Genomic DNA, 72,089 nt, shown 5'->3' on the forward strand with positions numbered 1-72,089 from the left:
ATTTATTTTCAAAATTAACCACATACTCATGCATCACATCCAACAAGGAACACAACAAAGTAATCAGAAGGAAAAATAGAAAACATTCATATTTTTCCCGTTTTCTCATAGGGTTTCCCATAGGAACCCATAGAGATCTCAAGTCATACAATTAATTGCATATAAGAAAAATAATAAGCAAAACAGATAAAATTGGGAGAAACTCCTCATACATGAGCATACATAAAAATACAGCAAACACAGGATTGGGGGCCAATCCCACTACCCAGCATACAATCCCACACCCAGAGCGAGGTTTCTCACTCCCCCCTTACCTGGATGAGCAGAAGACAAAGGTGTGATCTAAGGTCGTTCCTAAGTACTCTTCCTTAGAGCTCTTTGTTTCTCCTTTTTTTTCCTAACTCTTCAGAACGCAAATGAGGTAGATGGGGTTAACGCTACCTGACTCCTTAAAATTAATCCATTGGGTTGGGTCAACCCAACCCATTTTCCTTCTCTTCTAACCCACTTCTCTTTTTCCTCAAAATAATTAAATAAAATAAATACATGTATATTATAAAATATTTTTCCTCTATAATAATAATATATTTCTGAACCAAAATATAATAATATAATTTCAATAACAAAATATCATATAAAATCAACCTTTTCTTAAAACATATAAATATTTATTTAAATATTCTAATAAAAAATACTTATTTAATACGTACAAAATAATTGTCCAAAACAATAATTATCAACCATTAATAATATTCAACACACACCATGAGTTATTGAGCGGAATAACTTTACCAAGAGTTATTTTGTAAGTTATCTTAAATCAGACATATAATATTCAAAAAATGTATTTATCCTTGTTTTATTTTTTAATTATCAACCATTAATAAAATACTAACTTAAAATCTTATCTAATTATATCATAATATTTTCATATCAAATTTAAAACCAGTTCTTACATTTTTGACAAATATAAATTTTTCTGAAATATTTATTCAATAATATAGTTTTTCCTACAAAAATTTTCTCATTGAAAATATAAATTTTTCGACAGATTGAATTTAATTTTATAAGAAATCATCTTCGATCAATATAACATTTTGTATATATGATTTAAGAGTAAAAGATTTTCAATTTAACGGTTGAATTTACAAAATTCACATTTAATATAAAGTTATTGAGCGGTGTAACACTTAGTAAAATTTACACCGATGTAATTATAACCCCCCTCATATATATATATATATATATATATATATATATATATATATATATATATATATATATATATATATATATATATAGGAAATGTGACTTTTACTAAGTATTACACCGCTCAATAACTTTATATTAAATGTAAATTTGGTAAATCCAACTGTTAGAATGAAAGTTCATATCTCTCATAGATTATATATACAAAACTTTATATTAATCCAAGATGATTTGATACTTTTCATTTTTATAAAACAAAATTGATGTAATATATTCATTTCAAAATACACTAAAATATAAACACTTTGATTACCTTCTAGTTGTTCAATTTTAACAAAATTTGATATACACTTATAAAGTGATATGAACTTTCAATTTAACGGTTGGATTTACAAAATTCACATTTAATATAAAGTTATTGAGCGTCATAATACTTAATGAAAGTTACACAGATATAATTATAACCCCCTATATTATATATAAATATATATACAGGGACAGATGCACGTTTGAATAGTGGGGCACTTGCCCCCACTACTATTTGACATATACATAATTTTTTATCTAAAAAATAATATATTTTAAAAAAAAATTATATTCTAATAAAATAAAATATAGATTCTGAAAAAAATATTTATTTATTTGATATTTGTCAAATTTTTGAAAGAAATTAATTCTCATGTGATAAAAAATATTTCTTAATAATGAATTAATTTTTAAAAAAAGTTTAATTATAATATATATATTGATATATATATATATATATATATATATATATATATATCTTAATATTCACATATATAATGTAATATATTAAAATAAATAGTTTTTTGATAAAATAAAATTTGTCCATATATGTTTATCTTTTGTGTTTTTTATTTATTGTATATATTGATTGAAAAAATCAAAATAGTAAAATTGTATATATTAATTAAAAAAATCAAAATAAGAAAAATCTGAAGATTTATGTTCCATTTAAAATTGTTATTATAAGATATATTTTAAAATAAATTATCATCTAAAAATATATATTAGATATTAAAAACATATTTATATCATAAATAAATTAAACTGGATTTTTATAAAATTTAACATATTTATTTTTATATTTTTAATAGTGTTATAAAGATGGAATTTAAAATAGAATTTATAAAATTTAACATTGTAAATTATTCAATAATATGTGATCTGATAACTCAAAAATTAAGTTATAAAATGATAATTATATTTATTTATATACTCTAACACATCTTACATACAAGATAAATTCATAAGTTTGTTGAAAGATAAATTTATATTCTAGTCACGATTTTGAAATTATATAAAGAAAAAAAAATCGTGTACCTCATATTAAAGGAAGTATATATAAAATTTTTAATAAAATATAAGTTTATTAAGATAATATACATAATACTTAAAAAAATGTAATTTTAATAATAAAAAAAATTGTCTTGTAGATTGCGACGGTTTATAGCAAACCGTCGCAATGCTGATAATTTTGCGACGGTTTATGACTAACTGTCGCAATGTTAAAAAAATTTGCGACGGTTTATGATTAACTGTCGCAATCTTCAACAAATTTTGCGACGGTTTATCATAAACCGTCGCAATGTTCAACAAATTTTGCGACGGTTTACGATAAATCGTCGCAATGTTGAACAATTTTGCGACGATTTTTGATAAACCGTCGCAATATTAAACAAATTTTGCGACGATTTATCATAAACCGTCACAATGTTCTATAAATTTTGCGATGGTTTACGATAAACCGTCGCAATGTTAAACAATTTTGCGACGGTTTTGAAAAATTGTCGTATGAAGGGTCGCAATATCAAAGCGACGACGGTTTCTAGATAACCGTCGCAATTTGTCCGTCACAATTTATCATTTTCCTTGTAGTGAATGAATATATATATATATATATATATATATATATAGTGGTAGGCTCTTGTTGAGTGTATCTAAGCTTCTCAAGTATCCTTTTTAACCATACACTTTAACAAGCACATGAAGCTGCAACAATAAACTTAGCCTCAATGGTAGATAAAGTTACAACAAGTTGCTTCTTTGAGGACCATGACATAGCACCTGATCCTAGCATGAAAACATATCCTAAAGTGCTTTTCCTATCATCAATATCCCCAGCATAGTCACTATCTGAATAAGCTATTGCATCCCCTCCTTTGTTTCTTATGTACATAATGCCAAATTTTAAGGTTCCATTTAAGTATCTAAGGATCCTCTTTGTAGCCACTAGATGCATCTCAATTGGCTTTTCCATACATCTGTTGACAAGTGTGAATAATCAATTTTATCCGGACTCACAAAAATGATGAAATGGACATCTACTATGAAGAGGATGAGCTCTCAAAGTATGGAGGTGACAACAAAGAAATTTGAAGCCAAAAAAAAAAATTTAAGTAGCCCAGAACGGGCCGTTCCAAGTTATAAAAAAGAACAACAACTTTAATTTAGAACGGGCCGTTCCAAAGTGGGAACGGGCCGTTCCAAGTCAAAAAAAAGACCAAAATTCCTAATCTGGAACTGGACGTTCCAAATTTAGAACGGGCAGTTTCAATTTTAGAACGGCCCGTTCCGAATTTAGAACAGGCCGTTCCATGTTCTAAATTTAAGCGTAAGGCCGTATCTAGAACGGGCCGTTCTGACTTTAGAACGGGCCGTTCCAGGTTCTAAATTTACGCGTAACGGCCATATCCAGAACGGGCCGTTCCGATTTTGGAACGGGCCATTCTGGACCATTTCTGAAGTCTATAAATAGACTGCTTGGGCTCATTTCTCAGGACCCTAGAAAAATTTCATCCAATACTCTTTAGAGCTCGAATTTTTTTCTCTCTCTCCTCCCTCTCTTTTGTATTTCTTGAGATCTGTGAGACACTTCTGTAGTGTGAAAGGTAGCCAAAAAACACCTTCTTGATCATCATATTCAGAGATTCATCTCAAGATTCATCTCATTTGGTATCGTTCTTTTCTTAACTTTTTTTTTTCTTCTCTCTTTTATTTATTTGTTTATTTTATTTTATTTATTTATTTTTTGTTTATTTATTTATTTATTTTTGTTTATTGTTTGTACATAGTGAATATGATTTTTTGCCTTTAAGATTATTATTTATAAAAATATTTAATATACGACCAATAATAATGTTAAGTGAATAACATTTTTATCTTTAACATTATTATGTCCTAGGAGTTTAATGACTAGTCATTTGCTAGCTTAAACTCTCCTTAACAAATTTGTTCTTTTAAAAAAATGAAGATATGTTGCAAACAATAACGTTAATTAAGTAACACTTCTATTTTTAACGTTATTTGAGGGATTTATTGATTAGCCATTTGCTAACTTGAATCCTTATGCAAAATCTATTCCTTTAGATAAAAATATAAACATAATCTTGTTTTACGTATACATTATTTTTATGATTAATGATATTAATTGAGTAGCATTTCTACCCTTTAATATCATGTAAATCTTTTATTATCAACAAATAAAGATCAATAACATTTGATTGAATAGCAGTTCTATCTTTCATGTTATTGAGAGGGTTTATTGATTAGCCATTTGCTAACCTAAATCCTTATGATGTTATTTTTTAATTAAACAAATATACAAAAGAAATATCTCTCATATTTAAAAAAAAAAGATATATATATATATGTATACACCTTTTTGAGGAATAAAATAAATGTTTATAAATTTATATAATTTGCGCAATTAATTAAAGGTACTGTTTTTACGGGCGTTGTAGGGTGTTAATACCTTCCCTACACGTAATCGACTCCCGAACCCAACTTTAATTTTAAAGGTTATCTTTTAAAGGGTTTTCCAATGTTTTTCCCTTGAAATAAAATATTGGTGGCGGCTCCATTGAAAAGAAATGTTAGCGTCATCCCGTCGTGAACCCGGTTACGACAGATGGCGACTTCACTGGGGATGTTTGAGAGTCAGGCCTTATTAAATTAATTGCGCAAAATTATGACTTTATAAATATTAATTTTATTTTTCCCTTTCCTTTTATTTTATTTTTTTATTTATTTTTTTTGTTATTTTTGTTTACTACGCATGTGTTGTTTGAATTTAATTTTAAATTAGAGTTTTATTTATTTTATTTGCATCTCTATTTTGTTACTCCACACACCCACTAACACTTGTACCTCACACACTTTGGGCTCTATACCCGAGCCTGTGCGAGCATAGAAGAGAAAGTGGCTTGATGACTGTTATTGAGGGGCTTGATGCTCACTTGACCGTTGTTGAGTCACTACTCAGGTTGTTACTAGTAGCATGGGTTAATCATATTGAGAGGGTATGTTCCCTACTTGTGATTGGTTCATGCGCTAGGTCCTTATTTATATGATAAGGGCAACCTGGGGACCAATAAATCTTGAGGAGTTTTTAGATCCACCCACAAAACCATGCACTAATAGGTGGACTTAATGACCTTCCAAAGTAGGGTGTTAACCTTAAAAATTTCCTACCCTAGGTTTACCGTAATAGGTCACATTATACTACTCTCTATCCCTCTTCTTATATATATTCATACAAAAAAAAACTGTTAATACATTCATGCATCATACATTTATATCCAATATCATTTTTTAGGTTACTTTTCTTGCCTAAAATAATTTTTTAACAAATAAAAGATAAATGATAAAAAGTCATGCATACATGCATATTAGGGGCATAGTAAGTCACATTTTAATTAAGTGTTCATCTCATTTTTTTTTTCCTTTTAAACCTTAAAATAATTGATAATATTCAATATGGAGGAGATTCAAAATCATACTAGCAATGTATCAGGGTTAAGCAAGAGTATCAGGATAAATGTGCTAAAAAATGATCTCTAAAGAGTAGGTAAGATCTGCCAAAATAATAGCACATTTGACTTATAACTTGTGGTAGACATCATTTATTGAGGAGAGAATTCTCCCTTGAGTGATTGTTAATCACATTTTGATCTTGAGATGATTGATCCTTGTTTGAAAATGTGGTTCGTACTACTACATTGCTAGTAAGATGACCTTATCCATTGAGGAGTGAATGCTCCCTTGAAATAAGTGTCAACCATTGTATGACCTAAGGGGTTTTTTGCCTCTAGCGTTGAGATGTGGGGAGTCGCTCTTCAGTTTGAATACAAAATCAATTTTTCAAAAATTTATTTCTTCTTCCTTCTCTTTTATACTCATAAAATTTCACTTTGTATTTAGAAAGTAATAAAGCAAAAAAAAACAAAGTGTTTCCTCGGCATCGTTATAGAACACGTTCTCAGGCCAAGATCATGGATGAGATGGAGGAACGCAACGAAGAACTGAGAAATGATATCAATCAACTGAAGGAACAAATGGCCCAAATTCTAGAGATGTTGCAGTCTATAAAAGTGAAAAATGTTGAAGGGACCCCCCCAGTAGCTAGAGGAGAATCGTCAACCTCTCCTGCATATCCACCTAGCTTTACCCCAGCCCCAGCACAACTATTAACTCTACATCTTAACAATCCCAGCCAACATGTTGACCCTCCAGAGGTCCAATGGCCACCATATGGCCTTCCGCCGAACTACACACCTCCGACAATTATGGATCCTCCGGATCAGCACCAACCATTGGTGAACCAGCCGCCTACACAAACGCAACCTACCCAACCTGAGGTTTCACCCATGAATGCCACCTCTTATAAACATCAAATTCCCTACCAACCCCAAAATTCTAATTTCATCAACCAAGGGAATCCTCACCAAACTTCTGGGAAATATCAACCAACCTCAGGAATTGAGCATGTTCAGTCTAGCGAGAAGTTACAAATGCTAGAAGAGAGACTAAAGGTAGTGGAAGGAGGTAGTTATGATGTCGTGAAGCTATCGATCTTTGTTTGGTTCCAGATATAGAGTTTCCCCCAAAATTCAAAGTGCCTGAATTTGACAAATATAAAGGAACAAGCTGTCCAAAGAATCACATAACCATGTATTGCAGAAAGATGGCAGCATATGCTCATAATGATAAGTTGCTTATTCATTGTTTTCAGGATTCATTAACTGGGGCAGCTTTGAATTGGTATATGCATCTTGAACAGGCCTATATCCGCTCCTGGAAGGATTTAGCTGATGCTTTCCTTAAACAATATAAGTATAATCTTGACATGGTTCCAGATAGGTTTGAACTACGTAACATGTCTAAAAAAGATGGTGAAACGTTTAAGGAATATGCTCAGAGATGGAGAGAAGTGGCAGCACAAGTGGAACCTCCTTTGTCTGATAGAGAAGCAGTAGCCCTGTTCATTGATACTTTACAAGCACCGTTCTATGATAAAATGATTGGGAATATTTTATCAAATTTCTCTGATATAGTTATCATCAGGGAAAGGATTGAGAATGGCATGAGTGTAGACCCCTAAAATTGTCCGGGTCGGAAATAAAGCTAGAAGGCTCTCAAAGACTGAAGGAAGATCAGCCAGAAGGACTCCTGGAAGGCCCTAGGAGGGTTCTCTGTAGGTCTAGAGGTCTTAGGATAGCAAAAATAAGAAAAGTGGGAGGAATGAAGCTCAATACGGCCTCCCAGAGGTTCACTACGGCCGTATTGAGTATTTTGAACTGCAATACGGCCGCGGCGAACTCAGTACGCCCGTATTGAAGTCTTTGAACTTCAATACGGCCGTATTGAAGTTCAAAAACTTCAATACGCCCGTATTGACCCCAGGGGCCGTACTGCGCCTCATTCCTATAAATATGACGTCAATTTGACGTCATTGGACACTTTTAGACACAGTTTTAACCCTCTTCTTGAGTATTCTGGGTTTTTTTGAGCAGTGCTCTGCCTAGAAATCACTCGGAGAGTTGATCCGACGAAGTTCTTGAGTCACGAGCCATTTGCTTGAGTCTCGAACCTAGTCGAAGGGAAATCCTCTGGATTTCCATAGTTAAAATTTTATAGAAGGGAGCGAGCGGTCTTGTAGAGGGAGGGAACGCCAAAACGCTTCCCAATTTCTGTCAAGATATATAAGAAAGCACGCTTCAAAGGTTTATCTCTTTAAAGTCCCTTCTTTTACCGCTTTCTGTGTGTACATATTTAAACTGTCATCATGTAGATAGTTAATTTATAATTGCTTAGAATAAATAGGGGTAATTTAGTAATTTTGCACTATAATTGTTAAATAATCTGTCATAGGGAACCCGAAAGGGGCGCTGTGGGGTGCTAACACCTTCCCCACGCGTAACCGACTCCCTTACCCGACTCTGGTTGTAATGGCCGAAGTCGATTTTTGAATCGATTGCCTTAAACTTCTTTTTCCAATGTTTTGAGTAAAACATTGGTGGCGACTCCATGAACCCTTCCTTTTTATGAAAACCGCTAATCCATGGAGGGTCCCGCTTGGGATTAACATGGATTGGTGAGCCTTTTAATAAAATTGCTCGTTTGACAAGGTCTCAGTTTGAGAATAAGTCATTCTAGCAATCCATATTTTTAAACAAATAAAAGAGTCCAACCATCCTTCGCGAATGCCGAAAGCCCGTTTCGGGCCGGTGGCGACAATGAGGAGTGGGAAGATTGCGGTTAACTCTATTGAAATAGCTGGTTCAAGAAAATTTTCAAATGGTGCAGGAAAGAAAAAAGAAGGAGATACAAATGCAGTGACATTCAACTCCCCTAGGTCACCTAACAAACAACCTCCTTATTTCTATACCCCTCACATAGTCTACCCAAATATCATTGTCGTCTCACCACATCCTCAACAATCTATCCATCAAGCTCTGCAAGCTTCACCCACAATACCTACCGCACGACCACCTCAATCTTGATAGAAAAGAATGGCACAATCCAAGAGGGGGGGTGAATTGGATTTAATGACCCTTTAAAAATTTATCAGAGTTTTTGGATCTTAATTTCAATCAAAACTTTTCTATGACAGAATTTTCAAATAAAGCCCTCCTGAAGACTTGTTATGATGATATGAATGCAATGTGCTCACTTGATTCAACACAGTAAGGTTCAGCAATAATATTCAATTACAGATTCAAACCATCAAGATTCACATGCACTTATTAATCAAGTTTTATCTTCTTTAAAGTTCCACCAATGAATTACACAATATAAGAGATAGGGTAGAAGAAGATTGCACAAGTCTTTTATACTGGTTCAGCCACTCCACATGTGACCTACATCCAGTCCTTAATCACCACCTGATTAAGATTTTTCCACTATCTTTAAGCAAGAAGGTTTACAAGCAAACACACATGCATATACTTCACTACTAAAAGATAACCACTTTCTTGACCCCAAGAAAGCAACCCTTGTAGATCCCACTACAAGAAACTTCACCACTTGAGAACCCCTTCTCAAGATTTTCCACAAAGATTCACAAAGAATTAAAATGGAACGAATTCACCTGGAATTCTTGAACAAATCTTTGTCTTCCTCTTTCAAGAGTATGATGATGATGATGATTTCCTCACAAGCTTTTCACAAACGTTTTTCTCTTGGATTTCACAAAGAAAACTCTCCAAGATGTCACACAGACTCTCTAAAACGTTTTCACAAGTTGATTATCAGTTCTTACTCAATTGTCTTTTGTTTCAAAAGAGTTCAAGTCTATTTATAAAAGTTCAAACTCAGATAATCGATTATTTTAAAGAATAATCGATTATTTTGTTCTTCAGATTTCTGGAAATCAACCAAGAACAATTTAATCGATTATTTAGCTGGATAATCGATTATTCCAGAGAGTTGTTTCTGAAATAATCGATTATTTTGGCAAATAATCGATTATTACAGCAAGGCATGCCACTTAGCCCATTTGCTGAAATAATCGATTATATTTAACAATAATCGATTATTTTGAGTTAGTTCTTAAAATTTCATTTTAAGCCTCAAAATAACTCTCCAATGTTTTTAACTCATCATCATCTACTCCCTACTTAATCCTAGACAAGATTTGCTCAATGCACAAAGCACACACAATTACAAAAATTCATTTCCTAAGTTCTATTACATAGTTCCAGTTCATAGCATTCTCTTTGACTCTTCTTTAACTTTGTTTTTGTGCTCTCCAAGTTGTTGCATGTTGTGATCATCAAGACTCTTTAAGCTTCAAGCTCTCCTAAGCTCAACAAATCTACCCAGCCATGGAACCAAAATTCTAACCATGTGAGGTCACAAAATACCCAAGATCGGAAACCAATTGAGTTTGACCCTATCCCTATGTCCTATACTGAGTTGTTCCCTCTCCTACTACAAAATTCACTAGTAGTACGTTGCCCGATGAAGCCCATGGAACCACCATATCCTAGGGGATACGACGTTAATGCCAAATGTGATTATCATGCAGGAGCTATTGGTCACTCCATTGAAAATTGCAGGGCACTAAAAACCAAGGTACAAAGTTTGACTAAGGTTAGGTGGTTAAACTTTAAAGAGGACAATCCTAACATTGGGAATAACCCTCTACCAGGTCATGGAGGGCCGACAGTTAATTCTATTGAGGAGAGTAGATGGGGTCCCTCTCAGTGATTTGTGAGAAAGCTTTTGGTGTGATGGGTTTGAGTTTCCAAACTCAATAGCTATTGTTGAGCAAGAATCTTGCGAGAATGAACATGCTAGTCTGGTTCACGCTTGTCCACTGAACGTGGAACTTAACAATTAGGAGATTGTCAAGCTGCCTGTTGGTTTTTAATTCAAATTTTAAGTAATTTTCTTGTAACGTCAGTCTTATTACTTTGCCCAAGGCTTTAAGATTTATTTCTTTAAATAAGGGCTCATGTTTTTCCTTTTAAATATTAAATAAAATGCATTCATTCTTCCTTCATCTCTTGCCTTTTCCTTTCTCTCTAATCTCTTTACCAATCTTTTTCTAACTTTAAAGAATGCGAAAAAATGTGCTCGAAAGTGATAATGCTAGTGTTGCATCAGATAATTTTGATTGTGTAGTTAATCAGACTTGTGAGGAAATGGAAAATGATTGCTCTAAATACTAGATGTATGCTGATAACATCAATGCTTTGCCAACTTTTCTTAATGTTTTCTCACCACCTTGGCCATTTTCAATGTGGGGAATGGATTTTATTAGCCCTATTGAGCCGAAAGTGTCAAATGGACACCACTTCATTTTGGTTTCTATGGTTGTAAAGTTCATCAAAAAGAAATTAATTTGTCGTTATGGTGTGCCAAGCATAATCATTACTAACAATGGAACCAACTTGAACAACAAGATGATGACAGATTTACGTGTTGACTTCAAAATTCAGCATCATAACTCTTTCCCATACCGCCCAAAGATGAATGGGGCAGTTCAAACAGCAAACAAGAACATCAAGAAGATCATTTAGAAAATGGTGGTGACATACAAAGATTGGCATGAGATGCTTTCCTTTACCTTACATGGATATTTTACCTTAATTCGAACCTCAACTAGGGCAACCCCATTTTCCTTAGTTTATGGAATGGAAGCGGTCCTTCCAATTGATGTTGAAATTCTATCTTTGAGAGTATTAACAGAAGCCAAATTAGGAGAAGCAGAACGGGTCCAAACCCGTTTGGGTCAATTAAATCTCATTGAGGAGAAAAGGTTGAATGCAGTTTGTCATGGCCAAATATACAAAAAAAAAAACGCTCACTAGATTGAAAACCCAAAAGGGCAATCTAGGCAAAAGTTAGAGTGACCCGCTAGATTGAAAACTTGAAAGAACAATCTAGGCAAAAATTAGGGTCAACAACAAAAAAAAGAAGGCTCGCTAGATTGAAAACCCGAAAGGGCGATTTAGGCAAAAGTTAGAGCGGCCCGCTAGGTTGAAAACTCAAAAGAGCAATCTAGGCAAAAATTAGGGTAAAAAAAAAACAAAACAAAAAAAAAGATGGTTAGATTGAAAACCTGAAAAAGCGATCTAAGCAAATTCAGAGCGACATGCTAGGTTGAAAACCCAAAAAAGCAATCTAGCAGATAAGTATCATGCCAATTTTTGAGGTATCAATTGGGGCAAGCCATGGCAGAGCTGAAAACTGGGGCAAAACGCATTGAATTATCCTCTAAAGTTTATTGGTGAGCAATCAAGATTTTTGAACTGCAGCACTAGCATTTGTTCATCTGGAAAGTGTCACTCACATAACAATTACCTCCTATTGCTACCATTGTACATATTTGTCATTCTTGTCATACAATGACTTCTTTTGTAAACACATTCTTACTCTCTTAAATAAGATTATCCTACCTCTTTGTTGCCATTTCTTTTTGCATTTTATGATAATATACTGAAAGGAAATGCATGTTACATCTAAAAAAGGAAAATTCAAGGCATTACAAATTATTTTTATGAGTTTTAAAAGCCACAGTATGCTTGATAATTTTTGGAAAAAGCGCAACCAACAGGATAACGCTGTTTCAACTCATAAGTGCTTACAATAGCTTAAGGGTAACCCAAGGGAATAACCAACTGTCATTCAAGTCAAAGAGCGTTCAAAGGCCTCACTCATCCATGATCCCTGGCTGTGTATCACGATGAGGAATTTCTGAAAAATAAAGCTAAAGCAAAAACAAAAAAGGGAAATAAACAAAAGTTTAAGTCTTGAAAGTTGTGACTCATAAATATTTTGCATCATATCACCATTGCATCACATTTCATTTGCGTCTCTTGCTTCTTAGAACTTATGACGTAGAGTTTTAGGCTAAGCACCTATTTCACATTTGACTTTCTATTTAAGTCCAGTACTTACCTGGCACAAGTTGCATTTTTCTTTTGTTAAAGCCCAGTATCTGCCTGGCACCAATTATATTTTCTTTTTAAGCCCAGTATCTGCCTGGCACCAATTATATTTTTCTTTTTAAAGCCCAGTATCTACCTGGCACCAATTATATTTTTCTTTTTAAAGCCTAGTATCTGCCTGGCACCAATTATATTTTTCTTTTAAAGCCCAGTATCTACCTGGCACGAGTTACATTTTTCTTTTGTATAAAGTCCAGTACTTACCTGGCACAAGTTACAATTTCTTTTTATAAGCCCAGTATTTACCTGGCGCGACCCATCGACTAATCCAGCATAAGCATTTGGTCGATCCAATATCAACATTCAATCAATCCAGCACTCGCATTTGATTGAATTGGCACCAGCATTTGGTCGATACAGCACAAGCATTCGACCACTCCAGTATTAGCATTCAGTTCATCAATATTCAATTAATCCAGCACCAACATTTGATTGAATTGGCACCAACATTCAGTCGATACAGCACAAGCATTCGACCACTCCATCACAACCATTTAGCATTAATATTCGGTTGATCAAGCACAAGCATTCAACCATTTCAGCACAAGCATTCGGTCGATACAGCACAAGCATTTTGACCACTCCATCAAGCACAAATACTCAGTTTATCAAGCACAAGCATTCAACTACTTCAGCATAAGCATTCGGTCGATCCAGCACAAGCATTCGATCACTCCATCAAACATTGGCATTCGGTTGATCAAACACAAGCATTCAACCATTTCAGCATAAGCATTCGGTCGATCCAGCACAAGCATTCGACCACTCCATCAAACATTGGCATTCGATTGATCAAGCACAAGCATTCAACCCCTCCAGCACAAGCATTCAACATTAACACTCGGTTGATCCAGCACTAGCACTTGATGATCCCAACACAACATTCTAGCATTGGATTGTTCAAGCAAAAGCATTGAATCTTTCAAGAACTTACTCCATCAACAATAGGAGCTATGTCTTGGGTAGCCGGATAAAATTAATTCACATCTTTATTTTCTTTCTTATCACAAATAATCTAAATTACCTTATTTAGATTATTTAATAAGAAATAAATAAAGAGGGGCAACTGTGAATAATCAATTTTATCCGGACTCACAAAAATAATGAAATGGACATCTACTATGAAGAGGATGAGCTCTCAAAGTATGGAGGTGACAACAAAGAAATTTGAAGCCAAAAAAAAAAATTTAAGTACCCAAGAACGGGCCGTTCCAAGTTACAAAAAAGAACAACAACTTTAATTGAGAACGGGCCGTTCCAAAGTGGGAACGGGCAGTTCCAAGTCAAAAAAAAGGCCAAAATTCCTAATCTGGAACCGGACGTTCCAAATTTAGAACGGGCAGTTTCAATTTTAGAACGGCCCGTTCCGAATTTAGAACGGGCCGTTCCAGGTTCTAAATTTAAGCGTAAGGCCGTATCTAGAACGGGCCGTTCTGACTTTAGAACGGGCCGTTCCAGGTTCTAAATTTACGCGTAACGACCATATCCAGAATGGGCCGTTCCGATTTTGGAACGGGCCGTTCTGGACCATTTCTGAAGTCTATAAATAGACTGCTTGGGCTCATTTCTCAGGACCCTAGAAAAATTTCATCCAATACTCTTTAGAGCTCGAATTTTTTTCTCTCTCTCCTCCCTCTCTTTTGTATTTCTTGAGATCTGTGAGACACTTCTGTAGTGTGAAAGGTAGCCAAAAAGCACCTTCTTGATCATCATATTCAGAGATTCATCTCAAGATTCATCTCATTTGGTATCGTTCTTTTCTTAACTTTTTTTTTCTTCTCTCTTTTATTTATTTATTTATTTTATTTTATTTATTTATTTTTTGTTTATTTATTTATTTATTTTTGTTTATTGTTTGTACATAGTGAATATGATTTTTTGCCTTTAAGATTATTATTTATAAAAATATTTAATATACGACCAATAATAATGTTAAGTGAATAACATTTTTATCTTTAACATTATTAGGTCCTAGGAGTTTAATGACTAGTCATTTGCTAGCTTAAACTCTCCTTAACAAATTTGTTCTTTTAAAAAAAATGAAGATATGTTGCAAACAATAACGTTAATTAAGTAACACTTCTATTTTTAACGTTATTTGAGGGATTTATTGATTAGCCATTTGCTAACTTGAATCCTTATGCAAAATCTATTCCTTTAGATAAAAATATAAAAATATAAACATAATCTTGTTTTACGTATACATTATTTTTATGATTAATGATATTAATTGAGTAGCATTTCTACCCTTTAATATCATGTAAATCTTTTATTATCAACAAATAAAAATCAATAACATTTGATTGAATAGCAGTTCTATCTTTCATGTTATTGGGAGGGTTTATTGATTAGCCATTTGCTAACCTAAATCCTTATGATGTTATTTTTTAATTAAAAAAATATACAAAAGAAATATCTCTCATATTTAAAAAAAAAAAAAGATATATATATATATATGTATACACCTTTTTGAGGAATAAAATAAATGTTTATAAATTTATATAATTTTGCGCAATTAATTAAAGGTACTATTTTTACGGGCTTTGTAGGGTGCTAATACCTTCCCTACATGTAATCGACTCCCGAACCCAACTTTAATTTTAAAGATTATATTTTAAAGGGTTTTCCAATGTTTTTACCTTGAAATAAAATATTGGTGGCGGCTCCATTGAAAAGAAATGTTAGCGTCATCCCGTCGTGATCCCGGTTACGACAACAAGACAAACAACAAACATTAAATCTAGCCTAGTAATAATAAGATACATCTTCCCATCATTTGTTTGTACATAGTTGCATCCACTACAACTCCAGTTTCATCTTTAGAGAACTTCGATCCAGGCACCATAGGATTAGTCACACTATTGCTATTTTGCATACCAAACCTTGCCACAATTTCCTTGGCATATTTCTTTTGGCATATAAATATCCCTTCAACACATTGAGTTACCTCTATGCCTAAGAAATATTCCATTCTTCCAAGATCTTTCATGTCAAACTCCAATGTAGATTGGATCATCTACGTAGAGGCTTACTAGTAATAAATGTCCTGCAGATCCTGCTTTAACAAACAAAGTATGTTCATGAGAACATTTTTATAAACCTTGGTTGCTAAAGTATTATTCTATATCCTATTGAACCAAGCCCGAGGAGCTTGTTTTAGGCCATACAATGCCTTTCTCAATTTGTAAACCTTGCTTTCCTCTCCCTGCTTCTGATAACCTAAAGGTTGATCAATATAAACCACCTCATTTAGCTCACCATGTAGGAAAACACTGTTGACATCAAGCTAAAACACATTCCAACCTTTGAGAGTAGCTAAGGCCAAAATGATTATGATTGTACCCCACCTAACAACAGGAGCAAATACTTCATTGTAATCAATTCCATGTTGCTGGGAGTACCCTTTTGTAACCAGTCTAGCTTTATGTTTTTCTATCTTCCCATCTTCATTACACTTGGTCTTATAAATCCATTTTACTCCTATAGACTTAGCATCAAGAGGAAGAGTAATAAGCTCCCAAGTGTTATTTCTTTCAATAGCACTTATTTCAGCATCCATAGCCTTCCTCCAAACATTGTGTTGTATTACTTCTTCAAAATTCTCAAGATCTGCAACATCCTTGAAAATAGAAAAATTATGCAGTTCTCTATTTGTGACATAATCTTCTAACCAGGTGGGTTGTCTTCTAATCCTCCCTTAAACCTGATTTGGTGCATTGTTAACTACTGCATCAGTTTCTGGTTCAATGGAATTTGTGTCAAAAGTACGGTCACTACAAGAAAAATGCAAATTATCGATAGATAATTTTCAAAGGATAAAAATCTGTCAAAAAATTTATATTTCCAATGGATTTTACCGACGGAAAAAAAAATTCGTAGGAAAAGTTATATTACCAACAGATAATTTTTGACGGATACAAATCCGTCGAAAAATTTATATTTTCGAAGAATAATTTCCAACGGATACAAATTTGTCAAAAAATTTATATTTCCAACGGATATATCCGTCGGTAATTTTTGACAAATAAAAATTTGTCAAAAAAATTATATTTTCGATGAAAAAAATTCGTAAAAACAATTATATTACTGATAGAATATTTTCGACAAATTTATATTTGTCAAAAATGTAAGAATTTTTTACGAATATTGACAATCATATATTAAAAAAGATCATCAATAAAATTTTAAATATATATATATATAGAGAGAGAGAGAGAGAGAGAGGAGGAATCAAATAACTCACAAAGTAACTCTTAGTAAAGTTACACCGCTTAGTAACTCATGGTATATATTGAATTTCATTGATTCAATTATTAAATTATAAGTTATTAAATTTGACTAATAATTAATATAGAAAAAATTGATTAGCTTTGGAATAAATTATTTGCAAACAATATAGTTGAAAAATTAATTATTTTAAATTATTTAACTAAAATCTTATTGACAATTTACTATATGATCTTGATATTTTTGTATAACTAATATCTGGTTTTAAATTTGATATGAAAATATTATGATATAATTTGATAAGATTTTAAATTAATATTTTATTAATGGTTGATAATTAGAAAATAAACAAGAATAAACACATTTTTTGAATTTTATATCTTAGATTTAAGATGAATAAATTATTAATAATTTATTTAAAATGTTAAAATTTAATTTATAAAAATAATATTAATTTATTAATTTAATAATAAACTTTTAAATTTATAATAAATAATTTAAATTGTATCATAATATTAATTTTAAATAGAAATAAGTAGATTGTTAATTATAAAAGTAAGTGTGTGTGTGTGTGTATATATATATATATATATATAAAGATTAATTAAATATAATATAATTATTATTATTGGTAATATAATTATTATATTTTTATAATGGTTCAGACACACCAAAATGGGAGGAATTCAAAGATAGTATAAGTATGAAATTGTATAGTTGAAGACGACTTAAATGAATTAATTTGTATTACTTATACTGACAACATGCATATGTTTTTCGATAACTTAATTATCTCATCAAAACTCCACAGTTAAGCGTGCTAAACTTGGAGTAATATACGGATGAGTGACCTTCTGGATTAAGAAATTTATTAAAATTAAGAAAAAAAAATTTAACGAATTTATCTGTCGGAATCATATAAAGATTTTCAAACAATTTTCGACAGATGTATCGATTAGAATTTTTCAACGAATAATTACCGATGGATATATCTGTCAAAAATTTCTGACGGATAATTACCGATTGATATATCCATCGGAAATAGAGAATTTCTAATGGATATTCCTTTTTACCAACAGATTATGTCCATCGAAAATTTACGTTTTTCTTGTAGTGGGTTTCCCTCAATGTTCTCCACTAAATCAACACTTATCATATCATCTTCATTTTCTACCACAATCTGTTATGTTATTCCTTCTTTGTTTCCCTACTTCCATTTATTAGTTTCTACAAATTTCACATCTCTGCTTATAATGATCCTTTTTGTGACACGATCATATAGTCTGTAGGCTTTGGATTCTTCATTAACTCCCAAAAGGACACACATGGTACTCTTCACATCCAACTTCTTCTTTTGAGCATCAGCCACACAATCAAACACTCTAAAGTGTCTAACTGAAGGTTTAAGGCCACTCCATGCTTATTCCAATGTAACATTTTATATAGCTAAAGTAGCACTCCTATTTAACACATAGATAGACTAATTCACTGCTTTTGGCCAGAATTCCTTAGGAACTTCCTTTTTTGACAACATACTTCTAACTATATTCATGTGTGTTCTATTTTTCCTTTCTACCACTCCATTTTGTTGAGGAGTGTATGTTGTAGTGAGTTGCCTTTTAATACCATTATTGCTACAAAACCTAACAAGTTCAACAAATTTGAACTCTACTCCTCTATCAAATCTTAGACAACAAATAAAGTTACTTGATTCTTTCTCAACCATGATTTTAAAATTCTTAAACACATCAAAAACTTCATATTTTTCATAGAGAAAGTATACCCATGCATTTCTATTGAAGTCATCAATAAAGGTTATGAAGTACCTCTTATTGCTATTTGAGGCTGGTTTGATGGGACCAAAAATGTCAGAATGGATGAGTTCTAGATGCTTAGAAGCTCTCCATGAGCTTTCCTTTGGAATGGCCTCCTTATGTTGCTTCCTCATCATGCAATCTTTGCACACAATTGATGATTCTTTAAGGTAAGGCAACCCTTTAACCATTTCCTTTTGAATGAGAGTTATTAATCCTTTGACACCAAGATGACCATACCTACAGTGCCACTAGTGCAAAAATTAGTTTTAAAATCAGGATTTTAAGATCGGTTAAAAGGTGACCGATCTTAAAAGTCACGCAATGGCAATTTTGTAAATAATGTGAACACTTTTAAGATCAGTTAAATTTTAACCGATCTTAAAAGTGCTACTTTTAAAATCGGTTCTTAAATAATCAATTTTAAAAGTATCGTCAGAAACCTTTTATATTTTCCTCCATTTTCATTCTCTTTGATCTTTTCCTCTATTTCTTTTTTTTACTCTCTCGCGCTCTCATTTAAGAAGTTATGTTGTTGTTTGATTATAGCTCTCATTTCAAGCCAAATAATGGGTTTTTGATTTTTTGGGATGCAAGAGGGTTGAAGGCACCGGGTTCGTTTTCATCTTCTCATGCTCTTCTCGTGTCTCTAGTTTCGTTGTTGGTTGATTTTGGGCAAATTTCAAATCTGGATTGGTTTTAACTCATGTCAAACTATGCTAGAACAGCTCGTTCCAAACTTCAATTTTAGGCCTTTTTAACAACCTGGAAAGGTCCATTCCAGTTTTGGAACTGCCCATTCCAGTTTAATTTTTTACAAAGCCAAAACTTTTAAAATTGATTATTGTAATGAAGAAAGTTGTTTTAGAAGGCCCAAAAGCCCAGTATGGGTGATTCAGTAGCCCAGAACGCGTCATTCCCAAACTGGAACGGGCCGTTCCAAACTACTGAATTAACCTATAAAATGTAGTTGAGAACGGGCCGTTCTGGATGGAGTACGGGCCGTTCTGGAGGGAGTGCGGGCCGTTCTGGATGGAGAACGAGCCATTCTGGGTGAATTCCAGAATGGGCCGTTCTAGTTTCAGAACGGGCCGTTCTGCATGTGATTTTTGCACATGATGAAAGGGTGCAGAACGGGCTATTCCGGATTCGGAACAGGCCGTTCTGGCTACTCCTGAACTTCTATAAATAGGGGTTGTGTGGTTGAGGAGAAAATGAAGCTTTTAGAGATAAGTTTTAGAGAGAATGACTTTGGGTCTGTGAGCTCCTTTTTGTCTCAAATTTCTCTGTATGATTCCTTTTCTCCTCTAGATCACTAATGCCTTCTGTCTTTCCTTGAAATTCAGTTTAGGAAGCTTGCTTTGGGAGGATTGAAGTTTCGGGTTGAGCTTCGGAAGGGAATTCTACTTCTTCTTAGTTATTGGCTATTTTGAGCCAATCTTCAGGTGAGGAAAGCTAGAATATAGGTTGTTTAATTTCAGGAGAGTTAGGGAAGTTTTATGCATGATGCTATTTTTTTGAAATAGTTGAGTTGTTGGGTGCTTAAGTTGATTTATGTTGTTTATATTGTGTAAGTTGACATGATGGATGAATTTTAAATATGTTGTATATTGCTAAAGTTGTTTATAAAATTGTTAAGCTGCATTAAGTTGATATTGTAATGACTATAGTTGTTTAATTAATTGTTTGCATGTTGTTAAAAATTATTAAAGTTGCATAGATGTATAATTGAATAAGAAGTTGTATAATTACATTAAGATGTATGATGAGTAGAAAGTGAAATGCAGAGATGCATGTTGAGTATAAAGTTGTATGTTGTGCCATGTGTTGAAAATATATTATAATGATTGAGTTGTAAATTATGAGTTGAGCTAATAAGTTGTTGAGTTGATTGTGTTGTTAAATAACGTTGATGAGTTGTTGTGCTGATATACCATGTTGTTTAAAGTAGAAAGTTGACTGTGATGATGAGTTGTTGATCACTAGGACTATGAGAGATGTTTTTGAAATTGCTCATCCCATTGTGTGGATTGAGATAATTGTGGTGCTCTGAGAGCCCAATTTGTTGAAAAACCCTCCTTAGGAAGTTGTCCCTTTGAGTAGACGTTGTGTTGTTCTCCTCTAGGACTTAGTTGATCCCGTGTGTGGGCAAGGTCGAGGCACACGTGTACAAAGCGACCACGGTATAGGGGACAAGCCGAGCTATACCGATTACAAGCGGCCAGATGTTTATTGTTGTGAAGTTGTTATGGTGTCTATTGTTGTAAAGTTGGAAAGTTGGGGACATATGGTGAAGATATATGTCCTATGTTGAGATACATAGTACTAAGGTGATAATTTGAAAGTTGTTTTAAAGTTGAATCCCTTAGTACTGTGTGAGTGACATGGAAATAGTCGATCCATGTCATGGTTGAATGACCAATTTGAGTAAGGTATCTAGTTAAAGATGTAGTCTTTGACTAGGTACTGGAGGGTGCGTGGTACTTGGAGGGCAGTGGGTGGGCTAACTCCATATGTGGATTGGTGATGCTAGCCAAGGCTACGGTAGGCTCATACCCAAACCCTTCTGTCTTGACAATAGTACTGGACCTCCGAGTCTAAGTGGCTCACCTGAGAAATCGCCTATTGTTGTCTATACCTAGTTCTCTTTGAAGTTTCTAACGTTGTTCTATACCTGACCTGGTTGAGATAGGTCAAACGTTGGATTCGGTAGGGTTTATGCCACCTAGACTGCTCAACCTCAGTTATTGAAGATCTCCGAGTTGAAATGCGTGATGACGCATAAGTTGTTGAGAAGTTGATTTGTTGTTGATATGAGTTGTATATTTGTTGTTAAGTTGTGATTGTGTTATATGTTGACCTTGTTGAGGATGATAATAGTGTTGTTATGTTGTAAGTTGAAATGATGTTAAGATGTATAGTATATATGTTGTTTGTTTCATGTGTCGAATGCGAAGATGATTATATAGTTGTTATGTTGTATATTAAATTATTATTATGAGTTGTTTATTGTCTCTAGCTTACCCTTACATGTTTTCATGTGATTTGGACTCGATGATCATACGTTGTATGGGAGCAGGGCAGGGATAGACTGGAGATAGCTGCTAGAGGCCACAGGAGGTGCCTGGAGATGGATTTTTTTTGTAGGCTACCTAATAGTAGCATATTTTGTTGTATATGATTGGTTGTCGTTGGTTGCTTGATTAACAACTTGTATTGTAAATATTTTATTATACTATTTTAGTATATATATTTCAATAGTGTCTAGTGTTATTCGTAATGTGACGACCATGGCGGGTCGTTACAATTATTTAACCGATTTTAAAAGTCTGACTTTTAAAATCGGTTAGGGAACCGATTTTAAAAGTTGAAAATAACCGATTTTAAAAGTTTTTTTCCACTAGTGCATAGGTGCGTAGTATCATCCTTTTCCACTTTCAAGCAAGTTGGAGATATCACATGAGTAGTTACAACAAACATCCAATTAGAGGACATCTTGTTTGACATTATAAAGCCTTTGTCAGACTTTACACACGTCATTTTGGAACACAATAATGAGATTTTTCTACTGGTGTTGGCCTATGCTTAACAAATTATTCTTTAATTTTGGAATATAGAAAACATCATAGATCACTTATGTAATCCCAACAATCTTCAGTTTAACACTCCCACTTCCTTTCATAATCATTCTTAAGTTGTCACCAAGTTTTACAGATTATGTGAATTTGTCATCCAAATCAAAAAAACCATTCCTTGCAGCCACACATGTGGTTGCTACACCATGAATCTAGAAACTAATTTTTTTTTCTTCAATGGCTTTCTTCTCATCACCAAAAGACACAAGTAGCATCTCTTCCTATTCATCAAACTTTTCATAGTTTGCTTTTTCTTCATGATTGGGGCACTCATATTGATAGTGTCCCAACTTATGACACTTGAAGCATTCCACTGGATTTTTATCAAATTGTCTACCTCTGCCTTTGCCTTGACCCCTACCTCTACCTCTTGATTTACCAAAACCCATGACCTACATGGCTTGTTTCTCCTCTTTGAGCCTTTTCATTCTTTGTTCATGAACCAAAAGACTACTTTGTAATTCATCAATAGTCATGGTTTGAACATCTTTGAATTCTTCAATTGAGCAAATCACATAGTCAAATCTTGTTGTCATGGATCTAAAGATTTTCTCCATAATTGTAAGTTGTTCCATCTTCTCACCATGTATCTTCATAATAGTCAAGGTTCTTGCATAGTATTCATCCATAGATTCATAGTTTTTTATGCTAAGAATCTCAAATTCTCTCCTTAGAGTTTGTAATTGAGCCCTTTTGACCTTTGTGGATCCTTAGTATTTCTGTATCATAGAGTCCCAAATGGCCTTTGCTGAACTCTTGTCAAGAATTGTCTCCATGATGCTTCGATCAATTGCTTGAAAGAGATAATTTTTTGCCTTCAGATCTTTTAATTTGCTTTCTTCAATATTCTTAACTGCAACTATTCCATCCTCCACCAGATTCCAATACTCCTTTGATTTAAGGAGATTCTCCATCAACATTGACCAATGATCATAGTGACCATCAAATTTCGGAATTGCAACTTGCACAAAGCTCCCTTCTTCCATGACACTTCACAAGATTCTCTCTTACTCTCTTCACAAAAACTACAGTTTTTGTGTATCAAGTCTCGTGAACCAAGCTCTTGATATCAAAATGTAGAGAAACAGAATGTAGAGTTAAGAAAGAATGGATTTCAAAGATCCCCTGTTTACTCCTCAATTCATGATGTCCTTTTATAGGCTAGATTACAAGAGTTAGTTGTAACAGACTTCTCAATAACAGAAAACTAACATTCGAACAAATCTTCCCTTAATACTGAACTTGTAAATGATAATTTAGCATTAACTACACAATTCAATCATTATATGTCTGTATTGTTATAAATAATTACATACGTAATGCTAAAAAAATACTAAAGTGAAGGAAACAAAATATCTTACAGCTTTAAACATCCCAAAAAATTGTTGGGAATAGAGCAAACTTGCTAAAATTTAGTAAAAGAAAGCCAAATACTTAAATAAAATGTGGAGGAAAAAAAAGTAGAATAGGCTAAATTGTACTTGCAGCATTGGAGAAGATGTCATCTCTAGTGATGGTGGGTAAGAGAATAGGAGGTCTTTAGTATTCAACAGTTATAATATAATAAAGTTAAAAAATTGGATTCCATTCTATGCACTTCAAATCAAAGGGATTAAACAATGGAATGAGATTCATCAGTTACCATCTTTTTTCTTCTCCTCTCATCTTTAATTTTAACAATGGAATGTTTTTCTTATCCACTTCACCATCAATCCAAACAAAATCATATACTTAAAAACTTTAATTTCTTGAAAAAACATTTTCGTTCAAAATTATTATTATTCTAATTTATATAGAACAAAGATAGAATATATACAGTGACAGAGATTATATTGGGTTAAAAAAAACAGACTTGGATTAACTTAAACTACTAAAAATTTAAAACAAGAATTTTGAAATGTAATTTCTAGAAAACAAAAAGAAAATTTTGAAAAATACTTTTCTAAAAATAAATAAATAAAGAAATTTACTCTTTTGACTAAAAGGATAACGTCTAAAAGGAAATTATATTAATATTAAAAAAAGTAAATTTACTCTTTTGACTAAAATGATAATCTCTAAAAGGAAATTATATTAATATTAAAGTTCAAATGATAGAAACCAACTAATTATCCTGTCACTATTTCTAGAATCTATTATTAAAAGACTATAAGAAAGATATAAATAAAATGAAATTAATATTCATATTTTTTTTGTCTTATAAGTTAAAAGGAATATATATTTATAATTTAATAACTACTAAAGATGATCCTACATGTGTCATCACCCTATTTAAGAAAATATAAAATAATATTAAAATTAAATATAATAATATTCTAAGATTATCTTATGAAGTCTTTGGGTCATTAAATTTTCTTTCTTTTGGGCCTAAAGTCCATCCTAACATCAAACTTACTTTTGTAACTGTTTGGATAAGTATTGAGAACTAGTACGGTTGATTCCGATAGGTACCATTACCGTAATTGGAAATCAAATCCAATATATGTTAGCATTTGTTCTAAAGTGCTTTACGCGCGCAACGACAATTAATCTTTACAGTAAACGAAAACTTAAAAAAAAAAAAAAAACGGTTACTTTACTGTTGGAATATGGCGCCCCCCTGATTATCATACCATTTATTATTCATCACAGGTCTACTTTTTCATTTATTCAAAAATTCTTAAATTGCCATAATTATTTGGCTGGCATTTGTGATATATATTCATATATTTATGTTTCAAACCTTAAATATAGAATAGAACAAATATTTAATTATATAATTATTTTTATTTACTATCCTTCTATCCAAATGGATTAGACGCTAATCTTCCAAAGTGAAGATTGTACATGAAAACAATACATGATATGTGCAACGTTTGGTACAATAATATCAAGAAATATTCAGCACATGAGATCTTATAATATGCTGGCTCAGATAAATGAAACTAATAATCGGATGACAATTGAAATTACACAACAATACTTGTCTCGTATGAAAGAAATCTACATTCTAATACAATCAATGAAGAAAGAAAACACACTTGCACATTACACTCAACACTGTACACCTATTAAGGTAACTAACAAGTTAACAATCAATCAGCTTCCAACATAACCATGTAACTACTATTTACATTCTCAGCCTAACATTGGACATAGATTACAACACAACAAGAGATGATGGCAAAGCTCTACAATCAGCAGTATCATATGCACCAAAAAATTGTTTATACAGCCACTTCCATGAGCTCTACAGTTTCATGGTCCGGTCCAGAAGTTCCTAAAACCTCCACATCTTTATTACCATTCTCAACACCATTCTTGTTACTACCATCATCATTGTTATTGCTATCATTACTGTTATCATTATCATCACCAATATCTTCATTATCACAACTTCCATGTATCTCAATACTGTCAACTTGAGTACATTTTTCAGAAGAGGGTTTATTATCCTGGACACAGTCCCCATCTTCAGCAGAGCCATCACAACACACAAATTTCTCTTCTTCATCACCATTAGGCTTATTACTAACAAGATCACCATGACATGAATTAGCAAAACCAACAGAGTCCACATCTTTGCCGATAGATGGGGACACGGAAAGCTTTGTGTTAAAGCTATTATTAGCTGTGAATACAGTTGTGGTTATTTCAGGTTTTGCTTTAATGTTAATCCAACTGTCCCCTAACCAATCTCTAGATATTCTTAAATCCTTCTTGCACATTTTCATCAACAAGCATTCACCTGATACCACCAAAACAGTTCTCTATGAATAAATGGAGAAAGATGAAATGGTTTAAAGAAAGGCCTCAAACAAGGCAATAAAACAGCATACCGGGAAAGTAGACTTGAACACTATCATCACCACAGTTGTCAATTCTAGTTACAACCCCCTCCCACCAGCCATCACTCCACCATGCATCAACTGCAATTCCAACCTGGACAGCCGGTTCTTGTTCCTCGTAAGGTGGAGCTGGCCTGATGGTGGGGCGACCAGAATACCTCATCCCAAGTTTATCAGGCCTGGCCAACTTGAAAGCAGGGATCCATTCCTAAAAAATGGAGAATATCCAGATAAATTTTTTGAACTGGAAAAATAACTGGTGTAAAAGTACGTGATAAGTGAATCTACACAATATTTTCTTTGGGATATTTTTCTTTTCATTTGGTGCTATAACTAAATTTTCCACATATATCATTCCAGGTCTAAAACTGTATCATTTTTGAATTTGGCATTGAAATCCATGACATTATTGGCCATCCCTCTAACCTCTACATTTTTAAATAAAAATATAATTGAATTTCTTGAATTGCACTTAGACTCATATCCATGTATAAAACCTGCCTATACCCCCGTCATTCTCACATAGCCATTACATAGCAAAGAGATTAAACGAATTGTTAGAAAATATCTCTAGCGCAATTAGTTGATTGTTACTCTCATGAGATTCAATTTTGAATGAAAAAGACTTCACACAATAGATCCTGATAAATTAGCATATTATTTAGAATAGTTTATTCCAGGAGTACCAGATCCTTGATTAACCCAGTATAACTAATTAACTATAAATATAATCAACATTAGGCTTAAACTAGAATGATTTCCATTTCAATAAAAAAAAATACTATTATGTCATCACCCTGTGAGATTTTGCTTAAACTTCAACTGCAAGGATTAAAAAACACTGCTCACCTAACTAGATGCTAAAAGCCTAAAACACCTAAATGGAGCCCTACCTGAACACCTAAATTTCATTTTTTTGGGTAATGATAAAACCCTAAATGGAGCCCCCTTTATTTATCCACATATTTTACAATAGAACTAAGTACTAACACAGAAAATTGAATTTAGAATAATTCAAAAGTTTGATTATACCTCAAGATTTCCACTTCCATCTTCATCCTGGACATCATCGTATTGGACTCTCAACTGTTTCCGCGCTACCTGAACAACTGTACACCTGAACCAGCAGCCTCTGATGCCACTATCTTGACAGAGCAACTCTATCTTGTCATCAATCTTGTATGTGTGGTTAGACCAAGGTTGACACTCAACCTGCTTCAAAGAAAGCAATATCCTTTCGGGCCTTGCATAATTTGCAACCTGGAAGGTTTTGTATACCATCATTTGCTTATTTCTAATTAACTTCCTAACTCCCTGGCGACTTATCCATGACTGAGGAGACCCCTTATCACTTCTGCTCCTCTTGGCTCCTACCTTCACATCATCACCTGCACTAAACTCTTCATTTTCTCTTGTGAGTTTCTCAGGGTTCTGGGTTGAATCAAGGTGCAAGCAAGAAAGAATTGGTTGAGCATGGTAGCCACGCAGTTTACTCAAGTCAAAGGGCTTGACTTTGTTGCTTCTAAATTGTCTAAAGCACAAATGTATTCTCTCTGTTGAAGTGGGGGAAAAGAAAGGCATGCATTTTTCATAGTGTTCACGAGTTAAGACTGTGGCAGGACCATCTACACACTCTGCACTAATGACTTGAGAATAAGGTGTGATAAAAACTTCCCGAGGGTGAGGATTTCGTACGGGAACTACACCCTTGACTTCCTGATTATGGTGAAACCATCTCACTTTGACCTTTTTCTGTCCCCTCCTGTCTTCATACATATCCTCTACATAAGCAATATAATGATTCTCTCCCTTTCCCATAACAAAAACAAAGGATTGAATCTGGAAATCAGAAAGAATGCAAATGTTAGATATTAAACCATCTAGATATTATGTACATGAAAAAAAAAAATACTTTTTTTAACTGGTTGGATTTTGGGGAAAGGGAGGAACATGATGGCACTAAGCAAATGCCAAAATGTATTGCACAATTAAATATGCATTTCATCGTAAAGGAATTTGCCTGTAATGCAAACCTAAATATGGACATCATTATGGAATTTACTTGTCAATACTGCAAGAAATTAATTAGAAGTTACTTATTAATGATACGATGTTAATTAGAAGTTGATGCTTTAACTGAGGAGAAGCTGACAACTAAACCAGAAGTAAGATCATTGTTACAGATATTGTGAATATATTACAGATATTGTGGATACATATATTATGGGCTATTATCCTCACTATCAATTAGGGATATGATTAGATTAGTTTCCATAATATTAGAGATTAGTATCTCTATCATTTATTGTATTCACTCTATAAATAAGATTGGTATGTGTACAACAATACACACAATTCCTGAATCACAACATGGTATCAGAGCTTAGGTTTTTCTTTTAGAATATATTTTTCTCTCTTCTTGCAAAGGCCCTTGCTGCCACCTCCGGCTGCCGCCGGCCACCGCACCGGCGGCTACCGCCTCCGATCGCTGTGCCGCCGACCACCGCTTCCGGTGCCCACTCTGACCGCCATCGGTCGCTGCGCCGGCGGCTACCACCTCCGGTAGTCGCACCGCCGACCGCCGCCTCTGGTTGCTACCTCCGACTGCAGCCTCCGGTCGTCGTGCCGCCAGTTGCCGCGCCACCGACCTTCGCCTCTGGTTGCTACCTTCAGTTGTCGCCTCCGACCGCCACCTCAGGTCGTCACACCGTCGTCACTGGTCGCTTCCTGTCGCCGCCTCCAACTGTCGCTTCCGATTGCCACCTTTGACTGCCACTTCCGGTCGCCAACTCCGACCGCCGCTTCCGATCGCCGACTCCGACCGCCACTTCCGGTCGCCGCTTCTGGTCGCCAACTCCGACCGCCGCTTCCGGTCGCCACCTACAACCGCTTCTAGTCGCTGACTCCGACCGTCGCTTCAGGTGGCCGTCGCCTCCGATCGCCGCTTTCGGTCGCTGCCTCCGATCGCTGCCTCTGGCTGCCTCCGGTGACCAGTTAGCAGATATGTTCACAAAAATCGCTTAAAGGACCTCGGATTGATTACATTTGTAACAAGCTTGGTGCATATGATATATATGCTCCAGCTTGAGGGGGAGTGTTACAGATATTGTGAATATATTACAGATATTGTGGATACATATATTATGGGCTATTATCCTCACTATCAATTAGGGATATGATTAGATTAGTTTCCATAATATTAGAGATTAGTATCTCTATCATTTATTGTATTCACTCTATAAATAAGATTGGTATGTGTACAACAATACACACAATTCCTGAATCACAACAATCATTAAGGAAATTAGTTTAAGGGAATCTTACCGCAATTTTGATGCCATTCCTGGAAAAAGTGGGATAATGCTTAAGTTGTTTGCCACATCTCCACGCAACTCCTGACCAAACAATGTCTGAATTGGATAATTTGGAGCTACTCATTGGAAAGTCCTGAGAAACAGAAGTATGTGGATGTCAATAACAATCGCTAGAAACTATATAAAATAGAGAAAGTGGGACAAAAAGGGACATACCTTGTCATCTGTTATTTGTGCAGGATGACCAGTAATTTCATTGACATTGTCATTTGTTGTCTCATGAGTTTGTACCAAGTTATGACCAGGTGATACTGTGATTTAAAATACAAAAAATATAGAAGAGATAAAATGATTAGCAAGATCATAGACAAACTTAAGAAGAAGAAAAAAAATAGAAGAGATAAAAGGATTAACAAGATCATATATGGCCTTCCTTCCTGTTTCTAAGCTAAACCTTTTCAATATTAATTGAAATGAAGAAATGAATAAAGGATGATAAGAGGAGCTTAAATTTATTATCCAGGAATTTACTGCATTAAAGATTAAATACAGATTAATTGCAGGTTACTACCTCAACTTTCCTGTAATCATAAATTTACACTTTCTTTACCCTTAATTCTATTGTTAGCACTGCTTTGCATGGAACCAGGGACAGAACTTAAAATTTTATTTAACCTACATTAACTATACATATTAATAGAAAATTGTAATCAAAGGTATCAAGAATAAAGTAAAAATTATCAAGCTATAAAAGTAACTAATATATTATAAGAGTTAATTACTTATACACTGTCAGTGTAAAGTTTTTTTACACTGGCAACCAATTATATCTTTTAATTGTGCCATGTCACTATAAACACATTTACTTTTAACAGTGACATGGCACAACTAAAAGATATAATTGGTTGCTAGTGTAAAAAAACTTTACACTGACAGTGTATAGGTGATTAACTCATTCTATAATGAGGTTTAATAGGATGCCCTATAAGTGTAGAAGTTTTTTAAAAGTCAACCAATCAGGAAGTACCATTGTATGACTTTTATGGTAGTAATTAAAAAAGTCAACAAACTTATCATACATGGCAGTTTGTTATTAGATAATAGGGTAAAAAATATTCATTGTCAGTGCATATATTACTTATTCTACTATAATAATATCATCCTAAATTAAAGGCAATAGTATGAGCATGTCTCAGGTGTGTTTTTAGCTGAAGAAAAGAGAAGAGAGGGAGAAAGATTCATTATAATTTATGACAAGACAACAATGCATATATTGAGGAAAATAAAAGTTTTACAAAATGATCCATTTAAATATGCATATGCATCATGCCATCCTGTAACAGACAGTGGCACAAAATATTTATTGAACCACATCCATGTGGTTTGCCTTAGTCTTTCCGCAAAAGCATATATCATTGTTCATTAGTCTACATCACTTTGTTGCTCATAAAGCCAGGGCTACCTATGTTATTTTCCACAATATAGTTCAACCAACAATAACCAAAGACATTACAAATGACTGCAACGAGTTAAAGTAAAGAAGTATCAACTTACCACTTCTATCTCCCTGCAGATTCTGCTTTGATAGTGTTGATGTCAGCCAATCCACCACCTCTCTTCTAGATCTCCATTTGAAACCAGTTGGAATGGAACCTTCCTTCCCACAAACTTCAAGGAACTCTTCAGCAACAACATAGCACATGTGTCTAACACTTCTCTCAGTGCCTACCACTGCAAGAATGGACTCACCAGCAGCATCCTTCAGGTAATAGTGAACCACACGGTTACCACGCTCTTGTGAAACAAACTGCTCTTTCCATTCCACGAAACAGCGATTGTTCACAGCCATCTTAAAGAGAATACCAACAGGAGTTAACACAACACCAGATATGCACTTGATTTCAAAGCAGTGGCAAAGGGTGCAGACCCTTTTGATTCATTATTCTAAAAGGACAATCAAACAAATCCGTAGTCATCAAGCAAAAGCCTTCTACCATACCATCATCCTAATAAAAAAATATTAAAAAAAAAACCTTTAGAACCTCAGTTTCCTCACTCCTTGGAAGAGCCCTACTCAGGGAAACACAAAGATGTCCACTACAATAAAACTAACCAGAATCCTCAAAATCCAAGTACTTTTTCATGTGGGGAAAAAGTCAGAAACCCTAATTAAAAACACATGACCTTCAAAACTACATCAACCACAAACAAACAGAATCCTCAGAAAAATTAAGAAGGGCCTTGAAATCAGAGAAAAATATCATCACTAAAGTGACCCCCTTTTTTCAATCTCACAAGCCTCCAAAGAAGGCTGACCATCTCCTGAAACTGCAAATGCTCCAAAGTTGACCACAGCCACAAAACTTCAAACTAACATCTGTGCCTCCAAACAGATCAGAGAGAAACCCGTCAGGAAAACTGATCCAGAGGCTGAAAAATCCAACAGGCAGAGGAAAATTGAGCCTTTGGCGGCTCCAAAGGTAACAATCAGCCAAAAGGCCAAATAGGTATCCCAATTGAGAGAAGAAAAAGAAGTTTCCTTCAGAAAGGTTGAAACTTTATAGCATAAACCGAGGAAAAATGGTGACGGTGATCCTGGGTGACTGAAGAAAGAGGAAATTGGGCAAGGTTGGTTGTGTGAAAAAGCTGAGGAGTAAGATATGGGGTGGGAGGGAGAGAAAGGGAGGTCACAGATGATGAAACGGAAGAAGAAGATGGTACCTTACAATTGCCATGAACATGGACATGGAAAGAGAAAGAGAGAGTTGCAGAGCTGAAGAGGTGTGCGTCCAATGCAGCCGCAAGTGTTGTGTTATAGAAAATAAAAATAAAAACCAAAAAAACAAAAACAGAGAGAGAGAGAGAGAGTGGGGACCTCGTACTGGTTAGGTTGCAATTTTATTTTTTAGAGGGTTTTGTGGAATTATAGGTAAAAAGAAAAACTTACGTGGGATGAAATCTATTTATTACATGAGAAATGACAAAAAAAAATTTATTGGTGCATGAGAAATGACAATGATGAAGTATTTTTGCTAGAGATGGCAAAGTGGGCCATGGCCCGCGGGCCGGCCCGTTGGCCCGCCAAAAATTGGCGGGCCGGGCCAAGCATTTCAACCCGCCAACCCGCCAAGCTCGCCCCGCCAAGCCCGCCAAGCCCGCCGGGCCAAATAGCGGGCCGGCCCGCCACAACCCGCCGGCCCGCATATATATATTTTTTAATTTAATTATTTTTATGTTTATTTTATTTTGATGTAGAAGATGAGGATGAAGATGATTAAGAAAAAAAGTAGAGACATCTTCTTTCAAGAGAGCTTCTAATATTCTTAGAATAAAAATTTAAAGTTAATTAATTGTATTTAAACTTGTTTGTGGACTATCAAAAAATTTAGTGTATAAATAATTTGTAAGTTTATAATTTAGTTTTGATTTTGGTGTAAATGGACTAATTTCTATTTGATTTTGTTTTAAGTTTGTAATTTGTTTTTGTTGAACATATATTAAGTACAATATGTATGCATTTTTAATTTCATATGATTATATTTATTTATTTGTAGCAAAAAAAAATTTATTTAACCATAAAATAAATTTTTTTTTCCATTTTTTTTTATTTTTATTTTTGTAAGCGGGCTGGCCCGCCAGCCCGCCAGCCCACCCTTAGGCAGGGCGGGCCAGCATCTCCAGCCCGTTTTACATTGGCGGGCCGGGCCGGCCCGCCCCGTTTTTGGTGGGCCAATGGCGGGCCGGGCCAAAACGGGCCGGGCTGGCCCGTTTTGCCATCCCTAATTTTTGCTGTAGGAACCGTTGACACGCTGAAGTTTTAAAATTTATATAAGTTTCTATATCTTTAATAATTTTTTTTTAGAGTTAATCATTGATATACTGTTAGTGTAAAAAATTTTTACACTGATAATCAATCATATCTTTTAGATTATTTTATTTTATTAAATGAGCAATTGATATAACATATGATTGGTTCTCAGTGTAAAAAAACTTTACACTGATAGTGTATGAGTGATTAACTCATTTTTTTAATACAAATTTTACTAATGTAACTCATAAATTATATAATTAATATTTATAATTATATTATCAAATTCATATAATTTAATTTTTTTAAAAGTATATTACTAATAATGGGTATATACATTAATTTAAGTATCATTTATATAATTATATATTAAAATAAAATAATATAATGAACTACTAAATAATTTTATAACATATTTCTTCTCTTTTCTATTATAAAAAAAACATTTTATATATATTAAGAAAATCAGTTATGTATATTAAATTTTATTGATCTCATAATATTTTTCTTAAATTGTCTTGTTATAAATGACAAAAGAAGTAAGATAATTGAAAATTCATGCATTAAAGGATAAATAATTTTTAGAGAATATTATTAAATGAGATAAGTAATTAGAATCTGTTTTTATTTAAAAATATAAAAAATATATATATGTGTGTATTTTTTTTCTTATAATAGATAATACAAGACTATTAAATTGAATAGTTTACACTTGTAATCCCTATATTTTTTTTCCAGATTGCACCTAATACTCCCCCATTTCTTAAACCTATGGTGAGACTCCTTAAAAGTTAAAAAGATGTTATATTGTTTCCAACAATTGTTCACTCTCTACACTTACAAAAGATAGAATCATATAGCATCTGGCTCCCTCCTTCAACAAATCCTCAACTTGCATAGCAAATATCAATCCCTTTTTTTCAACATCAAGAAAGATTAACTCCCTCTTAGCATAATCAATAACGACATGGTTAATGGATAACTAGTCTATTCCCAAAATCACATTCAAACCCACTAAAGGTAAACATGTCAGCTTAACTTTATAGCAACGCCCAAACACGTCAACAAAACATCCCAAGCAAACATCAAATGTAAACACAAAAGTAGAAGTAGGAGTATTCACATCCAAATAGCTTACAACTAACCTCAACTTCCCTACATAATCAATAGATATAAAGGAATGTGTGACACTTAAGTCAAAAAAGATAGATACCTCCTTATAAGTCACCTTGCCCTTCCCCCTCATTAGATCCAATGAAGTGAAAGCTTTAGCCTCTGACAATGCAAACACTTGGCCTGCAATTGTAGGCCTCTTCATTCTCAATGCACTCCTAGCTTGAGTAATCCTATTAGGACAATCTCTAGTTATGTGTCCGAACCTACTACAATGGAAACACTAAGAGTCCTTGGTTGTACAGTCTTTGACAATGTGAGGTCCTCCACATTTGTAACATCTCACACCTTGAACTTCTCCTTAAGGTGTAGCACGAGACTTCCTTGGGACAAAATCCCTCTGTTGCAACTAAGGTCTATTATAAAGGCTTCATCTAGCTACTCTCTCTCTTAGACCTGGTTGATCCCTCAATAACCTTCACAATATGGCTACTACCCCTGTAACAGCCCATTTTTTGTGGGCCTTTGGCCCAATTCGTGGCCCAGAACGAGCCGTTTCAATTTTAAAACGAGTCGTTCTGGAATAGTGAGTATGGCAAAAATTGTAGAAGCAGAATGGGCCATTCTGGTTTGGAGAACAGGCCGTTCTGGTTTGGAGAACGGGCCGTTCTGGAATTAGAACGGGCCGTTCTGCTGGGTTTGAGAACGGGCCGTTCTGGTTTGGGAACGGGCCGTTCTGGTTTGGGAACGGGCCGTTCTAGTTGAAAATTTTACGTAGGTTTGAAAGACCCAGAATGGGCCGTTCCGATTTTGGAACGGGCCGTAGTGGTAGGTGGGCGAAAAATCCTATAAATAGGCCTCAAATCTTCTCATTTCTACACACCTCTCATTCTCACTCTCTCTTCTCTTCTGTTCTCTCTTTCGTTCCTCTTCTTCTCTCTGAAGACCAAGGGGAACTCAGACGATGAGGTTCTGCTCCAGTTTTAGTTCCGATCCTTATTTAAGGAAAAAGAGGAGGAGGTTCTGCCTGAGTTCCTATTTATCCAGGTACGGGGGAAAAGGAGATTATTTATATGTAGAGTTACATGAGGGAATTGGGTAGAGGAAGAGCCCTTAGAGTTATGAATAATTTTATAATTATTTCTGTTTGGAGGATTAATTATCTTATGTGATTCTATATATATTTAGGATTACGAATATATGTTTAACTTGTAAAAAAATGATGCTCTGGGAGAGAGAACAAAATTATAGAAAAGTGCCTGTAAGTTAGGTTGTGAAAAATTGGATGATTTCTGTTTGAGAAATTAAGGATCCCATTAGATTCTATATGTGTTGAGGACTATAGATATGCTAATAATTTGTAAGAATGATGATCTGAGAGGGAAAACAAAATTGTAGAAAAGTGCCTGTGAGTTAGGTTTTGGAACAATTGGGGATTTTACTGTTTACGTTAAAATTATATTAAATTGATAATTCTGTTGTTTGTTATATTAGTTTATGAATGTTATTGTTATATTATTTGATGATCTAGATGATGAATTACTTGAGGGGTATGTGAATCACCATTTTGTGTGGATTGTGTATGTATTGTGGAATTGAGATGTGGATGTGGATGTGGATGTGGATGTGGATGTGAATGTGAATGTGGATGTAAATGAGATGTGATTGTGGTTCTTCACACCTATGACCAGGGGTGAGCACGGCCCGAGATTGTTACATGAGTATCGTGACCTTGGTTAACATGTCAGGGGTGAGCACGACCCTAGGTTAGGGATAACGTGACCTTCGCACAGTGTTATATCAGGGGTGAGCACGGCTCTGGATTGTTACATGAGTATCGTGACCTTGGTTAACATGTCAGGGGTGAGCACGGCCCTAGGTTAGGAATAACGTGACCTTGGCACAGTGTTATATCAGGGGTGAACACGGCTCTGGATTGTTACATGAGTATCGTGACCTTGGTTAACATGTCAGGGGTGAGCACGGCCCTAGGTTAGGGATAACGTGACCTTGGCACAGTGTTATATCAGGGGTGAGCACGGCTCTAGATTGTTACATGAGTATCGTGACCTTGGTTAACATGTCAGGGGTGAGCACGACCCTGGAATAGGGATAACGTGACCTTGGCACAGTGTTATATCAGGGGTGAGCACGGCTCTGGATTGTTACGTGGGTATCGTGACCTTGGTTAACATGTCAAGGGTGAGCACGGCCCTGGGATAGGGATAACGTGACCTTGGCACAATGTTATATCAGGGGTGAGCACGGCTTGAGATTGTTAAATGGGTAGCGTGACCTTGGCATAGTGTGAAGTGCAAGATTTGTGATGATTGGTGCACTAGTACAAAAGACCCTTTTTACGTCGGGTATTTAAATCCATTTACGTCGGGAAAGCATCAGACGTCGTTACAGGAGACGTAAAATTTACGTCGGGGGTCAAAAACCAACGTAAATTTACGTCGGACATACCCAGGTCCGACGTAAAAAATCGTAAAAATTTTTTAAAAAAAAAGAAAAATGAATGCAGCAGAACGGCCCGTTCTGCTTGGAGAACGGCCCGTTCTCCTTGGAGAACGGCCCGTTCTACTTGCAGAACGGGGCATTCTGTTTGGAGAACGGCCCGTACTGCTTGGAGAATGGGCCGTTCTCCAAGCAGAACGGCCCGTTCTGCTTCCCAGAAATCGCTTTTCTTCTGGGTTTTCCTCCCAGAAATCGCTTTTCTTCCCAGAATCGCTTCTCTTCTCTGTTCTCCTCAGGCTTGGCTTCAGCCACTGGTTGTTCCTACTCAAAATATATAAAGAAACACACATAATAAGTTCAAAATACACATTTAGTCGTATGAACGCAAACTGCTTGTTTTTGTCGTATGAACGGAGACTGAATGATAGAAAAATTATAAGGAAGGAAGGACCGAAGGAGTAGGAGGCGGAGGGATTTACACAACGAAGAGGGAGAGGGTTTACAGAGAAAAAAATGAAAAGTATGAAAAGTGAATGCGCGCGGTGTGCCTCGCGCTCTCTTATTCAAATTTGCGTCTTTTTTACGTCGGACCTGGTAGGGTGCGACGTAAATTGGACTTTTTACGTCAGACCTTCCCAGGTGCGACGTAGATTGGACTTTTTACGTCGGACCTTACCAGGTGCGACGTAAAAAAGTTCGCAAAAATTACAAAAATGCCACCGCATTTTTTTTACGTCGGATTTTCGTATTTCCGACGTAAAAGGGGTGACGTAATATACTTATTTTCTACTAGTGGTGTGATTGAGAATTATGACGTGATGACGATGTATGATTGATTGAAATACGATATGTTGAAATATTTATGAATATTAAGTTATAATGAGGTAATATGTTGTGTTTTCTTATGTGCTATATATATAGATGTTTTCTTTTCTCACCGTGCGATTTGTGGATATTTTAGGTGAGGAAGATCCGACTACGAGTGACATCTAGAATGCTAACGGTTGAGTTGTGGTTATGCTCTGATATTGTGACATCGGGGCAGAGGATTTTCCTTAGGACATAGATTGTTATATGGAATTAGAATTGTAAATATTATTTTTGAAAATCATTTGTAAACTCTCACGTTTCATTTTTATCGTTGTGGTTATTGAAGAATAATTTTGAAGATTCTCCTTTTACCGAAATAGAGAAATTGTTTTTGTTAAGTTTTCATTATTACAATATATATGTTGGGGTAGTAAGGGTGTCACAACCCCTCTATTTTCTCCATTGTTTTTGTCTTCTCCACCAAGGCTAAAATTTTTGTGATGGCCATAATCACTAACACTCTCTTTAGATCTTGCCTTAGTCCCTCACTAAATTTTATGCACTATCACACCTCATAAATAGTTTATGAATAGAAGCAGGCAAGGTGCTCAAATCTCAACATAGCCCTAGACTAACATTTTACCCTGTTGTAGTATCAGAAACTCTATTTTCTTGGCATATTTCACACTAATTGGGAAATACTTATCAAAAAACACTCTCTCAAAACACTCCTAGTCCACCACCACACCATGGGTCTAGGGATGGCAAATAAATCTGTACCCGTGGGTAATACCTGAACCCGTCCCGACTTTGACGGAGAATACCCGGTTTGATCGGGTATGGGTACGGGTACAAGTAAAACTCGATATGTTAAAAAATTTTAATATTTTATTATGTGTAATTATTTATTATAATGTGAAACATTTATATATTTAATTATTAAGAATTCTCTTGATTAAAATATGAGATAGAGAAATAATTTAATTATAATTATAATATAATGAAAAAATAATTTAAAAATATTGTATATTTTTTGTAAAAAAAATAATAATTTTTTACGAGTATGGGTATACCCGATACCCGATGGGGACGGGGATGGGGACAAAAATTACATACCCAGCGGGTACGAGTACGAGATGGATTTGAGTCGCGGGAACAGGGACGGGTATCATGAAACCTGTACCCAACCCGCCACGTTGCCATCCGTACATGGGTCTCCAACATCTACTAAGTACCCCTCCACCAATATTTTGCCTCTCCAATCAACATACATATATTCAACATAGGCCAGTTTATTCTCCTTGAGGCATCCCATCAGTCGAAAGATCTTCTTCATCTCATAAATCTAATGGTCAACTATCTTTGGATCTGCATATCTCCCCTGAATCGAGGAGGATGACATTTCTTAAACTTAGCTAAATCTCTAATCTTCTATAACACTATTAGCCTAGTTGCGTTAGTTGTAGTCCGATTTGCTTCCATTTGAGAAAAGTTAACATTTTGTTGGTGCATAGTCGTAATCAACATCTTCATGGCTCGTGTTATTTGGTTATATTAGGGTCTCACCATCCTATACTCGAGATCAATTTAACTTGTAAGACAACACTCAACAGATACAACATCAACACACAACATAATAACTACACATCAGAAGCACAAGAGGTCCACACCCCATATAGTATCCCTAACGAGACTTGACCAACTCTTATAACATAAAAGTGTAACCATTTGATAGGTCACTACACTTAATATAGCATAGTATTACGCAACAAAAATTATAAAATAAGTATACTAATTTAGGTTTATCATGCAACAGTCACCTAGACATACATGTAGTAGTTATATGTATAGGGTGCAAAAAGCTTAAAATATTTCCTGTCAAAATGACTAAAAATATAAAGTACTTGGGTTATATATATAGACCCTTGTACTATATACAATATGCATGTAATATACTAAATTATAAACAAAACAATCATATTGTCGGTCAATGTCTCTATACATCAAAAATGCAAAGGAGCAATGTTACCAAAACCAAGTCATCTTCGGCATGATCCTCCACCAATAGGGATGACAATGAGTAAGGTCTAGGTAAAGTCCTATAGTATCCATTCCCATACCCATGTTTAAAAATAATACTCCTATCCAACCCTATACCTGTGTGGATAATAATTTTAATCCTCATCCCCATACTCATTGGGTACCTGTGTACCTATACTCGTACTTGTGACCCACATTTTACTTATGTATAAAGTAAATAAATTAATAAAGAAATAAAATTTTATACAAGCAAACATCATATTAATTTGTTAGATTTTTAACATTACAATTCTTATAAATAAAGATTACAAAATATTCAATTCTTGTAAATAAACTTTAAAAAAAAGTCAACATAATAAAAGTTGTAATTAAACTTCCAACACTTTAATCATGTGTTAACAATATTCTCCGAGACCTATGAAAAAATTATACAAAAATTAGTCAAATTAAAATTATAGATTAAATTATATACTATAAATTTTAACAAATAAATATGTAAATATTTGATCTCATCATCGGAATCAATTTCTCCATATTTTTGTAAACATTTGTCTTCTAAGTCTATATATTGTTTTGGTCTAATAATACAAATAGAAACTACATGATAAGAAAATGAATGATTAGACAATTTAGATTAATAATTAAAATCAACAATAAAAATAAAAAAAAATTTATTAAATAAATAAAGTTTAATTATTTATTATCTTATTTTTTGTATTTCAACTAACTTTGTACATAAATTAGTGACTTCAAAGTAAATTCATAGAGCCTATAACGATGAGGACTCAAAAATCTATCTCCTGTGTTAAATGCAAATTCTAAAGTTATATAGTTGAAATTGGGATTATCAAAATATCCTCAGCAATTTTTTGCAAAATTGGATAATTGATCCCATTTATTTTCCACCATCCAAGAATGTCAAAAGTAGCACTCTTAAGCAAAACTTTTTCTTCTAAATAAGGCTTTATTTCATGCTTTATTTGTGTTTCAATTGTATCATTAAAAAATGAGTCATAATCATTAAGAAAATTGGTAATATTTAGATTATCCATGTTTATCTCATTGGCATTTATTCCTGAAGTTGAACTTTCTATTATTTCCTTAACTTTAGTTTGATACTCTTCAAATAATTAACATAATTTTTTGATATTATTAATTTCAATTAAAGATGAGCTATCATAAAACTTAGGAAAAAAGTATTCTAACACCTTCAACTTATATCTTGGATCTAAAATAATAGCAACGTTATAATATTAATATATATATATATATATATATATATATATATTAATATAATTACTTTTAATAAATAAATAAATTATTATTAAGTAATCACTACAAGAAAAATATAAATTTTCGACGGACATAATTTTTTGGTAAAGAGGAATATTCGTTTGAAATTCTTTATTCCCGACAGATTTCTGACGGATGTAAATCTGTCGAAAAAGGGGCGTTGAAAAAAAAAATCTGTCCGAAATTTCTAATGGATGTATCTGTCAGAAATTATCCATTAGAAATTACTGACGGATACATCCGTCAAAAATTGTTTGAAAATCTTTATATGATTCCGACGCATAAATCTGTCCGAATTTTTTTTTTAATTTTAATAAATTTATTAATGCAACAACCCTCATATTTGGCCTCTCACGACACTTCACTTTTTAGCGTGTTTTGCCTTTACTTGCACGATTTCTGAGAAACTTTTTAGAAGGTCACCTATCCCTATATTACTCCAAGTCAAGTATGCTTAACTGTAGTGTTCTGATGAGTTAAGCTACCGAAAAGTAGATGCATGTTGTTAGTATAAGTAGTACAAATTAATTTATTTAAGTCATCCTCAACTATACAATCTCATACTTATACTATCTTTGGATCCCTCTCATTTCGGTGTGTCCAGACCGTTTTAAAAATATAATAATATATATAATAATTATATTACCAATAATGATTATTATAATATATTTAATTAATATTTATTTATATATATACTTACTTTTATAATTAACAATCTACTTATTTTTATTTAAAATTAATATTATGACACAATTTAAATTATTTATTATAAATTTAAGAGTTTAAATAATAATTTATATATTTTAAAATGAGAAGGGTTATAATAACACCGGTGTAACTTTTACTAAGTACTACACCACTCAATAACTTTATATTAAATGTGAATTTTGTAAATCCAACCGTTAGATTGAAAGTTCATATCACTTTATATGTTTATATCAAATTTTTTTAAAATTGAACAACAACTTGAAGGTAATCAAAGTGTTCATATTTTAGTATATTTTGAAATGTATATATTATGTCAATTTTATTTTACAAGAATGAAGTATCAAATCATTTTGAATTAATATAAAATTTTGTATATATGACCTAAGAGTAAAAAATTTCAATCTAACGGTTGAATTTATAAAATTCACATTTAATATAAATTTATTGAGCGGTGTAATACGTAGTAAAGTTACATCGGTATTATTATAACCCTTCTCTTTTAAAATATTATTTTTATAAATTAAATTTTAATATTTTAAATAAATTATTAATTAACTTAATATATTTATTCATCTTAAGTCTAAGATATAAAATTCAAATAATGTAGTTATCCTTCTTTTATTTTCTAATTATCAACCATTAATAAAATACTAATTTAAAATCTTATCTAATTATATCATAATATTTTCATATCAAATTTAAAATCAGATATTAGTTATACAAAAATATCAAGATCATATAGTAAATTGTCAATAAGATTCTAGTTAAATAATTTAAAATAATTAATTTTTCAACTATATTGTTTGTAAATAATTTATTCCAAAGCTAATCAATTTTTTTAATTAATTATTAGTAAAATTTAATAACTTTTAATTTAATAATTGGATCGATGAATATTCAACATATACCATGAGTTATTGAGCGGAGAAACTTTACTAAGAGTTACTTTGTGTGTCATTTGATTCCTCTTCCTCCCCTCTCTCTCTATATATATATTTAAAATCTTATTGATGATCTTTTTTAATATATGATTGTTAATTTTCGTCAAATTTTTTTATATTTTTGACAAATATAAATTTGTCAAAAATATTCCATCAGTAATATAATTTTTCCTATGAATTTTCTTTTATCGAAAATATAAATTTTCTGACAAATTTATATCCGTCAAAAATTACTGACAGCTATATTCGTCAAAAATTATCGACGGATATATCCGTTAAAAATATAAATTTTTCGACAGATTTGTATCTGTAAAAAATTATCGACGGATATATCTGTCGAAAATATAAATTTTTCGACAGATTTGTATCCGTCAGTAATATAAATTTTCTAAAGGATTTGTAATCGTCGAAAATTATCCGTCGATAATTCAAATTTTTCTTGTAGTGAATTATATATATATATATATGTGTGTGTGTGTGTGTGTGTGTGTATAATTGTGGGGTGAGGCGGGTTGGGTACCATAATACCCATATTCGCATCCACGAAATTTTGCGAGTTTATACCTATACCGTACTCATCCCCATATCATAAAGGTATTTTTGCGAATGTCTGTAGGGTCCAAGTCCTTTTTTGTCATCCCTATCCACCAACAACATCCAAACCATCTTACTAATCATGTTTTACTCTCATACCAAATATGATTATACTAGTTCCAACCATAAGGAAAATACATGGTAGGCTTGTGAAAGAATTAACATATACACAACATATGATTACATCAATACATTAAAAACAATGTGAACAACTTTCATGCAACATAGCTTAATAACTTTCAACTAGATAACAACATCATCATATATAAATAACACAAAAACTTCCAACATCTATAATATTTATTAAACAACTAATGTATCGTCACGCATGTCAACAATAGAGATCTCCTACAACAAAAGTGAGCAATTTAAGTAGCTAGACCTTATCGAACCATAATGTCTAATCTATATTAGATCAAGTACAAACAATGTTAGGCCTCATTAGAGTGTCAAGTATACAACTTAAATTGATTTTTCAGGTTTTTCCACTTAAATTTAAAAAGTTAATTACTATTATCAAAGTAGAACAAATTGAGTGTGAGTCTACCACGATCTTAGCATGTATAAACTAAGCCTCCTATAGGATTAGCCCCTCGACTACTCTCCAAGTACTACGCACCCTTCTAGCAATAGGTTTAGGATTTTGATCTTAGACTTCATACCTTACTCAATTGGTCACTTTATACACATATGGCTTGACTTGGCCCCCATAAAGAGGAGACAACTTTAAACAACTACCCATTCAGAAGCCAACTTACTTACTAAAGGGTTATTAACTTGGACTTTTAGAGCACCACACTTATATCTACACAATAAGATATTCTAATTTTCAAAAACAACTTTAATTTCCTATAGTTTTTATGTATCTCAACTTAAGACATGTATCTTTACCACATGTCTAACAACGTAACAACTTGATCAATTATAACACCATGCAACTTTACAACTATATTGGTTATCAACTTACAACTCAAACAACTTCATACATCACCATACATTATCTTCAATTGATGCATTAACAACATACAAGATGTAATAGATTTAACTATCCTACATGTTCACTAATTTCTCAACCAAATAACAAGTTTTCATAAGGCGACCCACACTCGACACCATTTTCCTTGTGTTGGCATCATTAAGACAAGGAGCTCTCTATCTCGTCCATGTCCAACACCATTTAACTCACTTGCAATGTGATGAGGTCAAAGAGCCCCTAGTTTAACCATGCTTGATGTGGCTAAACTCACGCCCGACCCCATTTCGAGTAGAAATGATTCTCTTTCCTCACACTCGGTGTCACTCCATTAGCACTCAACATTACTCAAAACGAGAGTTTTTTTCCTTATCACGTTGAGCGTTATTAGGGATGAGAATAAGTTAGGCCCTAAATAGGGACGTATGACCTGAGCTTTTTAAAGCTTGGCATGGCTTAGCCTAACCTATTTAATAAAAAAAGTTAGGTTTAGGCTTTTAAAAAAACCTATTTATATAAAAAAAAAGGCCAGGTTTAGGCTTATAAAAAAGTCTATTAGGCCTAATAGATCAATCTATTTATTTATATAATATAGTAATAAAATAATATATATATATATATATATATATATTATTAAAAATATAAATAAACAAATAAATTTATGAAATAAAAATAAATTATCAATATTTAAAATATTTTTTATACAATTATTTTTTTATTATATGTTTATAAACTTATGACCTATGTATGAATGTACATCAACATACATAATTACACATGAATTATTCTTTTAATAGAAAATTATTTAATTTTTCTCCTATATTTCTTTTAAAATTTAAATTTTAATAATATTGAGTAAATTATATTTTTAAAATATTTTTTATTTTTAAAAATTAAACTTATTGACCTAAGGTCAAACCAAACTTTTAAAAAACTCAAGTAAGACCTATAAAAAAAAAGCTTATGATAGATAATAGGTTAAATTTAAGTTTTAATTTTAGCAAAACATGCTTAACCTATATATTCAAAGTCTGGCTTGGTCTAACCTATTCTCATCCCTAGACGCCACACAACCCGAGGCTTGACGTTACCAAGTCAGATTCTCTCACCTCATGCCCAATGCCATTTAAACTATGCCCAACTTGACCAAGTTATAGGCTTTTCTCTCGCATCGCACCCAACGCCACCAATCTTATGCCTAACATAAGTGAGATAGAATACCTCTGATTTGACTCACACTCATCACCATGAAGGCGTGCCTGATGTCATGAGAATTTTCGCACTTTGGCAAGATCTCATTTTGGCTCAAACCCCCACATGAAACTTAGAAAAGACCAACATGCAATGCATAATACAACATATAGGCACCATAACTCAAGCAATTTAGCATTCTTTTCGAATTCAATCAACATTCCCAACATTCCATGCAATCAATAAGCATACAAGAAGTACAATACAACAATTTTATCAATCACAATTTTTTCTTACCTAGTCGATCCAAAATGAGAAGAGGAGAAAAAGATAAAATACAAGTTTAGAAACTCTACATGACTCTTAGCTTGGGACTCTATACTTAGCTATACTCGACTACAAGGGAAGGATTTAAGGTCCTATGAAATCAAAAGAGGAAGAAGTTATCCTTCAGTTTAAGAGAACTTCTCTCTGGTTTCTCTCTAATTTTCTTAAAATATGAACTTATGAGGTTCATATCTTAAAAAAAAATCTTATATAACATATAATTAAAACACCTAAAACATATAGTGTTACGAGGGAGAAGAAAAAGAAGAAAATTTGTTATGGTATAGAGAATCCATAGTAACAATTTGCACCTCATTTAATCAAAAGACTAATAATTGTGATGTATGGTGGACCAACTCTAAAATTTGTCTTGTTTCTTCTTGTACTTTTGTTATTGTTGTATATTGTTTTATTGAATTTCCTCCTTCAGTGCAGATGAGTAAGCCTGGTAAGGGAAAGCCTTATAGCCCACTGCTTCCTGCCCAATGTATCAAAACAAACTCATTACGTGTTTTTCATGTTTACACCAAATTGTTTGGGTTGCACTTGCAATATGGAGCATGATTTCAGGGTTGTGTCCGGAAAGTTTTAAAGCTAAGGCCAATTTTGTATTTAAGTTCTATTCTAACACAATTAACCAATTTTTTTATTTAAGTTTAATTTTTAAACAATAAATTTTTTAATTAAATTTAATAATTAAGAAGTTTTATCATCCCATTGATAATTCATTCAATCACTAATTCACTATTTTTCAACATAGTTTAAAATTAAATCTAAAAAATTTAATTTTGAAAAAATGATAATGATAGTAATTATAAATATTGTTTTAATACAATATTTCTTTCAAAATTTTATTTATTGAAATTCAAATATATATTTTTTCAAAGTGATTTCAAATTTCAATTTTTTAAATAAGTTATGAATATAATAAAATAAATAAATTTGATATTTATACAAAATAATTAAAATTAGAAAATATTTTTATATAAGAACCAAAAGAATTATTTTTTAGTCAAATATTCATACTTCCTATCATCTTATCACTATTATTTTGTTAATATTTTATAAAAATCATATTATTTTAATGAAATTTAATATTTATATTTATTTTAATATTATTTTTTTTATCAAAATTTAAAATATATTAATGTAATATAGTTTTAAAATTTTGAAATTAATAATCCTATAATAATATTTATGTATGTGTATATATATATATAAATAATTCTGTGATCTTAATTATATGTTAAGAAATTAATTATAAAGAATACAATAGTATATATATAATTATTTAAATTAAAATTAATTATTTTAAAAAAATATTAAAAAAATTGCGAATTTGGCAGGGCCATACATGATCTATAGGAAATTCAAATAGAAATTGATCTCCTTCCAACATATAATTATATTTATATTAATAATAAATAATTTATATTATAATACAAAATTATTTTTAACTATTGATAATCTTTTTCAAAAATAAATATAAAAATAATATATTCAAAGAGATAAGAAATTAAAAGATACTGAAATAAATATGAAAATAATATATTAAAAAGGTAAGATCTTAGTCAATATTAAAGTGTATATAAAAATAACACACAAAAGGATAATATCTTAACTGTTGAAGTTAAAATAAATATTTTATTTGAATATTCACACATATATAATAAATCATTCATTTAATATTAAAAATATACAAAAAGTATTTTCACATTAGAAAAATAAAGTTTATGCTTCGATGATTAAATAGTATTAAGATGAAATGAATGAATGTGAAAGAAGATAGGGAGATGAACGTTTAACAAAAAAAATATGTTTTAATTTATATACAGAGATTTAAATTATCCACTACCAGTAGAGACGATTCACGTTGGGGCTTAGGGGAGTCATCGCCCCTGATATTTTTAAAGTTTATAATTTATAATATGTATAATATTCTATTATTAAAGTAAATATTTTATTTGGGAGTTTAATTATATATAAAATGACATTTAAGCATCATTTTTTGTATTTTCAAAAAAAATTTATTGCTTTATAATTTTTTCAAAGATAATAATTATTTTATTCTTTTCTTTATATTCTTTATTGCGAATATAATTATACTTTTTCTTTTCTTAACAAATTTGAATATAATTTATTTTTACTTTTTAATTGTCTTTTTCAATTTTTTTTTTACACAAATAATATTATTTAATTTTTTTTTACCCAAATAGCAACTGTGCAAATTTATTTTCCCAACTAGTACCATTTGCTATTCACGTTCAAAACGGACCATTCTGGATTAAAAAACAATACATGACAAACGGATCAGAACGGACCGTTCCAAAATCAAAATTAGCACATCAAAAGTGAAACTAGAACGGGCCGTTTTGCATCCAGAATGGGCCGTTATGGCCTATAAATAAAAAAAATTTGGTTTGATTTTCACTTATCAAATACCAAAACTCAGAGACTACCATTAAGTGATTAAATTTATTGAATATTAACATTATAAATACAACTAAATAAATTTATTAAAATTCATTACAACAATAAAAATAAATGGTGGCGGAAACTGAATTCATAACCAATATTTAGATATGTCTTCCTAGTGTGACCAGGGGTGTGACAATAGGAACAATATTTACACGATTATGTCTCTAATGTCCATCTCTATTCTAATCCTGCTAGACTTTGACCGACCCTTAAAAGTTCTCTTGAGTTCTGAATTTGGCCACAAAGTTGAAAGATACGCAACATCCAAGAGAAGTTTGACCTGCCGGGAGATTTATAGTAAGACTAAATGAAATGTGGTATGATTGCGGCAAGTTCCTGAAAGGTATACGAATGACAGTTTGGAGAGCTTCGACATGAAGATTATTGGCCTACTTACACTGATCCAACTTTGTGGCCAAATCCAGAACTCAAGCGAACTTTCAAGGGTCGGCCAAAGTCCAGCAGGATTAAAACAGAGATGAACATTAGAGAACAACATAATCAGTTTCTGCCACCATTGATCTTTATTGTTGTATTGAATTTTAATAAATTTATTTAGATATATTTATAATGTTAATATTCTATAAATTAAATTATTTGATGTTAGTTTCTGAGGTTTGGTATTTGATAAGTGAAAATCAAACAATTTTTTTTTTATTTATAGGCTAGAATGGCCCGTTCCGGATGCAGAACGGGCCGTTCTAGTTTCACTTTTTATGTGCTAATTTTGATTTTGGAATGACCCGTTCTGATCCGTTTTTCATGTGTTATTTTTTAATCCGGAATGATCCGTTCTAATTTCAGAACGGCCCACTTCGAACGTAAACAGTAAATGGTACTAGTTGGGAAAATAAATTTGCACAGTTGCTATTTGGGTAAAAAAATTTTAAAATAGTATTATTTGAGTAAAAACTCGTCTTTTTCTTATTACTTTTATTATCATTTTAAAAACTATAAAAGATTGCATTTCTTTATATTTAATTGATTATAATTAATTTTAAAATTGAAAAATTATTTAATATTTTTTCAATAAAGCAAACTTGCAAACTTTATAAGAAATTGACGACTTAAGCTTTTAAATATATATAGCAACAAATATTTACTTTTCTTAGCACTATATTTTGTATATTTTCTTTATTTTTTCCCTTGTATCATTTTTTTTAATACTTTGTTTGTAAAGGTTCGCTGTGTTTCTACCTTAAATGCATATTATTTTGTAAATTATAGAATAAAATAATTAATAGTACATAATATATATTATTGCTATAAAAAATAATACAACAAATAATTAATATGCTATTTTATATTTTGGTATATAGTTAATAAATTTTTTCAATTAAAACTGTTGTTATAGATCTCATTTTTATTATAAACTCATACATTTATCGAACGAATTTAATTTTTTATAGTTGGCTATTATTTTTTTCCTAGGACATCCTGAACCTGAAGCCCAAATCCGTTTTGCCAACAGTTGAGAACTGTTCATCGTCTTGAACATATACTATAAGCAACCACCCCACTACTCTAATCTCATGCCAAAACCACATTTTGAAGTGCGAAAAACTGAAAACACAATTCAAACACTATGTTCGTTTCTTTCTTCGCGCGCAATTAATATCGGTTATGAAACACGCCAATATAATTTGATTTATTGTCTATGATGACAACAACAGTTTTGAAATTTCAATTGTAATTAGGATTAATGTGATCGATCTTTCTGATATTAATTTGTGGATCAAAGTATATATGAATTAGTTTTAACAGTTAGATAAGATAAAACGCGTCTTTATCAATTGTGACTATAAAAGTATATACACAAGCATTGATTCATGGCCATCAACACTAATTTCTTTATCTCAAATTTCTTGTAGCTCTGACGTACGTGATGGGTTCTTCCTCCGGTGAAAACATGTTGGTCTTGTTTGTGACGTTGTTGACAGCAATGATCGTCCGTGGCAGCACAGAAACAGAGGCATGCAAATGCAATTCATACAGTTTTCCCAACAACGTTAAGTATGCAGCATGCAAGGACTTGGCAGTGCTTGAATCTTCACTGCATTGGAACTACCACCCATCATCAGGCACCGTTGATGTTGCATTCAATAAGGCCAACGCTAAGGACTCAAGTTGGATTGCATGGGCCATCAACCCCACATCCAAAGGAATGGTGGGCTCGCAAGCATTCGTCGCTCTTTATAACTCAGATGGGAGCATCAAAGCCTATACATCACCAATAACAAGCTATGCCACTCTCTTAAAAGAGGGTCTTCTCACCTTTCCTGTTTACACTGTTTCTGCCTCCTACGCCAATGGCCACCTCATCATCTTTGCCACTTTCCAACTTCCCTCCAACACCACTTTGCTCAATCATGCATGGCAACATGGCCTCCTTTCAGATCATGCCACTCTCTTGCCACACTCTTTTTCATCACCTAACCTTCACTCTTTTGGAACCCTAGATTTTCTATCTGGCAAGGTTGCTGAAACCGGTGGAAACATGAACTCAAGAACCACATTCAGAAACGTAAGTATATATAGATGCACGTACTTTATAATTAATATTATCTCATTTTACCAATTTGTCTTCTGTACATGTATTAATTATTAGGTCGTTTAGAGTTTTAATAATATAGAATGCATGACTAACTATTATACTAACACATAGGTTGTGATTATTTTGTTCAGGTCCATGGAACTTTGAATACCATAAGCTGGGGAATAATGATGCCGATTGGGGTAATAATGGGTCGGTACTTGAAGGTGTTTGATGGTTTGGGAGGCACTTGGTTTCAGCTGCATAGAGCATGTCAATCACTCGCATTATTGATTGGCATTGCTGGCTTTGGAAGTGGTTTGTATATGGGAAATCATTATGGCCTTCATCACACTCCTCACCGATGCGTTGGAATAACTCTAATGTGTCTTGCATTTGCTCAAGTTTGTGTTGCTGTGTGTTTGAGGCCTAAGAAGGATCACAAGTACAGAATGGTTTGGAATGTTTTTCACTATGTAGTGGGTTATGCAACTATTGCCCTTGCCATATGGAACGTTCTCAAAGGTTTTGACATTCTCGACGCTAATAAGATTTGGAAAAAGACCTATGTGGGCATAATCTTATCCTTAGCTGCAATTGCTATAATAATGGAGATCATTACTTGGATTTGGGTCTGCAACAAAAACAGGCTCCAGAAGTCAGAGATGCAAGTTCACTCTACCCAACAACAACCATAGGCCATAGGATTCTTATTTCTACGTATTGTAAATTTTCTTCTTCTTGTTATAGTTTAAAACTTTGTCAAAATGCTTTCATTAATTAATGAAGTTTATAGGTTAGTGAATTCACTCCTCACTCGTCTAAAGTTTGGTTATATATTATATTCGTTTTATGTTGCATTTGAAATATTCCATTTATTTTGATATTAATATAATAATTACATCATTCTTTAATTATATTCATTGTCATGATAAACTTCATTTGTAAAACATATATAAAAATCCAACACTAAATACAATTTATACAATTTCTATGAAATTGGAATCAAGCCAATCTTTTATAATTTTGTTTAATTTGATTTTGGGGATTTTAAATTTTATTTAAAAAAAAACTAAAAAATAAAATATCATTATATTTGTTTAAGAACCGTGTGTCAAAAATAAAATTAAAAGGATAGAAATACTAAAAAATTTCAACGTATTTAGTTCTGGAATTATCTTGTTATTTTATTAAAAAAAATTATTTAATATAATTTTAGTTATCATATTAAATATTTTTTTCTTACATATATCATTTGTCACTTAAAATAAAATTATTTTAAAATATGATAAATAATTCATAATTTTTCATTCTAAAATTCATTTTAGTAAATCATAATTTTATACAATAAATTTTAAATTAAATATATTATAATATATATTTAGGGAAAAAACCTTCTAGTAATTTATAATTTAATAATTTATAATTTTATAAAAATAAAAATCTTTTACGTTACGTATCAATTTAATTTGTATATCTACATTATGCATTTGAAAAAAAATTAATATGAATATATTTTTATATTAGTATAATAGATAATTATATCATTCTTTAATTGTTATAAAAATAATCAAATATTTTTTTTTGTAGAAAGATGGGGTTAAGAGCTCAAACTAAAAACTACGATAGAAACAAGCTGAATTATCAGCAAATAAAAGAATGTAAATCTTAGTTAGGGCCATTCAAATATATGAAACCCATCAGTAACGTTAAAAGTATGATTTGTCATAGAATCAACAACTTGATTTGTTTCCCTGAACATCACTTTAGCTTCCTGTTCATATCAGGGATCTCAACAATAGAGTTGACCAGAGTTATATAGCTATAAGATACATTCCATCCTTCATTTAGGAATTTAAGTGTAAGGGATGAGTCAGATTCTATAATAACAAATTTGATGCCTATTCACATAAATAAAATATTATAAAAAAAAAAAATCTTGTGAAAAGCACGGGTAAATCCACTAATTTTATAGAAATGAGACATAATTTAGGAAATTAATGATAAATTGATTTATTTATAAATCACATTAAACTAGGAAATTGACCACTCTCAATAAATCACCTTACAAATTCTTAATATTTTTTTCATTTTTTGATTTCACATCAGTATTTTAAAATTTTATCTTAAACTAATCTGTCTTAGTTGAGAGATAAGTGAAATTTAATCAAAAGTTATTTCTATAAAAAATCGAATTCAACGATATGAGTTTGATTTCAGCACATTAATCAATATATAGTGTTTAGTTCTTTGGTTATTACCGATAGATTGATAATAATTTTGGAAATTGATGATAGATTGATTTATTGATATTTCATAATTGATTCAAGAAAGTAATATATATTTTTTTGGTATATTTATGAATGATTCATATAAAATACGATATTATATCATACCTATTACTATATTTGTATATATTTTAGGAAATATTATTTTGACGATTTAGTTTCTTCTAATAATACCCTTTATTTTTATTTTTTTTGCATTTTTGAGACTGTTGAACTGCAACCTACTCCATTAATTCTTAATGCATTGATTACACGTGAACTGTAACCTACTGTATTTAATTATATTTGTCCATGAATTAATGGTTATAGTTGTCCCTTTTTTTGTTTTTTTTATAGTATTTTGTTGGGAACATATTGCTCTTATAAATGCACATTAACTTTATATGGGTAGTTGGAAAAAAAATAGGTAGACATTAAAAATAAATACACACATTGTTTAGTAAACATGTATTAAATATCAAGGATAAAAATGGAGAAAAAAAATTAATAAGTCATTGATTTTAGTAAAATCACAATGAAAAGAAAACAACAAATTCTGACAAAACAACTATGAAAAAAAATGGAGGGAGTAAATGTAACGCCTAGTCATATTAATGTTAATCACATATACGTATATATATAAATAATATTTCTAGCTAGAAAACACATGTATAGTAATAATATTATATATCATACCATACCATAAATATTTACTACTACGTGCGTAGTTGCTTGCTTTTACATATATACTACATATTATTGGAAATATTTACAATAGGTGCCTATTTACATAACCTAGTTTCTTTTTCTACTTCTAATTATAATATTTACATGGGTGGTTGAAACAAATTTACAATTGGGTTCACATGGTTAGCGGACGGTAAAAAGAAAGTAACTATTATGGGGCCGTCAATCACTGTAGGGACTTCTTGGTTTAGAGAGAAGGTAAAACTCGACACCGCCACTCCATTAAATGTGACTGCGTTTGCTACTGCATCTACACTTCATGTAGTCCCAGAAAATACTGCAGAAATTACTGAAGGAAAAGAGGATGAAATTGCTGGAACATCCATCTCTATTTATTTAATTATTTTTATGATTATATTACACAAGAAACATAAGGAGTGAAAATAATTCAAATAAATATTTTTAATCACATAATATGCGTAGCAATAATTACTACCAAAAAAAATAAAATAATATATTAATGATGATTAACATTAAAATTTGAATTATATTTGTAGTGACTAGTCAGGATAAATGAGCATCATCATAATATCAACCAATAAAAGGATATTTCACCTTAACCAACAATAGGATATTTCACCTTCATTTCTTACTCATTTAAATCCCCAAGGTCAAACCTCCAGCTACAAATAATTCAAATTTTATCTTCTATGGCCATAGAATAATATTTATCTTTAAAACGAGTCAAAAATAATTTAACAAAAATTATATTATAATCAATCATAAAAATAATCACGCTAAATAAATTTGAGAATTTATCATTATTTAAGCTTTAATTAAATAACATATACGTATATAAAGTATTTTAAGAACATCAATTAATTAAATGACAATGATAATCATTATAAAACAATATAAAATATGAACATATTAATAATTATTATGGATAACAATAATCATAGGTTAAGCAAATAAATGAGGTTAGGGACACCTCACTAGATAAATGTACAAAGAAAATAACATAAATAAATAAACATAGTAGTAGATAAAATTTTAAGGAACAAAGTTCTCCTCCCCTTTACCTTGGAATGTAGATTTATCAAGACTTTATTTTCTCACTTCGCTACTTTCTCTTTTTTCTCTCTTCTCTTCCTTCTCTCTTTCTCTCTTCTTTTTTTTTTTCTACTTCCGTTACTTTGTGCCTCTCAATTTACTGCAATTGAGGCCTATTTATAGGTAAATGAGAGCTCACATAGTTCATTGATTTGAGATAACATTCTTATCCTCGTAATAATTTAGTGTACTTACAACTTATCTAACATGTATCCCTATATACGTAATCAGATGAGGTAATTCTTATCTCTGTGCTGCTCACTGTAAATTCTTTAATTCCTTATCTCTGTGCCATTTCTATGCTGCTCACTGTAAATTCTTTAATTCCTTATCTTTGTGCCACATAAATGCTCCCGTTACTATGCCACGTAATGCTCACGGAATTTGCACAGCACATTATTGAACTTGCACATCACATTATTGGTAGTCACATAACTTAACATTACGTTTCTCTTTTTTTTTTTTTTTTTTTTTTTTTCCGTTATATAAATAGTTATATAAATAGCATTGAAATAGCATTGAAATCCGCTGCACATTCCCAATTATAACTTGTAGCACATTCCTTTTTTTCCTAATAAATTATTGCAAATATATATATACGTTATATACATAGCTTTGAAATTCGCTGTACATTCCCAATCATTGCATATATATATATATAGGATACGTATATATATATATATATATATATATATATATATTTAGTTTACTAAATATAAATAAAAATAGCCTACTAGTATCTACCTATTCATTTTAAATATACAAACTAAAATTTTAAGAGTTTGATTTAAAATAATAATAATAATAACAAAATTATAAATATTAGATGATTCTATTTTATTATTTAGATCATAATAATTATGTAATTAGGAATAAATATTTTATAATTTTATTTTAATAAAAATTTGATATATATATATATTGTGAAAATACTATACTTATTCTCTATTATACACACACACACACACACACACACACACACATATATATATATATATATATATATATTATAATAACTAAAAATTTCAATTACTATTTTAAGAAGAGTACACTTAATAATAATATTGAGAATATTGTTATCTAAAAATTTAAGACATTACAATTCTCCCCTACTTACAGAAATTTCGTCCTCGAAATTTTTTTATTGCTTAAAATAAATAAGGATAGTTTTCTCTAATTCTTTCTTCCAATTCCCACGTAGCATCTCCAGTAACATCATTCCAGATGACCTTTACCAGTGAAATCTGTTTGCCTCTCAACTGCTTGATCCTCCTGTCTGCGATCTGTATAGGCATTGTTTCAAATGTAAGGTTATCCTTTAACTGTACTGTATCAGGCATTATTACATGAGATGGATCAGAAATATATTTTCTTAACTGAGACACATGAAAAACATTGCGAAGATTAGAAAGAAAAGGAGGTAGAGAAATTTGGTAAGCAACAGGACCTATTTTTCTGAGGATTTGATAAGGACCAATAAATCGAGGTGTGAGTTTCTTTGATTTCATTACCCTACCAATACTAGTTGTTGGTGTAACTTTCAAAAATACATGATCACCTTCCTGAAATTCAAGAGGTTGTCTTCTTTTATTAGCATAACTTTTCTGTCTGCTTTGAGTCATTCTCAATTTTTCCTGAATCACTTTGATCTTTTCCGTGGTTTGTTGCACCACTTCAGGGCCCAAGATTAAATTTTCTCCCGTCTCAAACCAACACAAAGGTGTTCTGCACCTTCTCCCATATAGAGCTTCATAGGGTGCCATACCTATGCTAGAATGAAAACTGTTATTATAAGTGAATTCAATCAGAGGCAGATATTGATCCCAACTACCGGAATTCTCTAGCACACATGCTCTCAATAAATCTTCTAAGGATTCAATGGTCCTTTCTGATTGTCCGTCTGTTTGAGGGTGATATGTAGAGCTAAGGCAAAGCTTAGTTCCTAATGCTTGATGTAAACTTCCCCAAAATTTAGAAGTGAATCTAGGATCCCTATCAGATATTATGCTAGATGGTACACCATGCAGTCGTACAATCTCCCTTATGTACAATTCAATCAATTTTTCTAGGGAATACCTAATGTTGATGGGTAAGAAATGAGCAAATTTTGTTAGTCTATCGACGATCACCCATATGGAATCAAATTTATGTGTTGTTCGTGGTAAACCAACTACAAAATCCATTGCTATACTGTCCCATTTCCATTCAGGTATATCTAAGGGTTGTAACATTCCTGCTGGCTTTTGGTGTTCTATCTTGGCCTTCTGACAAATCAAACATGTAGCCACATATTGTGCTATTTCCTTTTTCATTTTGGGCCACCAAAACATTTTCTTGAGGTCCTGATACATTTTTGTTGCCCCAGGGTGTATACTCAACTTGCTCTTATGTGCCTCACCTAGAATTGTTTTCTTAATTTCTGAATCATTGGGTACACATATCCTATCATTAAATCTCAAAACTCCCTTTTGATCTATATTAAACTTTTCACCATTCTTTTAACCCAACAATCTCTTTTTCTTTTGAATGAATTTATCAACTACCTGAGCCTCACCAATTTGTCCATGTAAGTCACTAGTAATCTAAACTACATGCAATTGTATTCTGTCTTGACTTACTATAGTTGATAAATTCATATCTCTAAACTTTTCTATCAAATTCATCTCATAAATCATTAGTGAAGAGATGTGTAAAGATTTTCTACTCAGTGCATCAGCCACAATATTGGCTTTTCCTAGATGGTAATGTAATTCAAAATCATAATCTTTCAAAAATTCCATCCACTTTCTTTGTCTCATATTCAGTTCTTTTTGATCAAACAAATATTATAAACTCTTATGATCACTAAAAACATCAAACTTACCACCATATACATAATGTCTCCATATCTTGAGTGTAAAAACAATGGAAGCTAGTTCTAGATCATGGGTTGAGTAATTCTTTTCATGAGCTCTCAGTTGTCTAGAAGCATATGCTACTACCCTTCTATCTTGCATAAGAACACACCCTAATCCCATTTTTGAGGCATCACAAAATATGACAAATTGTCCATTAGGATTGGGTAAGGCTAAGACTGGTGCAGTGGTTAATCTTTTCTTAAGCTCTTGAAAACTATTCTCACATTTTTCTGTCCATTCAAAGGGTTGTCCTTTCTTAGTGAGTTGGGTTAAAGGCATGGCTATTTTAGAGAATCCTTCAATGAATCTCCTATAATATCCTGCTAAACCCAAAAAAACTACAGATTTCTGTCACGGTCTTTGAAGGTTCCCATAACAGAACTACTTCTACTTTAGACGGATCCACAGACACTCCGTCTTTGGAGATCACATGTCCTAAAAATTTAACCTCCTCTAACCAAAATTCACACTTAGAAAGTTTGGCATATAATTGTTTATCTTTCAGGATTTGAAGAATAGTTTGAAGGTGTTCTTCATGCTCTTCCTGAGTTCGAGAATATATGAGGATATCGTCTATAAAGACCACCACAAAATGGTCTAAATATGGATGAAAAATCCTATTCATATAATCCATGAAAACTGCAGGTGCATTGGTTACTCCAAAAGGCATCACTTGATATTCATAATGACCATACCTTGTTCTAAATGCAGTTTTATGTATGTCTTCTGCTTTCACCTTGATTTGATGGTATCCTGATCTTAAATCTATCTTAGAAAACATAGTGGCTCCTCTCAATTGATCCATCAAATCATCTGTCCTAGGAAGAGGGTATTTATTCTTTATGGTAAACTTATTTAATTGACGATAGTCTACACACAACCTAAAACTTCCATCTTTCTTTCTAACTAACAAAACAGGAGCCCCCCAAGGTGATACACTAGGGCGTATGAATTGTTTTTCAAGTAACTCTTCTAATTGTTTTTTCAACTCAGCTAATTCAGAAGGTGACATCCTATAAGGTGCCATTGAAATTGGTCCAGTTCCAGGTATCAAATCAATCGAAAATTCAATCTCTCTGTCAGTGGCAAACCAGGAATATCATTAGGAAAAACTTCAGGAAAATTTTGAACAACAACTATGTTTTTCAAGTCGACTTCCTCTTTAGCTTCCATAGAAGATAAGATTAAATATCCTTGAACTTTACCCCATGAAAATTTGCTTATTGGTTTGGATAATGAAATTGATAGGTCCCTAGAATCAGAAAACCTTACAGAATTTTCAACATAATTGAGAAAAACATGGTTGGAAGATAACCAGTCCATACCTAAAATCACATCCAGTTGTGATAAAGGTAGGCATATCAAATTTACAAGAAATTTTCTATCACCAATAAAAATAGGGCAATCTTAACAAACTTTATTGGCAATCATAGATTCATTTGTAGGGGTCGAAACAATTAGATTAGTCTCTAAAGAAGAAACTGACAATTGAAGGTGTTGAACGCATTCATTGGAGATAAAAGAATGAGTTGCGCCTGAATCATACAGTACATTTAAAGTTTTTCCTTTAATGAAACATATACCTTGTATTAGATCGTTGTTTTGAGCCGCTTCAGTTCCTGTCATGGTATAAACTCTCCCAGTTGTAGGAGGTCTCAGTTTGGATCCAGAAGTATCCGCGTGCGCCTTTGGTTGTCCACACTCAGAAAACACATGACCAGGCTTTCCACACTTGAAACAAACAGGTCCTTTGAGATGACAATCTTTAGTATAATGACCCTGTCCACACTTAAGACACTTAGCTGGATTATTCATGGGTCTACTGGAATTTCCTGCAAATTGAGAAGATTAGGGTTTCCATTGAGGTCGATCATAAGGTTTTCCTTCATTATTCCTTTTCTTATTAAACTGAGGGCCAAAAGATTTTGGTCTATTATCCTTATTATGATCAAATCCTTCCAGAAAAAGACACTTGTGTATTAATGTGGGAAAATCAGAAATTCCTAATATTCCTATTGCCTTTCTTAATTCTGGTCTAAGTCCATCCTCAAATTTAATACACTTCATTCTCTCATCAGGGTGATAAAAGAAAGTAGAATACTTCCCCAATTCCTCAAACTTAGAGGCATATTCTCCTACTGTCATATTACCCTGTTTTAATTGCATAAATTCTATTTCTTTAGCCCTCCTAACATCATTAGGAAAATATTTTTCAAAAATTTTTACTCTAAACACTTCCCATGTAATAATTATTCCTCCTCCTTCTAATACTCTTCTAGTACTATCCCACCAATATTCTGCTTCTCCTACTAACATAAACACTGCATAGTTTACTTTTTGGTTATTAGGACAGTTCATGGCTCGAAATATCTTTTCTATTTCTTTAATCCATAATTCAGCTTTTTCAGGATTATATCCTCAGTCAAAATGTGAAGGTTTATTTCTCCTAAATTCCACTAATCCTTGTGACTCCCCTATTCCTTCCGGTCGTTGATTCCTTAACAAGGCGACAACCATGTCCTTAATAGCTTGCACAGCCTCAGTCAGTTCTGTATTTCTTCTCCCTGCCATCTGAAATTTTTATAGGTTAGTTCATCATACTAGAAACATGGTTAGCACATTTCCCAAGTTACACATGGAACGTTGCTCTGATACCATTAAAATATAACGCCTAGTCATATTAATGTTAATCACAGTAATATACGTATATATATAAATAATATTTCTAGCTAGAAAACACATGTATAGTAATAATATTATATATTATACCATACCATAAATATTTACCACTACGTGCGTAGTTGCTTACTTTTACATATATATTACATATTATTGGAAATATTTACAATACGTGTCTATTTACATAACCTAGTTTCTTTTTCTACTTCTAATTATAATATTTACATGGGTGGTTGAAACAAATTTACAATTGGGTTCACATGGTTAGCGAGCGGTAAAAAGAAAGTAACTATTATGGGGCCGTCGATCACTGTAGGGACTTCTTGGTTTGGAGAGAAGGTAAAACTCGACACCGCCACTCCATTAAATGTGACTGCGTTTGCTACTGCATCTACACTCCATGTAGTCCCAGAAAATACTGCAAAAATTACTGAAAGAAAAGGGGCTGAAATTGCTGGAACATCCATCTCTATTTATTTAATTATTTTTATGATTATATTACACAAGAAACATAAGGAGTGAGAATAATTTTCAAATAAATATTTTTAATCACATAATATGCGTAGTAATAATTACTACTGTTCTTACCGGAAATCTGCTGTAGAGCTAATTCGCCAGGTAAGATCGGTGAGTCTCCTTCACTGGTACGCTGGTGCTCCAAGATGGGGGTGGTACCTGCAAAAGAGACTCCGATGCTAAAGTTAGGGTTTGTATGAGTAAGTGTCTCGTATAAGTAATGCACGTACCTTGGTGTGATTTAGGGTTGCCTTGGGCCTTGGGCCTGAGATAAGATATAGCATGATTAGCTAATGGACCTCGTCCGGGGCGAGATCCTCGGGAATCAGTTGTGATTCACTTAAATGCCGAGATGATGCCACGCGGTGCGCGTCCAAGTTCGGCTTGCATTGTGGTGCCGAGCTCGGAGCTCGGCTTCGCAGTACGGATAGTACACTAGCCCCCCGAGCTCCGAAGACCGTAGGTCGAGGAGTTAAGACCGAGCTCGCTGAGGGGAGGTGACCTTTCGCGTACGTTTGCTCGTTGTGGTGCCATGTGTCGCGATTGTTCATTTCCCGGAAACGTGCAAGTGGCGCGTTAAGGGAAATGACGGTTATGTAATGATGGTCTTGCAATTAATTATGTTGTCAGGTGTGCCCTTAGGTTGACACGTGGCATGGCCATTTTGAATTTTGGGAGAAAACTTTCTTTTCTCTCACTCGCGCCTCTTCACCTCTACTTTACTCACTTTTTGCTCTTTCAGCTTCTTGCGCATGCTGTTTCTCTCGCTTTTCTGCTCATCTTTCGTCTCCACTTTCTCCGTTTCCGCCGTCGTTTCCGGTAACCCAGTCGTTGTTAGGGTTATTTTTTGAGGGAGAGTACCAGGTACTTCCTTTCTACAGTCTTTTTTTTCCTTCTTCCCCAATCTTCTTCAAGTCTTTCTTGTTTTTTCCATGGCTGGGGGGAGTAGTGCCGGTTCTTCTGCGCCTTCTCGGGGCAAGGCGCGTGGTAAGGCGGTGGCTACCGGGAGAGCCGCTACCGAGAAGAGGGATCCGCCTCTGCCCCGGGGCCCGGAGCCAGGCGTCCCTGGCTACGACTAGGTCAAGCGTGAGATGGCGGGGGTCTAGAGCGTTTTTCGGTCCTTTTTTGAGGTTAACAGGATCCCGCGGTCGTGCAGGGTTTATGACCTTTCTATTTCCCGGATGATTCGGCTTGAACCTTGTCAGGCTGGTGAGGGTGTGTACATGGGGAAGTCTACCGACCCTCCCCATTTCTATATGTATGATTGTTTTTTTTAGAGATTTAGATGTCTGTCTTCCCTTCACTCAGTTTGAGTGTGATTTTTTGAAATTTGTCAACTCGGCTCCTTGCTAGTTGCACCCCAATAGTTGGGGTTTTTTGAGGGCTTTTCAAGTCCTGTGTATAGTTTTGGGGATAGAGGTGTCTCTTCCCGTCTTCCTTCATTTTTATCAGTTGAAGGTGGGCATTCCGCCATACGGCATATTGTCTCTAAGTGGGAGTAGGGATGGGGGTTTGTTTACTCTCTACTCCGAGTCGTACAAAAATCTTAAACAAGAATTTTTCCGAGTCGCTCTTGTGAACGTTGACCCCTTGGAAGATGGGGCGTTTTATTTCGGGGGGCTGCCAAGATTTCCCTTCTATTGGTGCCCCCGACCTTCTAGGTTTCACGGGGTGGGCCAATTGAAGCTGACTGCTTCGGAGGCGGCTGCCATCGAGAATCTCGCCGCGCTTCCTCGTCCGCTGGATTGCAAGCTCATTCTGTCGCTTGCGAACTCGACATTCAGGGAGAGGGGTTTGGAGAGTGAGTATTTGGTTTTTTGGTGGTTTGGGGTTTGTGTAAATTCCACTTGCTGATGTGTTTTATCTCGTGAATGCAGGCATCATGGGAAAAAACTTGTGGCGTGAGCTGAAGCACCGCTACAATGTTACCGAGCTCGAGGTCCCCGAGTCTCGAGAGGAAGATGCCTCCCCTCTGAAGGTTAATCGGAAGAGAAAGAGGGGAGCAAAGGAGGTCGGGGGAACCTCTGCCCCTCCAGATACCGAGGAGGTGACCTCCAAGGCTACTGATGTTGGCGCGGTGGACCTTACCGAGAGTCCACCGCCCAAGGGGGCTCCTCAGGTGGCCTTTGAGGAGGTGGCTCAGGCTACCGAGGTGGCGGTTCCGGCCGCCAAGTAGGCTGCTCAGTCTGCCGAGTACCTTGTTGCTTTGTCTTTTTGATGTCTTCTATTATGTTTTTCTGTGCTCTGACCTAGGGCCGTCTTCCTCAGGCGGGAGATGCTGGCGAGGCGGCGTCCCAGGCTGCTGGGCGGGTCGCCCAGGTTGTCGAGATGGCGGTTCCGGCCACCGAGCAGGTTGCTCATACTGCTAAGGTAAGTAGTGTTCCCTGACTTTCGTGGTTTCCCGTATGCTGTCCTTTTCCTTTTTTGACATGGTGCTGGTTTTTACAGGCGAGGTCGGAGATTCCTGTCGCCGACCCTCTAGTTGCCGAGCAGGGGACGCCGGCTTCTGCCTTTGCCGAGGTTCGTGGCAAGGGGCCGAGTTCTGAGGTCCCTGTGCCCACACCTGCAGCTTTGGAGCCGCCGTCTGGTTCATCGCAGGAGGCTTCCCGGAGCTGGTATATAGCTCACCACTTCGGGAAAGGCCTCTCCAAGGTGCGATTGGACCACGTGAGCGCCTCGGCCGACATGGACTCATTGTGGAGCGCGGGGGTGACCGCTGAGAAATTCTTGCCTCAAGGCTCGCTGAGCTCCGAAGACCATGGGCTGATAGATGAGGCCGGCCCCGAGGATGGTTTTGACGATGCCCAGGTCCTTTTGTAGAGGGCTATGGCCATTGTGGGTCATTGGAAGCCTAGGTGAGCCAAGCAGCAAGAGGGTTTGGCCAAGCTGAGGGGCCGACTTCAACCCTGGAAGGACGCGAATAAGATCCTGAGGGAGGAGAACAAGGTTCTCAGTGCTGCCCTTGGTGAGGCCAGGCGGCAGGAGGCCGAGCTTTGATCTGCGAGGGGCGACCTTGCAAGGGTGCAGAAGTCTCTTGAGATCGCCCTACGATCCAATGAGGCTTATGCCTCCCAGGTAGGGGAGCTGCAGGAGCTCGTCGCCTTCTCTCGGGGTCGCACCCGCTCTTTGGAGGATGAGGTGACGTCTTCTCGTGGCCAAGTGCGGGTTTTGGAGGATGTTGTGACCTCTCTTAAAGGAGAATTGGCGGTGGCAGCTGAGGAGCGCCTCCGTAGTGAGGTCATTCTTGGTGGCCGGGAGGACGAGATTGCCACCTTGAGGGCGGAGCTTGCGGAGCTGGCGGCGGGGAAGGCGGCCGTGGAAGGGAATAACTTAGTTTATTTCTCCCTTTTACATTTCCTTGTTTAGTATTTTCCTTTGAACTCAAGTGTCAAACTCTGCAAGTGTTTTGTATATATATTGTTCTTCGAGATTCGATTTTCCTTACTTTGATTGTTTTTCTGTCTTATCGGGCTCAATCTTGTTTTTAGAGTAGGATAGACTGTATTAAGGGTTCGAATTCGACCTCCGATGGACGTCCTAAGGTTCGAGCTTGACCTCGGGTTTGCGTAAAATGAATTGTATCGAGGTTCGTACTCGACCTCAGTTTTTGTGTAAAATGAATATCATCGAGGTTCAGATTCGACCTCGAATGAGTGCATCGAGGTTCGTACTTGTCCTCAATCTGGAGTAAAACGAGTTTTGTCGACGTTCGTACTCGACCTCGATTTGGAGTAAAACGAATGTTGCCGAGGTTCGTACTCGACCTCGGGTGAGCGTATTGAGGTTCATACTCGACCTCGATTTGGAGTAAAACAAATGTTGCCGAGGTTCGTACTCGACCTCGGGTGAGTGTATTGAGGTTCGTACTCGACCTCGATTTGGAGTAAAACGAATGTTGCTGAGGTTCGTACTCGACCTCGGGTGAGCGTATTGAGGTTCGTACTCGACCTCGATTTGGAGTAAAACGAATGTTGCCGAGGTTCGTACTCGACCTCAGGTGAGCGTATTGAGGTTCGTACTCGACCTCGATTTGGAGTAAAACAAGTTTTGTCAAGGTTCGTACTCGACCTTGATTTGGAGTAAAACGAATGTTGCCGAGGTTCGTACTCGACCTCGGGTGAGCGTATTGAGGTTCGTACTCGACCTCGATTTGGAGTAAAACGAATGTTGCCGAGGTTCGTACTCGACCTCGGGTGAGCGTATTGAGGTTCGTACTCGACCTCAATTTGGAGTAAAATGAATTTTTCCGAGGTTCGTACTCGACCTCGGATTGAAGTAGAGTGAATTGCGCTAAAGTTCGGATTCAACCTTGTATGTTTGTTACGTAGCACGTTGTAAAGGTTCAAACTCGACCTCGGATAAGAGTGTTAAGGTTCGTACTCGACCTCATAATTTTAACGAGGTTCGGACTCGACCTCGGATGAGAGTGAAAGAGGTTGGTTCGATTTCGTCCTTTATAAAACCAATAAATAAGAATGTGGATTAGGCAAAATGAGTGATTTTATTGATCATTTTTGTGTGCCTCGTTAAAAACCCTCTCAGTGAAGGACTGAGGCGGGAAAAGAGTGCACAACTTCGTTCATACAGAAAAGAGAAATGGAACTTAAGGAGCTACGGTGGGGGGACCCCCCTTGCTTTGCTTGCCGGACGAGGAGATCTTCAGACTCTCGGCGTAACACTGCCGAGCTATTTTCTGATTTGCTCTGACGAAAATGATCTTACCGTCATTCCCTGGGAACTTCATGGTGAGGTGCGGAGTAGATACCACCGCTCCGAGCTGATTCAAGGTTGGCCTCCCGATAATGATGTTATAGGAGGTGTTGGCCTCCACGAGGAGGTATCGAACCATGATTCTTTTTGTATCCGGAGGTACCCCGAAAGTTGTTAGTAGGTCTACGTACCCGCAAGTGTGAACTCGCTCTCCTGCGAAGCCGACTAGGGGCTTCGTGTGAGGTTGGATGAGAGAATGGGGGACGTCTAGCCTGAGGAACGTCGGCCAGTACAGGACGTCGGCCGAACTTCCTTGGTCAATGAGTGTCTTCTGTACCTTCCAGTTGGCGACTTCCACCATGATAACCATGGGATCATCCTGGTTGGGGCTGACGCCCGCGTAGTCCTCGTCAGAGAAGGAGATTGGCGGTGAGCTTTGGTGCGATTGTGTTAATCACTCCCCGTAAGGGGGCTGTCCCTATCTCCTGGCTTATCTCGGCCTGCACTGCGCCGCCGGCATTTTGTTGGGAGCCAGAGGGTTGGTCCGTGCGAGCTCCCGAACCTCGGCCTCTGCCACGCCCCCGACCGCCATAGCCTCCTCGGTGACCCTGCTATCGCTAGATGTATTGGCCGAGGTGACCTGCCTGGACGAGCTTTTCGATACGGTCCCAGAGCGTGCGACACTCCTCCGTGGTGTGACCGTGGTTCCTGTGGTACCGACAGTGCTTGGACTTGTCGGCGCTGTTGGGAGTGTGACCTGGTGGTGGAAGGGCGAGTAGGTTGTTGTTGCTGGCTTCTTCTAGGATGTGGACTCTGGGTGCGTTCAGGGGAGTGTAGAAGTCATACCTCCCCCCTCTATTTGCCCTAGCCGACTTCTTGAACTGGCTGTCATTGTTGACTTTGACCTTATCGTTGTGCCCCTGCTCTGGCTTCGCTGGTCCTTTTCTGCGAACCTGGTCACGAAAGGCGGAGTGTTCCTCCATCTGAATGTAACCTGCAGCGCGGGCGCGAAGCTCGTCCATGTCGCGGGGAGACTCAAGACACAAGCTGTCGACGAATGGCCCGGGCTTGAGTGCCATGAGCATGGCATGTAGGGCGACCTCGGGATTCAGGCTCCTGATCTTGATCGAGGTGGCAGCGAACCGTTCCATGAATGTCCGGAGCGGTTTGTCGTCGTTTTGCCTGAGACTGGCCAGGGTGGCTGAAGTGACACGGTGAGGTCGGCTCGTCGCATATTGCACAGTGAACCTCCGGACTAGGGTGCCGAAGCTGTCGATGGACTCGGGAGGTAGTTGGGTGTACCAGTTGAGCGCGACCCCCTTAAGTGAGGTCGGAAACACCTTACACAAGATAGCATCGTTGTTGGTGTAGAGATTTACATGTGTTGTGTACAGGTCGATGTGTTCGTCTGGGTCCGTCGTGCCATCGTAGCGGTCGAGGTGGAGAGGCTTCCACCCATGAAGGAGTGGTGTCTCCATAATGCCATCCACAAAAGGGTGGCGGCGAAAGGTTGCCTGATCCCCTGCAGCATGAGTAGGAGCCTTGCTGACTTCATGGGTCGGCTTGTGCGTCGGTGCATGAGACCGATGTGAAGCAGGTCTGGGGGTTGGGACCCTAGTTGCAGTCCGGGATTGGGAGACTGAGTGCTCCTCCTCTCCATTATGGTTGCTCGTATGAGGAGGATGATCGGAGTGGTGTCGAGGGAGTTGAGCGCAGATTTGCTCGTTCTCGGCGCGTAACGCCGCTAGGTCGGCCTCATTAGCGGTACGCATTGCTGCTAGGTCATTGTCGTGCTTGGCACGCATGTTTTGTAGGTCGGTGGCATGTTGCTGCCGCATCTGTTCGACCTGATCGATTAGTCTCCTCAACGCTGGTTCGTTATCCATGGTGGTTGAGTGGTTTGCGTCGTCTGTTGTGCGTCTACTATGGCTTCTGGTGAAAACCATAAGCGTGGCCGATAAGAGCTGTCTTGATCGGCCCCACGGTGGGCGCCAAATGTTCTTACCGGAAATCTGCTGTAGAGCTGATCCACCAGGTACGATCGGTGAGCCTCCTTCACTGGTACGCTGGTGCTCCAAGATGGGGGTGGTACCTACAAAAGAGACTCCGATGCTAAAGTTAGGGTTTGTATGAGTATGTGTCTCGTATAAGTAATGCACGTACCTTGGTGTGATTTAGGGTTGCCTTGGGCCTTGGGCCTGAGATAAGATATAGCATGATTAGCTAACAGACCTCGTCCGGGGCGAGATCCTCGGGAATCAGTTGTGATTCACTTAAATGCCGAGCTGATGCCACGCGGTGCGCGTCCGAGGTCGGCTTGCGTTGTGGTGCCGAGCTTGGAGCTCGGCTTCGCAGTACGGATAGTACAACTACCAAAAAAAACAAAATAATATATTAATGATGATTAACATTAAAATTTGAATTATATTTGTAGTGACTAGTCAGGATAAATGAGCAGCATCATAATATCAACCAATAAAAGGATATTTCACCTTAACCAACAATAGGATATTTCACCTTTATTTCTTACTCATTTAAATCCCCAAGGTCAAACCTCCAGCTACAAATAATTCAAATTTTATCTTCTATGGCCATAGAATAATATTTATCTTTAAAACGAGTCAAAGACAATTTAACAAAATTATATTATAATCAATCATAAAAATAATCACGCTAAATATATTTGAGAATTTATCATTATTTAAGCTTTAATTAAATAACATATACGTATATAAAATATTTTAAGAACACCAATTAATTAAATGACAATGATAATCATTATAAAACAATATAAAATATGAACATATTAATAATTATTATGGATAACAATAATCATAGGTTAAGCAAATAAATGAGGTTAGGGACATCTCACTAGATAAATGTACAAAGAAAATAACATAAATAAATAAACATAGTAGTAGATAAAATTTTAAGGAACAAAGTTCTCCTCCCCCTTACCTAGTAATGTAGATTTATCAAGACTTTATTTTCTCACTTCGCTACTTTCTTTTTTTTCTCTCTTCTCTTCCTTCTCTCTTTCTTTCTTCTCTCTTTTTTTCTACTTCCGTTACTTTGTACCTCTCAATTTACTGCAATTGAGGCCTATTTATAGGTAAATGAGAGCTCACATAGTTCACTGATTTGAGATAACATTCTTATCCCCGTAATAATTTAGTGTACTTACTGTGACACCCTCTACCCCAACATAATTACACAATAAGCATAAACTATATTTTAAAAAAAAAATATTTTCTAGAGTGATATAAAACAATAAGTATCATAAGGTAGAAGATGCACATTCATAATTCATAAACATAAGTATCAAACTCAAGAAGTCATAATAAAACAAAGATTATAAATTAATCCCAGTAAAGGTGGCAGTGCCTCCTAGTTAGGAATCAATTTATAATTTCCAAATCATAATATTACAAAAAATACAAATTTTAATTGTTCAAAATTATAAAAGAAAAGAAAAAGATAATAAGAGTAAGCCTAGCTAAGCCCGATGTCACATCCTATCATAGCATGCCCACTGAAGCCTTTAGACCTCATCACCAACATCCTCATGATGATGATCACCTGTAACATAAATTTAAACATATACAAGAATAACAAGGGAGTGAGAAACTTCTCACTCAGTTTCAAATGTAGAAATAAAAGTTAAATAACACACACACAATATAATACACATATATAATCAATATCACATATATGCTCATATATCATGCAATGATTTTATTGACTCGACTCACAAATGCATGCATGTGGCGCCATACGGAAGTTTCGGAATTTATCACTGGTGACCCAAAGGTACACCTATCACTGGTGACCATACGGTACACCTGGTTATATCACTAGTGTCCATACGGCACACCTCGTTAGCATGTTACATCACTAGTGTCCCAAAGGCACACCTTGTTAGCATCACTGGTATGCGGCCTCAGCAGCACACCTGGAATAATATGTGCATATGATGCATGTCATACATTCATTGACTCAACACTCGACTTATTACAAAATTTAATACATCATGTTTTATTCTTTTAATCATAGTCTGTCCTAATTGTACATTAGTTCAGTTTAGTAGTCCAATAGTCTAGTAGTCCAATAGTCCAATAGTCCAACAGTCCAAAAGTCCAATAGTTCAAGGGTCCAATAGTTCAAGGGTCCAATAGTTCAAGGTTCGCTTAGGTATCAAATACTTCATATTGTCATGGCATAATAAAATCCTCATAAGGTTCGCATAGGTATTTACAAAGAGCATTTTTATTTATATTAAAACTTATTTATTACTACATTAACTACACATTTATTATTACCTCAAACAAAGAACAATGTCAAGCAAATAGAAAATAAAGCAGATCACATTAATATTTTGCATATTCAAAGAAACAAACAACAGGCAAGGGATTGGGAGCCAATTCGACAATCAAATTATTTAACAATTATTCCCACACCCCCAAGCGAGGTTTCCCACTCCCCCTTACCTGGATATACAGGAACTCGGGCAGAATCTCCTCCTCTCTCTCCTTAAACAGGGATCGGAACTAGAGCAGAACCTCCTCTTCTTTCTCCTTAAACAAGGATTCTAACTAGGGCAGAACCACCTCTTCCTTTCTTCTCCTCCTCTCTCTTTCTCTCTCTCTCTCTCTTCTTTATTTCTCTAGAATTTCCTTCTCTCAAGTTATGAATTTCCTTCAGCCCCTAGCCCCTATTTATAGAAATTTTCGCCACCTAACCTAGAACGACCCATTCCAAAAGCGGAACGGCCGTTCTGAACCCTTCAGAACTACGCAAAATTTGGAACTGGAATGGCCCATTCTAAAATCGAAACGGCCCGTTCCAAATTCCAGCAGAACGGTCCGTTCTCCCTCTGGAACGACCCGTTCCACTTGGAGAACGACCCGTTCCAAGGCCCGTTCTGCACAACCCAGAAATACATATTTTTATCATTTGGAACGGCCCGTTCCACTTTTGGAACGGCCCGTTCCGGAAACCAAAAATACCCCAATAACTTTAATAAAATTACGAAAATGCCATAAATAAAATAATAAAATATTGGGTGTTACAATTCTCCCCTCCTTTAAGAAATTTTGTCCTCAAAATTTACCTGAAAACAAAAATGGATAAGCTCCACGCATCTTGCTTTCTAATTCCCATGTAGCACTTTCTTCAAAATTTCCCCCCCAAACGACCTTAACCAAGGGATTTCCTTACCTCTCAGTTGTTTTACCCTCGTATCATCAATTCTTAAAGGGACCGTTTCATAGGTGAGGTTATCTTTCAACTGAATATTGTCAGACTCAATAATATGGGAAGGATCATGGACATATTTTCTGAGTTGGGAAACATGAAAGACATTATGTAAATTTGAAAGAGATGGAGGTAAGGCAATTTGATAGGCTACTTCACCAATTCTTTTAAGAACTTGATAAGGACTAATGAAACATGGAGTAAGCTTACGGGATTTCAGTGCTCTGCCTTCTCCTGTCCAAGGAGTAACTTTAAGGAATACATGATCTGTAACACCCCAGCAACCCGCATGTGGATATTGTCCGCTTTGGCCGCAGCCCTCACGGTTTTGCTTCTGGCAATGGCACTCATGCCACCCCAAAACGCGTCCACACAAGGAAGGTATCCACACCCATATATATGGCATGCTTCGTTCTCCTTCCTAACCGATGTGGGACTTCACATTCCACCCCCCTCAAGGGAGTCCAGCGCCCTCGCTGGCACACCGGCCCGGGTCCAGGCTCTGATACCAAATGTAATATCCCAGCAACCCGCATGTGGATATTGTCCGCTTTGGCCGCAGCCCTCAATGGAATGTGAAGTCCCACATCGGTTAGGAAGGAGAACGAAGCATGCCATATATATGGGTGTGGATACCTTCCTTGTGTGGACGCGTTTTAGGGTGGCATGAGTGCCATTGCCAGAAGCAAAATCGTGAGGGCTGCGGCCAAAGCGGACAATATCCACATGCGGGTTGCTGGGGTGTTACATTTGGTATCAGAGCCGGGACCCGGGCCGGTGTGCCAGCGAGGGCGCTGGACTCCCATGAGGGGGGTGGATTGTGAAGTCCCACATCGGTTAGGAAGGAGAACGAAGCATGCCATATATATGGGTGTGGATACCTTCCTTATGTGGACGCGTTTTGGGATGGCAT

At 34.7% G+C, this 72,089-nt stretch overlaps 3 protein-coding genes across 3 annotated transcripts; 2 read left to right on the forward strand and 1 right to left on the reverse strand.

Moving 5' to 3' along the window:
- Nucleotides 1–11,186: 11,186 nt before the first annotated feature.
- On the forward strand, nt 11,187–11,537 carry LOC145955098 (uncharacterized). Its single transcript, XM_083069797.1, has one exon. It carries the CDS (start codon nt 11,187–11,189, stop codon nt 11,535–11,537), a length of 351 nt encoding a protein of 116 aa, XP_082925923.1.
- A 14,000-nt stretch (nt 11,538–25,537) lies between these two features.
- LOC109788151 (Agenet and bromo-adjacent homology (BAH) domain-containing protein) lies at nt 25,538–32,648 on the reverse strand. Its single transcript, XM_020346817.3, has 7 exons — nt 32,507–32,648; nt 31,340–31,634; nt 30,002–30,096; nt 29,796–29,918; nt 27,504–28,310; nt 26,463–26,679; nt 25,538–26,371 (listed from the first exon to the last, which is right to left on the reverse strand). Exons 2-7 carry the CDS (start codon nt 31,632–31,634, stop codon nt 25,851–25,853), a joined length of 2,058 nt encoding a protein of 685 aa, XP_020202406.1. The 5' UTR covers nt 32,507–32,648; the 3' UTR covers nt 25,538–25,850.
- A 15,938-nt stretch (nt 32,649–48,586) lies between these two features.
- Nucleotides 48,587–51,863, forward strand: LOC109788150 (cytochrome b561 and DOMON domain-containing protein At5g47530). Its single transcript, XM_020346815.2, has 2 exons — nt 48,587–51,045; nt 51,207–51,863. The coding sequence occupies exons 1-2, from the start codon at nt 50,407–50,409 to the stop codon at nt 51,750–51,752; spliced, it is 1,185 nt and encodes a 394-aa protein (XP_020202404.2). The 5' UTR covers nt 48,587–50,406; the 3' UTR covers nt 51,753–51,863.
- The last annotated feature ends 20,226 nt before the right edge of the window (nt 51,864–72,089 follow it).

Source organism: Cajanus cajan, chromosome 2 (assembly GCF_000230855.2).
Source record: "Cajanus cajan strain Asha chromosome 2, NIPB_CcT2T_4, whole genome shotgun sequence".
Taxonomy (NCBI): domain Eukaryota; kingdom Viridiplantae; phylum Streptophyta; class Magnoliopsida; order Fabales; family Fabaceae; genus Cajanus; species Cajanus cajan.

What these genes read in the sequence shown, in the direction of transcription:
- LOC145955098 (XM_083069797.1), top strand. Translation starts at nt 11,187, where the DNA reads ATGTATGCTGATAACATCAATGCTTTGCCAACTTTTCTTAATGTTTTC.
- LOC109788151 (XM_020346817.3), bottom strand. Translation starts at nt 31,634, where the DNA reads ATGGCTGTGAACAATCGCTGTTTCGTGGAATGGAAAGAGCAGTTTGTT. An exon ending in CACAAATAACAGATGACAAG is followed by an intron (nt 29,919 to 30,001) that starts GTATGTCCCTTT and finishes TCTGTTTCTCAG; the next exon opens with GACTTTCCAATGAGTAGCTC. An exon ending in ATGGAAGTGGAAATCTTGAG is followed by an intron (nt 26,680 to 27,503) that starts GTATAATCAAAC and finishes TCCATTTTTTAG; the next exon opens with GAATGGATCCCTGCTTTCAA.
- LOC109788150 (XM_020346815.2), top strand. Translation starts at nt 50,407, where the DNA reads ATGGGTTCTTCCTCCGGTGAAAACATGTTGGTCTTGTTTGTGACGTTG. An exon ending in CAAGAACCACATTCAGAAAC is followed by an intron (nt 51,046 to 51,206) that starts GTAAGTATATAT and finishes TATTTTGTTCAG; the next exon opens with GTCCATGGAACTTTGAATAC.